Genomic DNA, 72,089 nt, shown 5'->3' with positions numbered 1-72,089 from the left:
ACTTCTGAACAGGGATGCCACATTAATGCCTGGCACTAGCCTGTGGGCGGGGGTGATTTCTGTCCCCTTCTTAGCCAATAAGGAAAGGTGTCCAGGCATAACCCCATCCACATTTGCAGCAGTACCTTTGTGTCATGCTTCAGACAATTCCACAGGGCCCCCTCTAACGTAATCCAACACAGGAGAACATTTCTTTCAATGTGCAGAGCTCCTGTGTGACCAGGGAAGTTTTCAATCCCTTTTCTGAAGTCAATCAAAACCAGATCTGGGGCAGAACTTCTGCCACTTGGATTTGTGCCTATCTAACTAGAGGGCCATAGGAGGAAGCAAACACTGATGTTAGCTCCATCTGCCTGTAACAGGGTAGGCCTCTGAAGTTATGTAAGGCCTTGGACAAAGCCCTGATGATCATCCTGCTAGAGGAACAGAACACATCCTCACACCTAAGGCCATTTTCTCAATTCTAGAAGCAAGGTTACACATCATTAGGTAGCCTATTCAGCTTTTTGGTGACAGCTGAAAACTCTTGCAAATGGGCTTCTAGAGGCTTTGGTCAGGATAAAGGTGACTTTCTAAAAGTACCTTTCTAGAATATTTATTAAAAAATCCGACTTTACCAATTAATTCAGCCTGAAATAAATATTTTAGAAATGAGCTTTGTAATTGTTGCCTGAGCAGAGATAGCATTATTAAATGTAATATTGTATCTCAATTCTTTCCTATGAAACAGCTAACCATGCTACAGTGAAAATAGCTTATTGGCCTTGTCACTGTATGGGCATGCCTAAAACTAAACTTTTATGTATTACTTGTAAATACTATGCACTCTGCCTAATGGACATTAAGGCCTACTTAGGGTGGAGTATTTAAATATTTAAAAGGAGGTTTTAGGCCTATCAGAAAGGGTTATTTTGACATGCCGAATTCACAGTTTTAACACTTCACACTCAGGTTACAGTGGTAGGCCTGCAGTCATATTTGCAGTGTCACTGTAGTAGATGGAACAATGGGTGCTCCAGACCACTAGTGACACTTAAATTACAGGCCCTGGGTACACTTTGTGGCAAATACTAGGGACGTACAGGTAAGTTAAAATGCCAATTAGGACTACAACACTTTCAACATGTATTTTAGGGGTCAAAGAACATGCATTGGGGCCTCGTTAGCAGAGTCCAAGTGCATACAGTCATAAAACCAGAGGCATTAGTCAAATAAATGGGGTGATTATGCAAAAAATAAATTCCTACATCGATGCAGTAAAAAGAAAACTTTGACAAGACACCCAACAAGGTGGGCAATTTACTGGTATGGGCTGTCAGACCCACCTCCACAACAATACTGTCCATTGATTACATTTTAGCACTGCACCAGGAGACCTGACCTTTAATCCCATATTTGACAAACCATGCTGGTCATAAATGCTAGGCCCTATTAACAAAGGTAAATTCAGTCATAAACTCATGTGTATGATTTATCTTACTTTACTTACACATACAATGAATTCACAAAGGTAAGCCCATTTGCATGTGCAAAGCTTGGAGCCACAAGTGTGAAGTTCACCATATCAGCAAATCCTACTCAATGTATGGGAAAGTGGCTTTCCAAATTGTGGTTGGCCCTGGAAGTGTGTGAAGTCCTAAAGACATGAGTGCTTGTCTACACTCACAAACTCATCTCCTTCACCTACACTTTTCTATCCAGGAAAATATTTGATTTTTGGTCCATCTAATTCTTTTCTACAGTGAGAAGGGGAATGCATCACCCTCAGTTTTGATGAGAGTCTAAAAGAAAAGGGATTCTTCACAGGTAAAAATATTTTCCCCACTGAGTTAAAATTATTTAAAAAAAGGTGCATTTGTGCAAGGAATCCTATTCCCCTTGTGTGGATTTCTCCACTATTGAGAACTCCGCTATGATGCTGTTGGGAAATGTCACATGGCCCTGGCAGGAATACTCAGGGAAACACTCCCCTGACTTAATTTTCATGTGCATTTCTGGAGTGTTTGTGAATCCCAGACAGTAGAGAATCTACACTCAAATGGAGATGTAAAACTGGGAGTGCAGATGACCTACTCTCTTTATGAATTACCTCCCGGTTATTACTATTAATTAGGAAAGTGTCCCATGTACAGTGGCATTTCGATGGACAGAGCAGATCATTGGCCTCAGTATTGGTACCCTTTTTCCATTCCTAGTTGTGGTCAAGGGGGAAATTTGAAAACTATGAAACTAGAAGACATGGGGACCTACAGACTGTAGTACTCTCAGTGCTTAAGTTGAGCCAGTAGTTGCAGATATAGGCCACTGGACTCGCTTTTGGGTATCGCAACTTGCTTTTCTTTGTCAGACTTTGACTCAGAGGAAGAGAATGAAAAACACATAAGGGGGAAAGAAGGAAGTGAAAGACAGCAAAACCGTGACAAAGTGAGAAAGCAGAATCCTGCAAGAGCGAGATAAAGGGGTAGGAAATGTTTGTTGGTGGGTGAAAGAAGGGGAAAGTGGAATCAAGATTACGCAGATTAGGTATTTGACACTGCGATATTCAAAAGTGCCAGCTGTTGGCTTCTGAACAAAGATTTGGACCCAGGTACTTATTATTTTACAAATTAAGCACTAGGTACTCTGTTATGTACTCATGCATACCTTCGTACATTTTTCCTAAAACATCTAATATGGGAATAAATATTTAATATTTCTGAAATATTCATGTGTAATTAGTGTTAATGGAAAGGACTGTGCCCTCTTCAAACTTTTACTAATAAGGACTACTTCCCATCCTCATAAATGCTTTTGTGAACCTGCGCATGGTTTAAATCCTGACTTCCTCATGTGACCGAATTATGTGATCTTTGGCGATCACGTGTGTCTTAAGAAAACTGTACTAAAGCTCAACACATCTAACTTTAGACCTCCTGGTAAGATAAATTATCATCTTTACTAATTTTCCTGTGTACAAAAAAAGGAAAGTAGGCATTTGTGATGTCAGTAATCTTATTGTAAGGCCAAGAAAAAAACTTGACTAAGGGCCTGATTTAGATATTGGTGGATGGGTTACTTCGTCACAATAGTTACGTATATCCTGTCTGCACTAATCTAAATCCCATTATTTTCTATGGGATTTAGATTTCGGAGGACAGGATATCCTTCACCATTATGACAGAGTAACCCATCCGCCAATATCTAACTCAGGCCCTAAATATTGTGTTTAGGTATTTCATCGATAAGACTCTGTAGTAGACCAGGTGGTCTTCATCTATTAACTATTCGTTTTTTTACATAAAAATATAATTTTCTCCATTGTTTTGAAGTTCTTACATAATGACAAATGAGGAAATGGACACACAGGGAGATTTTCGTTAGCCATTATCCATCAACTTAGTTAAGCATGAAGACTGTTGAAATTGCAGCGCTTAACTGCTTATCCAAGGTCCTAGGGTGGGGGTGCTGACTAATGCGTTCACCCCCCTAGAGGACTAGGGGCTATGTTAAAATCTGTCTTGAAAAACAGCAAACTCTGCCAGAAGGAAAACATTTGATGACCTCTTGATTTTTTATTCCTTATCAAAACTCTCAAGTTTTATAGGGGTTCTAGAGTATCTCCCGCACCCCTAGTTCCAGTGCCATAGCAGAATCCGCAATGATCGTGCCCACGCATTAATGTGGCTGGGGTCTTTAACAGCTGGTCCCTTCTAATTCAACTAGAAAAAGACGAACATTTGGAGTCCCACTCAGGCTGAGAGCACGATACAATATAAGCTTCCCCCAAAGCGGGTTTAACCTGCATAAAATGGGTGGATTTTGCAGGTTAGGAAACAGAATATTTGTCAAATTAGGTATTACTTTACTCATTTAAGCTACACTGTTACTATAAGAAGGTTATCTATAATTAGGAGCTTTTCAAACAAAGATGCCATGTTCAACCATATCTGCTAGACCACTTGTTAGTTAAATAGCCCATCCCTGTGACAAAGTTTCCCAAGCTTTGTATGTTTTTTAGGCCATCATCTCTTGTTTTCATTCCCCTTTCACTTGTCATTTGTCAATGTCTTTGCATTGAGAAAGAAGAAAGAACACTATCATCAATACTAGTTTTTTGGCCTTATTTATATGTCGGAAAGCTCAGTCATGGATCATCTGTACCTCTATTATAACAAATCTAAGTCTAAGTCTATCTACCACATGCCTCTTAAAGCCACTAACAGACAATCCCTCTCCCTTTATCTCACCCTTACAGGCTACTGCTTTCTCCCTTTCCAACAGTCTTTCACTTCCTACTCCTTTCCCCTTTGTGTGTTTTGTCCTTTTTTGCTCGTGGTCAATGTGTCATCAAGAAAAATAAGTGCCAGTTTGCATAAATAAGTGCCGGTGACCCCCACCAGTAACCATCGACTCAAATTCAGCACTGGATTGAGGTAACATGTTATACAATTGCAAATTGGGTTTGCCACCACAGGCTGAATTGGTATTTGTTAAGGCATGTTTAAGGTGTCCCTTCCAAATAAAAATTAAAATTGGCATTAATGTTGGTGACCGAATTCCCATCACAAAACATTCATCTTTTACTCCCATCTACAAAGGAGGCAATAGATACACAGGGAGATTTTGATTAGCCAACATCAAAGGAGGTGGTAAGCTATTCATAAACAGGAAGAGATACCGTCCCCTTTGTGAATGTTGTCAAAAACATTTTTTAACAATAGACCTGAAACTTTTTTTTATTTTAATGCATCCCATTTTTCTTTAAGGAAAACAGTTTGCATTTAAACAAAACAAAAAAATGTGTTATTTAAAAGCAATAGCAGACGTGGAGGTTTGCTGTCCTCAGCACGCCACCATTCCTGTGATGGCTAAAATTCATAGTGGGTCGCAATTGGAGACTTTCCTTATTAACATTTTTGACATAGGTCGAATTGCAATCCTGTAGGAATCAGTCATTTGTGAACCAACCTATTAGTACATCAATAAGTTCGTAAATTACCACACTAGTCGCAAGTTGCAGCCAGTGCTACATACACATTGCCCTTAGTTGTTTTGGGTGGTGGCTCAAGCAATGAATGGAGTTGTACTCACACTAAGCTGTATTTTTCTAGGGCAGTACTAATAAAGTAATTTGCGTGCTGACATACCTATGGGATATATTTTATATTGGACACATTGACAGGCGAGTGAACACATGAGAAGTAACAGCACTAATATTAAGTAGATAGACAAATCCTCAAGGGCTCTTATCCAGGTTGGTAAACTACAGACGCTGCATCTTTGATATTACCTTTAGATTCTAATGACTCTCCTTGGTTTTTAAGCAATCATCTCATCTCTCACAGCCATACTTATGACTCACTGTGGTTTTGTCTAGTCCATCATAAAGCCTTCTCCTGTCTTCCTAAAATCCCACCTCTTGGTGCACATTAAATAGGGCATATTTGTCCTTGCTTAAAAGACATGAAATGTTGCATGCACCCCAAACGCGTTCTATAAAAGATAAACTACAAGAAAGACATACATTGTATAAGCTTGAATACCTCCTAAATTATACATTCTTGAGAAGGTGGACATTATCTAAATGTAATATCATTACTTAAATTACTTACATTATTTTTGCTGTTTCCAAGTCTTTACTCTGCATGTGTGTACATACATCTTAAGACACTCATACCCAAACCACTTTGAGGCCATGTCAGACTTTTTCCTGTAGAGTCAGCCACCTTAGGAGCAGAGCAAGCACTTTTAACATGTAGATCTTCCAGAGCTAGTAGGAGCAGAGTCAGCATAAGATGCTAGCTCCATTCTAAGGTGATGTCTGGCACTAGTGTTTTTTATTTAAGGCCTTCCTTACCCACTCTAGTTCGCACTATTATTGGTGCCCTGTGTGTTTATTGTTTATTTCTCTCCTTGGTGTCCCCACAGGCAAGTTCCTTGTGATGCTGTCCTTTCTTCAGCCACTTTTGGCCTATAGTTACATAACTTCCAGACTTGTAAGGTGAATCCATACACCTCTCAGCAGGTCAGGTTCTGGGGCAGGTTTTGCGCTCTGTCCCAGCACTCATCTCTGCCAGTGCCAGCAAGCTCCCTCCGGCTCCTGTTTTTATACCTTTCCATTACTATACATACAGTTTGTGCTGTAGTATCCTCCCTCTATCTCTTGTCCCTTGGGGCAAATCCAGCATTTATGTACCAGTAGCCATCTAACCATGCTGTGTGGTTGGTTCTCACTCCCCTCCCCTTTCTGCTTTGGGGTAAAGTCCAGTATCTTTAACTGACACCCCGGAGGCTGGTAGGCCCCTGTAGTGGAGTGATGTATATTGGCTTCAAAATTCTTCTGCTACTAAGTACAGGACTTTACAGACTTGTACTAGAATGGGGAGATCCCTATATGTTGTGTCAAGGTGATTAGATTATCTGGAAGCAGTTCTAAATAAACCATTATCAAAAAATCCTGAAAATGAGCACAGCCTTTCAGAATTCCTCATGGTGAGATTGCAAGTTTTCAGCTATGCGTTATTTCTTCAATGAAAAATATCAAACGCCATTTTTTTTATATATATATGTGCAAAATGTTCTCACAGGCAAATGCATAAAGGTGCTGCTTTGAAGAAAGAGTGTTCCTGGGGTCAGTGGCATTCTCTGAAGTATTGGACTACATGAAAGTTAGTTTATGTGATACCACATTATGTTAGGGTGTGAGAAGTATGCTAGAAGTATGGATGGGTTTTATTAGTTTAATCACTGGGCTTAATATTGTGTGAGGTACAACCAATGGAAATCACTGTTTTTAATGTAGTATTTAATGACTTCTTCAGTGCTGTCAAATTTAATATAAATATAAGTTGTCAAGAAGTTAGTGGGCTTGGGACCCATGGAGTAGGCAGCTCCGAAGAAGAGCTCCGGCCCGGGTCCCCTGCCAAATCCTGACACTATTGCCAGCTACCAATGCACCTTTCCCTCTCCCCAGTGACCAGGAGGAGAGGAGCACGAAGAGTGGAGCCAAGAAGGGCGCATACGAGCCCTGGAACCGAGATCGGGCGAGGCGGCTTGACCCAAAGATGATGGGCGCAATGCTTGTAAAGGTGCGCAGGCTGGATGCGGCCTGCCAGGGCCTGCTCGGCGTGACGGGCCCCATCAGAGACGATCGGACCCCGCTGCCAAGGGAACGATCCTGCTGCCGGGCTGCGCGAGGGGTACCGACAGCGCCACCCTCCATGAGCAGCAGTAAGTCGACCTGTGAGAGTCGTGAAGAGTGCGGCGATCAGCCCTCCCCCATCCAACTACCACATAGGGAGCCTGGGTGTGCCTCTGGACTGGCGGGGCCCCTTGGGGACTGCTCTCCATGATCTGTCAGAAAAGAGGAGCATATAAAGAGCAGGGATGAAGGGAGACCAGACATACCGGAGAACCCCGAGCTGAGGTGGAGGAACGGCAGAGCTTGAGCGTCGCCGTAGTGTGCCCGCGCTGGGCAGACACCTGCCCCGGATCACGTGAACTGCTTGGGGCCTGCTAGAATGGGGAAAATCAACAAAAATAAAGATATGCACAGTGATCCCGGAACACAGCGGGATGGTCTCCCCCCCATCCGGGTCGAGACAGTCAACAGCTGCGGGTGGCCTGATGGGAGGCCTTTCATTGGGGGGACATCATGCTGGCTATCAAGTCCTCCAGGGAAAACCTGGAGTCCAAAATCGACACGCTAGCGGTGGACCTTGGACTGCTGAGAGAGGACCAACACCGACTGGCAGAGCGGGTAAAGACAGCCGAAAGAACTGTGGAGGAGCTTTGGCCTGAGCTGGTGGCGACTGGGGATCGTGTAACAGCCCTTGAGAAGCAGGTCAGGACCCTCCTGGTCTGCGCCGAGGACGCCGAGAACAGATCGCGGAGGAAGAACATTCGGGTAGTTGGCCTGCCCGAAAAAAGTTAGGCAAGAAAGCTTACCTGATTATCTGGAGTGATGGATAACTGAGGTGGTGGCGCCGGCGGTCCTGTCGCGTTTCTTTGCCTTTGAGAGGGCACCCAGGGTGCCGGCGAGGGCTCCCCCTCTGGGGGCCCGCTGAGACCGGTAGTGGCTTGTCTACTGCACTTTAAAGACTGTGATCATATACTTGTGCAGGCTAGGAAAGCGGGGGAACTAAGAGTAGAGAACAATATTGTGAGAATTTACCTGACTTCTCCCGCGAAGTGCAGTGACAAAGAGCGACTTATCTGGAAGTCAAGAGGCACCTACGAACATTAAACATCAAGTATGATATGCTCTTCCCCTCTACGCTGAGAATATCGGACGGCAGAGAGGCAAGATTTTTTCACACACCCCAAGAGGCAAGAGCCTTGCTGGATGAACGAGAGGGCCCTACGGAAGCGGGAGAGCACCGGGCGCCCAGATCCAGGGGTGGTCGACCCCGAACAGGAGGATCGACGCGGCAGAGCGGGCCCACCTCAGAGGAGAGCCGAGAGGAACCACAGCGAGTCACGGTGGCAGTGGCACCGCTGAACGGGGGGGGGTATCAGCCCGAGTTCGGTGATGACAAAGAAAGGAGCCTGAGGGTCAGGCTCTGACGCCGAATCTGAAAGCTCGGTGGCCACTAGTGTGGAGCTGCCAGTGGTGACACCGAGAGCTGCTGAGGATATCATATGACATGGTGCCCGGGAACCATGCATTTATTGTGAAGCTCTGGAATGGCGACGCTTCCAAACATTGACATAGCACAGGGTAGCACGGCCTTCAGAATCACAGCAGGGGCTGCCTTGGTGCTGGCTGCTCCGCCTGCCGGGAATACCCATTACACCCACCCAATAAACATTGACTTTGGTTCGTAAAGGTTTGGATGGGGGACTGTTCTTACACCTGTCCTGGGGAAGGGGAGTTAGTAAAGTTTTTGTTAGATTTTGGGACGCCTACCGAATGCCACTCCCACGAGGAAGAAATGGCCCTGACTGCTGCTACCCTGATGTGGCTGCCCATGTCCAAGGCGAGCAAAGACATAAAAGGACTGACCATTTCCTATGGGTAGCCTACGCAAATACAAAGTGATCTCTTGGAATATACGGGGCATGCATAATATGGCTAAGCGATACAAAGTATACTCCTACCTACATAGGAGGGGAGCATACATAGCAATGTTACAGGAGACTCACCTGACTGCAACAGAGGGCATGGCGCTGCAGAGGAGATGGAGGGGCCAAGTTTTTTATACAACCTACTCAGCATATGCAAGGGGCACCCTGATTTGGATAAGACCGGGAGTACAGTTCCAAATGACTAATACACTAACTGATCGGGATAGGTGATATGTGGTGGTCACGGGTCGATTAGGGTGGCGGGACCTCACGTTCATAAACATATATGCACCTATTATGATTCAGAGCACATTTCTCGCTCAGATATCACACACACTAGCTCCTCACTTATTACAGGCAGAGCAGATTGGGAGAGATTTCAACTGTGTGGCCAGACCGGAGCTTGACAGATCTCACCCTCCCTTGCAGGATTCCTCAGTTAACACCCTAGCTAAAAAATTCCTAGAGTAGCAAACTAGGTGGCTGCTAGTAGACTCGTGGAGAATCCTTAATCCCCAGGCCAGGGATTAATGTTACTATTCTGCAGTGCATGATCTGCATGTGAGACTGGACACCTTCCTATCTACACCTGCTGTATACACCCAAATTAGAGATATAGGGGGTCATTTCGACCCTGGCGGACTGCGGTGAAGCGTCTGTAAGACCGCCAACAGGCTGGCGGTCTAAAAAATGAGATTTTGACCTTGGCGGTTACCGCCATGGCCAACCCCCGCTTCACCATTCCGCCCGCCAGGGCGGAGACGACCGCCGGGCTGGAGACCTGGGTCTCCATCCCGGCGGTCGTCACTATACCGCCGGTGGTATCACAACCCGGCTTACCGCCATGGATTTCATGCGGTTTGGGACCGCCATGAAATCCATAGCGGTAAGCTCTATCAGTGCCAGGGAATCCCCTGGCACTGATAGGGGTCACCCCCACCACCCACACCCACCCCGACTCCCTCCCCTATCCCTCCCCTCCACCCCTGCCACCCCCCAAAGGTGGCAGGACCCCCCTCCCCACCTCGATCCTCAACATTTCTACACACATACACACATACACGCACGCAGGCATACACGCTCTCATTCACATACACACAACACCCCTGCATTCATGCACGCACTCACACGCCCCCTCAACATACACACACGCATACCCCCATGCATGCACACAACACACAACACCTCCCAACCCCCCTTCCCTAACGGACGATCACCTTACCTGTTCCGGTGATCCTCCGGGAGGGAACGGGACCCATGGGGGCAGCTCCGCCAACACCGCCACGCCAACAGAACACCGCCACAGCGAATCACAGGACGTGATTCGCAGGGCGGTGTTCTGTTGGCGTGGCGGTGGAGGTGGAGCTACCTCCACTTCCCCGCCTGCCGCCACTATGGCTGTTGGCGGCTCTCCATCCGTAAAAGGACGGAGCGCTGCCAACGGTCATAATGGCCCGTGCGGAAGACCGCCAGCACTGGCGGTCTTCCGTACGTCGGTCCCTCGGCGGTCTTCGGAAAAGACCGCCGAGGTCGTAATGACCACCATAGAGTATTTGGGAAGAACTCCCTCTGATCACAATCCTGTACTTTTGCATTTGTCATGGACACGGGCTACCCCCTGTATACCCCCCTGGTGCCTTAAACCCAATTCCCTTGAAGACCCAGCATACCGAGACCAAATAAGGGAATGCAGTACGCAGTACTTCGAGGACAATGCAGCTACGGCCCCTTCTCCTCAAACATCATGGGAAGCGTTCAAGGTGGTGATACGGGGACGCTGTATCGCTGCATCATGGGGGTTAGGAGAACCTTACTACGAGAGATCGATTTAGCTGAGACAGAGCTCCGATCTGTGGAGAAGATGAGGCCGGAGTGCCCTGAGCTGCAGGGGAAGCTCCAGAGGGCCAGAAAGAGGGTCGCTGAGCACACAAAAAGGCTCCGCTGCTTTGACCACAGACAATACATGACAAGGGCACACGCGGAAAGAGATAAAGCAGGAGCGCTATTGGCATGGTTGGCCCCATCACAGAGATTAGCACACCCTCCGGTACTAGGCTCTACAGACAGACTGAAATCAACCATCACTTCCTCGAATATTATACCACCCTTTATACTAGTACACCGCATGGGGAGGGAGAGGATGTACGGGCATTCCTGGATGCACTGCCACAACCACACATTAGCGAAGCAAAGAGGGAAGCACTGGGGGGCGATATTGAGGCATCAGAAATTAATGATGCCATTAAAGGACTGGCCAGGGGGAAAATACCTGGGACAGATGGCCTGCCCATTGATTTCTACGCCACATACGCGCAGGAACTGATCCCTACACTAGCACATCTGTACAATGAGTCACGTGCAATGAAATGTCTCCCACACTCCACAGGTGAAGCCCTGATAATCCCCTTGCTGAAACCAGACAAGCCGCCCGATGACAGCAGATCTTATAGACCCCTCTCCATGCCAAATTCAGATTCCAAGATCCTAAGCCGGATACTGGCAACTAGATTGCTCCCACACATAACCCGACTGGTCCACCCTGATCAGGCGGGCTTTATCCCTACTAGGAACACTGCCCAGAACATATGGCGTGTTATCCATATTGCGGACACCATTGCCCCACTTGTGGGCATGGCGGCAGTATTGACCGTAGACATTGAAAAAGCATTTGACTGCCTAGAATGGGATTATTTATAAGCGGTGCTGGCCCGCATGGGCCTAGGCGAGGGTTTTATCAATTGGATGAAGCTATTATACATGAGTCTCAAAGCAAGAGTTAGAACTGGCACCATCATATCGGAACAGTACCCAGTGGAGAGGTGCACCAGGCAGGGTTGCCCTCTGTCACCATTATTGTTTGCTCTAGCGATAGAGCCGCTGGCTGCCCAAGCCTGAGCAGCCACCTGGTACCAGGGACTACTGCAGAGCGCCCGATGCCACACGATAATGTTTTATGCAAACGACCTGCTCCTGTTCTTACAGATCGCTGGCCTGGAGCTGGAGAGAGCTCAGAACCTGTTGGCGCTGTTTGGCCGACTGACGGGCCTGGGGGTTAGCTGGCAGAAGTCATTCCTGTTCCCCCTGTTGGTGAGCTGTGATCCACCTAGGGAGATGGGGAATGTAAGGTGGGAGCCCTGATGCATGCCCTAAAATCTATCACTCCAGACCCGACCTCCTAGAGGGTAACATAGGGAGCGCCATCAGGATCCTGCAAGCCAATATGAGCTTCTGGGACTCGCTCCCACTCTCACTGGCTGGGCGGATAGCAATCACCAAGATGGTAGCACTGCCAAGGCTATTGTATTATTTCACAACCTTGCACTTTGGATCCCTATGGCGATGTTCAGAGAACTAGATTCCATGCTCATGGCGTTTATCTGGGGTAGTGGGAGACGTAGGGTGGCACTAACCAAATTAAAACGACCTCGGGCAGAGGGGGGGCTGGCGATCCCAGACTTCGAGGCCTACTTCCTGGTGGCCCAGCTGCATTGGTTGACCCGGTTGGTGGTGGAGCGAGGAGCCAGAGAAGGAAACGCGGACATTGTGGACCCCCCCGGATCAGTACGGGCGAGAATGTTCTACGGCAGAAGGCCCGTTGGCCCCGAGCTTGGGCCTGAGGCTGGCATCCTCTGTCGGTGCTGGAGACACTGTCTCCGAAGAGTGGGCTTGACCGCGCCATATGCACCCGAGATCCCAATGGCTTGGCTTCGATGGCTGCCCCGGGCTGGAGATTGGAGGGGTCTATTATCCTGGGAGGAGGCAGGAGCCTTGCAGATGGGGGATTTATACTGGGGGTGTAATCTCCTGCCTTTCGAGGACTTCCGACAGGACCATGACCTCCCACGGGGTCATTCCCTGATGCATCGGGCAGTCACGTGTGTCATTCGGGAGCAGTGGAGGGCGGGCGGCGAGGAACCTGTGCCTCATCGTCTCAGTTCCTATCTATTAATGTCTGACGGGCTGCGGAAAGGTGTTACAGGCTTATACAGAGTGATCTGTCCAGGAGAACAGAGGCCTCTCGAGGACCTGTGATATACATGGGAGGCGGACTTGGGGACCCCAATACCCAAAGGTGATTGGGCCCAAATACTGGAAAGGGTACCGAGAATATCCAGAAATGCTAGGTTTCAACTCATACAATTCTATGTCTTACACAGAGCCTATCTTACCCCGCTGAGACTGCGAGATCATCCCCGGGTACTAGAAAAGAAATGCCCTCGTTGCGGGACTGAGGCGGCAGACTTCATGCATATGAAATGGTCCTGCCCCCAAGTGCGGAACTACTGGAACACAGTGGTGAGGGACGTCGCTGACATCATAGAGCGCGATATAGCATGTACTCCTGCCCATTGCTTGCTGCATTGGTTTCCTCATACCATACATGTTTGGATAGGATAAGGTTGCATATTGGTAGGTTGAGAAGGGTTTAGTTGGATAAGATTAAGTAGGATTTGGTAAAATAGAATAGGCTAAGTGGAGTAGGGTAGGGTTTGCAAGGAATGGTAGGATTCTATATGTAGGGTGGAATTGGGAATGGTAGTTTATGTAAAGTAAGGTATGTTTGGGTAGGGTAAAGTAGTGTTTGTAGGATCGGGCAGAGCACTGCATGTATGGTATGAATGTTGAGTAGCGTATGTAAAGCTGAGTAGGATGTATTATGTGTTGGGTATGTAGAGTAGGCTAGAGATTGTATGGTAGGGTAGTGTGTGAGGGATGATCCAAAGCCTCTTTCTGAATATTATTTGTTGCATGGTGTTATAGTATTTTGTTGTGTGCAGTAGAGACATGAGGTCCTTCTAGAGAGCCTAAGTTGCTTATAGCCAGGCTGTCCCCTTAAAAAAAATGATTATTAAAATGAGTCAGAAGTTTAAGTTTACTTATGTTTGTGTGATGGTGAAGTTAAAAGGCATGAAGAGCAGCATGTTGCATAGGGGATACTTTTGACAATGGGACAGTAATTTGATTGCATGGTTCAACATATTCATGCATTTGCTTTGTGAACTCAAGAGCTGTAAGTCAAACCTCCATAAAAATTCACAAATCAGCAATAAGCAAAGTAAATCCATCAACAATCAAGCAGTGTGTTTGAATTACAGGCTACAGGTTAAGTTGTGTTGATAGTCTGAAAAAGGTAGGTCAAAAAAACACTAAAATAAACAAAAGATGGGCAATTTAGCCATCAATCGGGCATGGAAGTCCATCCAAGCAATCACATACTATGGAAAACACATGAAAGGCACTCGCTGAAGGAGATTGACCCAAATCTCACCCTCTCTCTGGACACCTTCTTTTACGTTTTTTGAACATCTAGTGACATTAGATTTTTCAGGCAAATAAAGTGGTCTGTAGCCAGTTCTCAAAATGCACATTATGCTAGGAAAACTGCCTACTACCTACATTATATTGTGATTAGGCAGTAAATACATTTTCAGATGAACAAATGACAAGCCTCATAAGCTCTTGTTAAATCCAAGCCCACCAAGTAAGGGCATTTTGAGGTTTCTGGGGTATTATCGATGCTGCATACCAACGTTCTCTCATAAAGCTGTGACCATAGCATATCTATTAAAAAAACTGAAAAGCACCCATTGAAGCACCTGGGTTCTGGTGCCAGAACATACCTTCCAAGACCTGAAAGGCTTCTAGAGGTATGTTAAATTGAATTGTGTTGGAAATGACCAACATTTACATGTTTTTCCCCGGATTTTTTACTTTTTTGTTTTTGCTGAACCTGTTTTGTTGGCCATAGGACTCTGCACACTTTACTCCTACTAAACAGTGCTAAAGTGCTTCTGCTCCCATTTTTAGAGCTGGTAAAATTGGTAAACACCTAGTTGGCACATTTACTTTACTTATATCCTCCTAGTATAAGAAACTAACAGTACTTATTGTGCCACACGCTGAAGTAGCGCTGTAAAACATTTCTTCCCTGCAGCCTTAGTAGGTAGCTTTAAAACCTTTTGCCAGGTCCAAACCTTCCTTTTCATACTTGTAACTCACCACTCACAAGTCACCCCTAATGTTGGCCCTAAATGCCCATGGGGCATAGTGCATGGTATTTAAAACTTAAGGCATGCATGCTTAATGTTTTACATTCCCAGAGAGTGAAAAACCTTCAAAGTCATTTTTCACTGTTGCAAGGCTAGCTCTCTCACAGTATAACACTGGGTTACATTGTAACAATGCATAGTGGTTAGTTTCAGTGTGGAAGCAGTCAGATAAATGGTTCAAAGACTCATTCTAACAGTAATTGAAAATCCACCTTCATGGTCATGGTCAACTCACATTTTATATTACTATTTTGAAAATTACATTTTTATAAATGTGCCATTTTTCTGCCTAAGCCAAAAGGGGCCTTTCTGCCAGTGTCATCTGACTTTCTATGGCTCCCCATGTGGTGAGATATGGATTAAACAGAGTCTCTAGTACTCTGGATCCCAAACTTTTGGCTCCTGAAGACCCTCACTGAATCACTACTGGAAGCCAGGGATCCAAAGCAATTTAGTGTAGGGTATTTTAAATTTCAAACACTAAAACAGTAATTCACAAAAAATTCACAAACAAACACACAGCAAAAAAATACTCGAATTACTAACATTTTTTAAAATTTTCTATTGAAAAAATATGCATGCAAAAATCTGAAATTTTAATGGGAAGGTTGGTGCTGCATCTTGGCGACCAACTTCTCAATGTTCGGTTTTATTTAAGAAAGTTGAATCCTCAGGTCTTATTCTACATTTTTTCTTCTTTATTAGGTACAGAAGATCTGGGAACGCTTTTTCACATAAAAATGCTTGATATATATTGAAAGGAAGTAAACCTTTAAGTGTCTCTCATTTTTCCATGGCCCCTCTGTCACATGTATTTCATTTGTTATAGCACCTCTCATACTATTGTATGGTGTTGAAGCACTTTACTTTGCACACATACAGAGACAATGAATCATATGTGTGTAATCAGTGTATAGAAAATCTTTTATAAGGCAGACTACAAGGTGTAGGATTCACATGTCATCCATACTGGTAGGCATTTGCTAAGAGTGCTTGGTTTGCAGAAGCACAGATTCGGGATTCAGAACATAACACAGTAAAAAGCATTAACTTTGTTGATAAAAACATTATTTCTACACAAACACACATTTTTTAGCAGCATCAGGACAATGAAAGGCTGGGGAAAAAGATAACTTTCTATCTTGCACCGTGCAGTTTACATGCAGCTCTTTGATGGCAGTTCATAGCTCTCTGTGCTAGATTATGATTGTAATTTATGAACAGCAAAGTAACAAAATGATCTCTGTGGCAAAAGCAGCATCCCATTCTGTTATGTACATAAAATACTGTTCTTTGATATGCATGATACACATTCGTTGCAGCAGGCATATTAACCATCTGCAATACTGTAGGAATGTGCCCCTTTTTGACATGGTCACCCCCACTTTTTGCCTGGTACATGATGCAATTTTAACTAGAGGTGCACTGGGTTCCGGCTAAACCGGTCTCCATTGCAAGACCTCTTTCCCTAAAACTGTGCAATTATTCCCCAATTGACAATGCTTTTGCCCCCGTAAGTGTCTACTAAATAGTACCCCTGGTATCTAGAGTACAGGTGCTAAAGAGGGTCCCCAAGGGCTACAGCATGTATTGTGCCACCTTCAGGGACCCCTCATCTAAGACATGCAAACTGCCATTGCAGGCTGCATGTCTTGGTGCAACTAAAAGGGAAAACACAGCACGGCACACAGCCTGTGTGCCCTGTCCTGAAATACCGCATGCAATATATGTAAGTCACCCATACAGCAGGCCTTACAGCCCTAAGGCAAGGTGCATTATATTGCATTTGAGGGAATATTTGCAGGAGTAGATATGCCCTTGTTATATCTTTGTTGATTCTTAGACACAGAGAGTGAACAGAACAGGAAGCCAATTTAAGTATATGTGCTGGACACTGGTCACTATGAAATTCCCAGCTACATGATGGCTTCTCTAAAAATAGGGATGTTTGGTATCAAACATCTCATATTAATAAACCCTCACTAATGTCAGTGACGGATTTATTAATACACGCACCCTGAGGACACCTTAGAGGGGCCCCCTGAAAACCTACCAACTAACAGTGTGCAGACTGACTAGTTTTAGCCATCCTGCCACCACCAGACATGATTCTGACCCCCAAGTGAGAACATTGCTCTCGGGCAGCCAGAAGCACAGCCTGCTCTAGGGGAGGTGTTTACAACCCCCTCCCAACAGGATGACCTGTCAATCTGCATTCCAAGGCAGGGGGCTTCACAGAAGCCCACCTCACTTGGTATGCAGATCTGGCTTCACTCATAGGAGAGATGCCAACTCCCCCTGCCCAGGGCAGATTTGGCACCTGGACAAGTGGGAAATTTAGCATTCAGAGAGGTGTGTCAACTACTCAGGTCAGTCCCACCCCTAAGGTGAGCTGCCTGACGTGGACACCATGTTTAGAAATCTAAAATCTTAGTGTTGGCAGAAGTAGGAATGCTGGGACAGAGCTATCCCACTTTCCACAGGGAGTGGTCATATAGTGGGCGTAATTACCCCAGGGGTGAGTAGCTCATTGGCTACTACCCTTCACTCTTCTAAACACACCTAAATGCAGTATTTAGAGGAGCCCCTGGCACCAGGAAATCAGAATCCTGCTGGCCTATGAAGAGGGACATCCAAGAGCCATGAAAGCAAAGGAAGAAGCACCTGAGCTGGACCCAGCCTTGCCGGCCAGTCTGCTGCTCTTGCCAAAGTCATCTTGTCCTGCAGCTGTTGTGCCTCCAAAACCTGGGAGGACTGGCTGCCATCAACTAAAACCCCGTAAATCCCATGGAACATCTGAGCTGCTTCCCTGCATCTTGCAGGCACCCCAAGACAAACTACGATTGCTCCAGACCATGAAAAAGCCAATACCTGAAAGCACCACTGCGTCCATGCCACACTCCCCTATTTGAGGTGGAACAATGGTGCCAGCATGGTGCCAGCATGTATGGAGAAAACCTGATGCCTCAGAACACCTCTGCACCCATTGCCCCTGGCCCATGATTAAGAGGACCTGAGGTGTCCTCACATTCCTGGACATCCCAAGATTGGAACCCACTGGTTGGTTCCTCCCAATTATATCCCCAGTCCTCAACTGCAGCGTCTTTTCGACCGGACCAATCTCCATTGAGTAACACTGATGCCATACTACACCTCTGCAACCAGCCGCCCCAGTGCCTCCTGGCACACTGGGTGTGTCCTGTTGGTGTGATCCTGACCCTTGCCCAGTACTTACCTTAAGTTCATGAGATTGGCCTCGTACGTCACTGTACTTTACCTGAATGCAGTACTTTTTTTTTTTTCCATAGGATAACATTGTCACTTCTGAAAATTTCATTGTGTCAACTTTTAAAATCTACAAATGCATTTTTTACAAAAAGCACTTACCTCATCGTATTGATTCTGATGCCTAAACATATATAAAGATATTTGTTATTTTTGAAAATTGGTGTGGATCTCTTTTTTGAGTCATGTGTCTCATTTATTGACTATGCATGTATTTGTAGATGTCTGACACTCCTCCGACAACACTAAGGCTGCTCGGCCACACTATCCCCTAAAAGAAGACCTTGGGATTGCTGGAGTAATCCCCTGTCCACTAGTAACGGAACCCCTGGACTCTGCACAATATATCTCATTTTTAAATATCATATAAAGAGTCAGCTTCTACCAGCTACCTTATATGAGTCAAAACTGCCACTAGACAAAACTCCCATCTCTCTCCAGCAGCTACAGTAATCACCAGAGTTATCTTTAAACTTTTATTTGTTTTTTAAAAACTGCTGGGTATACAACTAACTTTGCAGTGCGTTTAAAATTGCTGCACCAATGAAGTAACAAATATAAAAAAAAAACTCACATGTTTCTGTTGAAAGGCCCTGGCTGGAGAATGACCTTCCTGCCTTGAGATGCCTGTGGACCCCCTCAGAATGTGTCACATACACCTGGCCCACAGATTGGGAACCGCTGCTCTAGTAAATAGTTGGGTATGTGTGGCTTCAGCCATGTATGGTGATGTGGCTGTTGGATTTCACTTAGGATTTTTGCATGCACACACAGGCAAAAACACACACACACACTCTCTCCTGTTTATTTTGGAGTTCTTAGAACTGTTGATTATTTTACGACATATTGGCCCTCATTACAACCCTGACAGTCGGTGTTAAAGCCGCGGTAATACCGCCAACAGGCCAGCAGAAAGAAATCAGATTACCACCATGGCAGAAACCGCCAACACAGACAGCCACTTTAACACTCCGACCGCCTCGGCGTACAAACAAACAGCGCGGCGGTAACCGTCAACAGACAGGCGGAAGACAATGTACCGCCCACCCTATCACAAGATGCCAATCCGCCACCTTTTCCGGGGCGGAACCAACGCGATCAAAATCACTGCGGAAACAGTAGACAGAAGGGGAAATCACTCACCTCTCTACATCCCCACGAGGAACCAGGACGCCATGGAGCCAGAACTTCACATCCTGCCAGCGATCGTATTCCTGCTCCTCTATCAGGAGCTCCAGAGATGGCGGCGATGACCACAGTGACTACTGCACCTACAACACAGGGGGGGAGGGAAAAGAGAGTGACACACACTCGGAACACCCAACACCCCCACCCTCACCCACAACACTATACACACAAATACATGCTGCAACATTACATATACACCCCCTCCCCCTTCAATAATGCAAGGACAAACGGAATTGATTTGAACGATTGTAATCAATAACAATCCAGTATTCAAAACTCTAAATACAGTATATACAATTATGTACACCAACTACACAAGTCTGTATAGTGCCCCAATCATTGTCCGTGGACCACTGGGCCAAAAATGCATGGGCGAGGCCCACACTCGATACCTGACTCCAAACGGAGAGAACACTGGAAGGGCATCAGATGGAAAATAAACAGGCACCTCAGCCTGATGAACGCACTTTGCCACTGCTCCACGAGTGGGCTCCATGCCCATTGATCTATCCTGGGGAGTGCAAAGCCACAGTCTCTCAAGTCTTTCCAGTGGGTGGTTTGCCCACTGCTTTATCCTGGGGAGTGCAAAGCCACAGTCTCTCAAGTCTTTCCAGTGGGTCGTTTGCCCACTGCTGTATCCTGGGGATTGCCAAGCCACAGTCTCTCAAATCTTTCCAGTGGGTGGTTTGCCCACTGATTTATCCTAGGGAGTGCAAAGCCACAGTCTCTCAATTCCTTCCAGTGGGTGTTTTGCCCACTGCTTTATCCTGTAAAGTGCAAAGCCACAGTCTCTCAAGTCTTTCCAGTGGGTGGTTTGCCCACTGCTTTATCCTGGGGAGTGCCAAGCCACAGTCTCTCAAGTCTTTCCAGTGGGTGGTTTGCCCACTGCTGTATCCTGGGGAGTGCCAAGCCACAGTATCTCAAGTCTTTCCAGTGGGTGGTTTGCCCACTGCTTTATCCTGGGGAGTGCCAAGCCACAGTCTCTCAAGTCTTTCCAGTGGGTGGTTTGCCCACTGCTTTATCCCGGGGAGTGGAAAGCCACAGTCTCTCAAGTGGATGTGAATCTCCAATGGTTCTGAAGGGGGCTTGGTGCTCAGAGTGCTTCATCCTGCCAAGGACAGAGGTAGTGGATGTATCTCTCCACTGGTTCTGGAAGGAGCTTGGTGCCCAGAGTGCTTCATCCTGCCACGGACAGAGGTAATGGATGTATCTCTCCACTGAAAGTGATGCATCATTGAAGCTGCCCAGGCTCCTGGAACTCACCACCCGCCTCAGACGACTCACCACTGGGAATGGCAGCCATGTCTGCGGTGGTGCCACTGGCTCAGGATGTCGCGGGGCCGCTGCGGTGCTTGCGGCGGTGTCAGTCGCGGCAGTGCTTGCGGCGGGCTCTGTGGCAGCAGTGCTGGCGGCGGGCTCTGTGGCAGTGGTGCTTGGGGTGGGCTCTGTGGCAGCGGTGCTTGTGGCGGGCTCTGTTGCGGTGGTGCTGGCGGTGGGCTCTGTGGCGGCAGTGCTGGCAGCGGGGTTTGTGGCAGCGATGCTGGTGGCGGGCTCAGTGACTGCAGTGCTGGTGGCGGGCTCAGTGACTGCGGTGCTGGTGGTGGGCTCAGTGACTGCGGTGCTGGTGGCGGGCTCAATGACAGCGATGCTGGTGGCGGGCTCTGTGGAGGTGCAGATGGCGGTGCAGGTGGCGGTCTTCTCCGCCGTACAGGTTGGCGTCGACATGGACAGAAGGTGTGACACTGGTCCCTCAGTCGGTGCCACCATGCCCTCTCCTCACCTGCCCTTCAGTTTCTGGCCCTTCCCCACCTTGGATGGTGGCGCTGCTGTCTTGCACTATCCCCTTTCGGTTTCCCTGAGCCCTTGGTGGCAGGTGTTTTCTGCTTCTCCCTCTGGGATGTGGGCAACTTTTTAAGTTTTGCAGGTGGGGGTATGTCCTTGCCCTCGCTCCGAGGCACACTGGCAGCCCTGATGGTTGGTGCACTCCAATAGCCCGCAGTTGCTGGCACCACTGTGCCTGGTGATGTGGTGGCTGAGGTGCAGGGTTGGGAACTGGAAAGCCTGGCCCTAGGGGACGGGCGAGGGGGGAGGTGTAGGGAAGAGGTCAATATTAGCCTGGAAAAGTTTTTTAGACACACTGGGACGGGTAGATGGAGGGGGTTTGGGAGTGGAGGAAGAGGTAGTGGTTGTAGGAGGTGTACGTCTGCTGAATTTGGGTGAAGGTGCATGGGCTGGAGGCTGTTGTGAGGTTGATGGCTGTTGGGTGGGTGTGTGCCTGCATTTGTGTACTTTGGGAGGAGGGCTCACAGACACACTGGGAGAGGACTCAGGGGATGTGTCAATGGTAGTGGGGGTGGTGAGTGCACGCAAGCGGTGTGTGGTGATGGGCGTGCTGGTGTTGGAGGTAGTGGCTGAAGATGTAGTGCATGTAGGTGTGAGTGGAGACAAGACTGGGAGGGAGGAGGGAGACGTGGAGGACGGGGACACAGTGGAGGCAGTGGATGTTGGTATGTCTGCATGGGTATGATGCGTGTGTGAGTGCCTGTGGGATGTGTGGTGTTTATGTTTGCCTGAGCCACTTTTTGTGTGTTGAGGTGAGTGCATGCTGGTCTGATGGTGTGCTTGGGATAGGCAGAGGTACAGGGGATTGGGTCTGGGGGGAGGAAGTTGGAGGGGAAGGCTGGACACAGGGACAATGGCTGCCATCATTGCTGAGGCCAGAGCCTGAAATGTTCTCTGTTGGGCTGCCTGGCCAGAATGAATGCCCTCCAGGTATGAATTTGTTTATTGCAAATGCCTCTCAACACCCTGGATGGCATTCAGAATGGTAGACTGCCCAACAGTGAGGGAACTCAGGAGGTCAATAGCCTCCTCAGTGAGGGCAGCAGGGCTGACTGGGGCAGGGCCTGAGGTGCCTGGGGTGAAGGAGATGCCCATCCTCCTGGGTGAGCGGGCACAGGACACACGCTGAGGGGCTTCTGGGAGGGCGGTGCTGGTAGGGGGTTGGCGGCTGTACCTGTGCATGCAGGGGGCACAGAGGGGCCCGCCACCGCAAGGGAGCTCCCACCAGAGGAGGAGTCACTGTCGCTGCTGTCACCTCCTGTCCCCGCCGTGGAGCTCCCCTCGCCCTTCGTCCCACTGGTGGCTTCAGACTCCGTTGTTTCACCCTCCAGGGCCAAGTGGGATGCAGCTCCCTCCTGCTCCGGTGCCACTGCTCCTCCGCCAGATGATGCTATTGCACACAAGAACAGGGAGACCACAAAAAGTGGGGGGGAAAGACAGACGAAAGACATGTTCAGTGCATGTAATACCACTTCCGTTGGCGGACACTACAGACACAGCAGACCTCTGCACTACGCCATGCACTAACAGTTCCTAGATTATTCACAAGGCCATGGGGTACAAGGCCTATGCCCGATAGCTGCACACATGGAAGTAACAGGAGCCTGACTAGGTGTAGATGGCTCTTACCACTGGTGGGGTTGGGGTGCCACATAGCCTGCCTCACAAGGGACCTTGCCTAGCAACTTCGCCCTGGGCTAGGGGAACCCACTGCACACCTCCCCCACCCAGACACCTCATAATGCACGCAGAGTCAGATGAATATGTCTGTACTCACCCCCTTGTGGCTGCTGTGATGCCCTCAAGCAACCATCCAACTCTGGATACGCCACCGCCAGGATCCAGAACATCAGGGGGGTCATGGTGCGATGGGCACCCCTCCCACGTTGGGAGGCCATCCCCAGCTGGGCCTCTGCCATCTTCTTGCTCCAGCAGCGAATGTCCTCCCATCTTTTCCCGCAGTGGGTGCTCTGTCTGTGGTGGACCCCCAGGGTCTGGACTTCCTTGGCGATGGCACGCCAAATATCCTTCTTCTGGTGGGCATTGACCTAGAGGAATAGTACAGGAGAAAAGGTAAATCTTTCACCGTCCAGACCGGCATAGTCATTGGCCCACGTTCCCACCCTTGCCCTGAAGCACAGACACTCACTGTCCGCTCATGCAGGGCTCATTCCCCCCCATGTATCTTCCATCCACACCACTCCAAACAGCCATTGCCCATGCAGCATGCTCACAGTGTACTCACCTGTTTGTCTTGAGGAACGTAGAGTAGTGTGTACTGGGGGAGGACCCCATCCACTAACTTCTCCAACTCCTCCGAAGTGAAGGCAGGGGTCCTTTCCCCAGACACATGAGCCATCGTTGCTTCCAGACTGAGGTCACAGCAGCAATTGTAGTGTAGGTCCTCTCCTATTGAAGGTCAGGTATCAAGTGAGTGAACAGAGAGAAAATGGCAGTCACGTCTGCGGCGGTGCGTACCGTCACAGCCGGTGGTCATCGTCATTGGCTCCTCGGACCCATAGGGTCCAATGTTAACCAATGCAGGATTGCACCTCGGTCTTCGATCGCCTACCGCGATGGTGTGGAACCCCAGCGCAGTTACCTCATATCCCCTTGTGCCACCTTACAGGTCAGGCAGCCGCAATTTCAGGGGGCCACATGGCAATAATATTAACTGTGTCACACCTATGTAGGCCTTCCATACACACAGTATCAGGCACATTGTGGAATAGTAAATGTGTGCTAATGACAATTTGTGATACCTCAGTGTTGGCTGACTTTCTGCTCTCTGTTCTCGTCCATAGGGCATGTCTGCTGGGGAAGGTGATGAGATGGCGGCATCCTCCAGTGTACAGACCGCTGGTGGACCTGTCGACAATGGAAGAGAGACACGTAATAGTCGCCTACAGAGTTGATCATGCAACAATCCATGAACTGTGTTGTGCCCAGTTGGAGCCAGACCTGATGTCAGCCATCCCACAGGGATCCCCCCTCTAGTGCAGGTCCTGTCAGTACTCCATTTCCTGGCAAGTGGGTCTTTTCAAACAACAGTGGCCATTGCATCAGGGATGTCCCAGCCAATGTTCTCTAACATGTTGTCCAGAGTGTTGTCTGCCCTGCTGAAACACATGCACAGCTACATCGTTTTCCCTCAGGTGGAGAATTTGCCTGCAGTGAAAGGGGACTTCTATGCCCTGGGACATATCCCCAACATCATAGGTGCCATTGATGGGACACATGTGGCCTTGGTACCCCCCCGCAGGAGTGAACAGGTGTAGAGAAACAGGAAGAGCTACCATTCAATGAATGTGAAGATGGTGTGTTTGGCAGACCAGTACATCTCCCATGAGAATGCCAAGTTTCCTGGCTCAGTGCATGACGCTTACATTCTAAGGAATAGCAGTATCCCTTATGTGATGGGGCAACTCCAAAGGCACTGTGTGTAGCTATTCGGTGAGGACAAGGACCCTATACCCTGTGAATAGTTGTCTGGGTCTGGGGTTGTCCCTACGGGTTAGTGTGTGTCTAACAGTTGCCCCTCAACATTTGACCTGTCATGGCTACTGACCCCAGTGAGAAATCCCAGGACAAGGGTAGAGGAATGCTACAATGAGGCACATGGGTGAACTAGGAGGATTATAGAAAGAACCTTCGGCCTCCTGAAGGCCATGTTCCGGTGCCTCCATATGACAGGTGGTTCTCTCTACTACTCACCAAAGAAGGTGTGCCAGATCATCGTGGCCTGCTGTATGCTGCACAACTTGGCTTTGCAACAACAGGTGCCTTTTCTGCAGGAGGATGGTCCAGCTGGAGGACTTGTGGCAGCTGTGGAGCCTTTGGACAGTGAAGAAGAGGAGGCAGAAGAAGAGGATATCGACAACAGAAACAACGTTATCCAGCAATACACATCCACAGTGAAACACAGGTAAGAAGATATCACTGCCTCACACATCTCATACTATTGTTTGAACTATCATTAGTCTGTCACTTTCACCCAGTGTATGGACCCTGACTTGTCACTTTGGCTTTCCATTTCACATATGTGGGTCTCACTGTGTGACCTCTTCTACATTTCCTCAAGGACTAGAGCTGTGCTACATCAGTAAGTTGATAATAAACTTACATTGCTATATTCCATAGTTATTGTAAATACACATTTGTGAAAGCACAGACTGACTTCAGATTGTTTTGTGATTGATGTGTGTTTATTTTTGTGCAAATAAGTGGAGGGGGCTGTAGAATGGTCAGGGGTGATGGTGGAGGAATGTCCATGGCAGAGTCCAGTCTATTTGTTTCACAGGTGCATTGTCCAAAGGGGAATAGGAAGTGGAGCTAGGGCAGTTTAAGGATGGACATGGTGACACAGTGGGACAGAAGGGTGATATTCAAGGGGGTCTCATTTCCTGGGGGGGGGGGGTCTTGGCAATGTTCTCTGTCTTGTTCCTGGATCTCAGGGACCGTTTTTGGGGTGGCTCTCCATCTGCAGGGGGTGAGGGGCTGGTGTCGTGGTCCTGTGGCAGTGCCTCCTGTCCACTAGCGCCGATGGAGGTGGAGGGCTGTTCATCATTCAGGCTTGTGTCATGGGACCCTTGTTGTGCCACAGTGTCCCTCCTGGTGTTGACAAGGTCCTGCAGCACCCCTACAATGGTGACCAGGGTGGTGTTGATGGACTTGAGTTTCTCCCTGATCCCCAGATAGTGTTCCTCCTGCAGCCGCTGGGTCTCCTGAAAGTTAGCCAGTACCGTTGCCATCGTCTTCTGGGAACGATGGTACGCTCCCATGGTGTTTGAGAGGGCCTCGTGGAGAGTGGGTTCCCTGGGCCTGTCCTCCCCGGTCGCACAGTAGTCCTCCCAGTTCCCCTGTTTTCCTGTGCCTCTGTCCCCTGAACCGTGTGCCCACTGCCACTGCCCCAGGGTCCCTGATTTTCTTGGGGTGGTGGGTTTGCCTGGGTTCCCTGTAGTGGTGGACACACTGCTGCTTGACGTGTCCTGGGGACAGAGGGATGGGCATGCTGGGTGGGTGCTGTGGTGGTGTTTCCTGAGGGGGAGGCTCTGTGGTGGCTTGTGCCAGTGTCAGGGGAACCGACTGTCCCGAGGTCCCAGATGGGCGGGGCTGGTCATCTTGATCCAGTTGTACAGAGCTGCTGTCATCACTGTGGGCCTCTTCTGTGGGGGGGAGTGGACATGTCTGGAACCTCCTGTCCGGTGATGTTGGGTAGGGGTCCTGCAGGGGTGTAAAGGCATGATTATTGCATCTGTGTGTGCCATTGTGTGCAATGGGTGAGTGACTCTGTACTCCAGTGCTTGCATTCTTGTCTAGGTCCTTGTGTGATATTTGGTTTGGGGTCTGTGTGGGTATCTGTAGTAGACATGCTTTGGTGATGGGTGTCCATTCTTTGGTGTTGCATGCAGGGCTTGGTGTTGGCATGGGTGGTTTGTGATAGTGGGACATATGTGAGGTGTTGGAGTGATGGGGTGAGGGTGAGGATGGGGGTATGTGATGGCATGCAGGTAGGGTGGGGGATGTAATAGTTAAGAGTTGACTTACCAGAGTCCATTCCTCCTGCTACTCCTGCGAGGCCCTGAGGATGCAGTATTGCCAAGACTTGCTCCTCCCATGTTGTTAGTTGTCGGGGAGTAGGTGGGGGTCCACCGCCAGTCCTCTGTACTGCAATCTGGTGTCTTGAGACCTTCCCCCGTAGGTCGTTCCACCTCTTCCTGATGTCATCCTGTGTTTTTGGATGCATTCCCACTGTGTTGACCCTGTCGACAATTGTGCGCCATAGCTGCATCTTCCTAGCAATGGAGTTGTGCTGCACCTGTAATCCGAATAGCTGTGGCTCTACCCAGACGATTTCCTCCACCATGACCCTGAGCTCCTCCTCATTGAACCTGGGGTATCGTTGAGGTGCCATGATGTGGTGTGGGTGATGTGTGGGGTGGTGTGTGTTGTGATGTGTGAGGGGATGTGTTTGTGTGTGTTGTCTGAGGTGCGTGGATGTTGTATGAGTGATGATGTTGTGTGTCTGTGGATGCTGGTGTTGTTTCTGGTGGTGTCTCTCTCTTGCCTTCTTTCGCAATTTTGGTAGTAAGGGTCTGTGGGTGATGTGGGTGTGTGTTTTATTTTGGATTGGGTGTGTGGGAGTGGTGTGTGTATGTGTATCAGGTGTGTGTATTTCGATTTGTCCAATGTGGTTGTGTTTTGTAAATGTGTATTTTGAACGTGGCGGTGTGTACCACCAATGGAATACTGTGGTTGAAAGACCGCCACGTGGATTCGTGGGTTGTGATAGTGTGGGCGTATTCCTGTTGGCGTGACGGTGTCGGTATTGTTTTCGCCAGTTTATCACTGACCTTTGGTGTGGTGGACTTGTGTTGGTGTCTGGATTTTGGCAGATTCCGAGCTGTGGGTCGTAATAGCTGTAGTGGAATTCCGCCAATGCAGCAGTGTGTTGGCGGTCTTCTGCACGGCGATAAGCGGGATTTACCGCAAACGTTTTAATGAGGGCCATTGTCTTTTAAGTAACAGTAATCTGCACTGCTCTCCTTTTTCACAGCCCCTTAAACCCCCTCATGCCCTACTTCTCATTTAATGTGTTTTACTATGATATGGCAGCATGATTGCTGGGAAAATTGAAGCTCCTCCCCACAATCTTACTGACCAAGCAACGCCCCTGAGGATAGGTTAGGAGTACACATTTCTACTGATGAGAACTGCACTATCTGCAAAGTAAAAACCTGGGACAACTCAGCCTGTTATTCATTCCAAGGGAATACGCTTGTAATTTTAGATTATTAATTGCCTCAAGTTAATTCACTTTAAATGTACTAAAAGGCTGCTTATTTTATTGACATAACAGTTAATCCCACATCTCTCTGCATCGTTTAAAAATAGCTTGAGTACCGCTGGCAATGTATCGGTGATTTGAGCAGATGATATGGAGACTGTGTAAATTGTACATTACATGCTCCATTCCCTATGCATTAGTTCAGGAGGTTCGTGCTACAATGATATTTGTGTGAAAGCTCCTAATCAAAGATTGAATGGCAGTAGGACATGTGTTCACGTGGTCTGGCAAGGCGTCAGGACTGCACCACCTCTGGAAATGTGCTTTCCTGGGGCCTTGTGCCTGCTGGGGACTGACAGCTTGGTTACACTCACTGGTTATGGTCAATGCTGCCTTGCCTCGCTGGGAGGTGTGGCAAGTACAGCAGCTGCAGACAGAAAGAGAGTCATGCTCCATGACTCTCTCCCATACTGAAGTGATGTTTCACAAAGGGTGTTCACTTGGAAAAGGGACAATACTGCTGGTTGGAAAGACTACATGTATTGTTTGCCCTGTGTCTCCTGCGCATATGCAACCCTGTGTGGCTTAAGATGTGCTTGAAGGAAATGTCAGGTGCCCATTAAATGTATTTAATGAGGATACATTGTTTCCAAATTTAACAGTTTCTCGCTTGGCCTGTGTTCTTTTACCTGTGGTAGGCTCTTCGGTTTGAAGATTCCTTAATTTGTCGAGATTTTTATTGCTACTTTTATTGTTTTTCCAAGCAGTTTTAAATTATCTAGAGTGTTCTTTGTCCATTTTAAAACTGCACCTCCAGAATCATGCTTATGCTTGAAGCAGACTTTTCACTTGTCTGAATTCAGTATTTCTGTCAAATTTTGCCTTTTTTTTATTTCATTAATCTGGATTACCTTTGTCGCCAGGATGGAGGTTTAGATATGTGGAGTGTTTATCAATGAACTGTCAATAATCACTACCTTCTTGTCCTATTTTCACTTTGGCAACATCCTCATTCCATTGAGGTTACCTCAACATACCCCTATCCAGTTGAGTGAAAACCCCACCCTATCCAGTTGAGTGAAAACCCCATTTCTTTCTCAGTGGGTACTGATGAGTCCCAGATGCCCATGGTCCTACCTTCTGTTCCTGGCAATCATTTTTTTGGCATAATCACTGTTCCCAGAGTCCCCACCATTACTCAGCTGAATCATCATCGGTTGACATCATACGTGTGTATAAGCAGCGGAGATCCTACATGAGAACCTTTTTCAGCAGACACATCTAAGGATTGAAGTGCTGTCTTTAGAATTGTATTGTGTTTGGCGACACTGTTTTAACCAAATTAAGTAAACAGCCACACGGAAGTGGATGATAGCAAGATATTAAAGTGTATTTCATCAAACTGTACTGTTAACTTTCTCATTACACATTTTTCTCATTACACATACTTACAGTTTGGGGCATACAGTGATACAGCCATTTGCCTAAAACCACTTGATTTTTATGGAAAAGCTGGGTAGCTAGGAATTTAAACTAGGTATATGAATGGTTGTAAGCACATTCTTTAATACCTTCTAGAAACCATAAACATAAAAAGGTGGGTGTTGTGTACTTTTGCTCTACTCCTGCTCCACCTCTCTTTTTGCCAAAAACTGAAGATTTTCTGAATAGAAAAATATTAGTATTAACTTTTTCTCTTTTGCTGGACTGCACCCGCTAGTACATGGGTATCGCTTGTAAGACTCTGTTGTGTACAGTAAAGAACTTGAAGCCTGCCTGCCATTCATCATTTGCTGGTTTGCGTGGCACTCTTCTTTACAGCCTCACAATCCGTCAAGGCATGCCTGGCATCATTTCCATTCCTTTGTGTGGAGCAGGGACCAAGCACTGATTGATTCAACTTAATTAGTGCTCGCCCGCTGCTCCCAACGTGATTGTGGTACTATTTTGCACTTTTTAACTTCTAGTGCCCTGCAAACAGAAGGCTTGTGACTGGCAAAAATGTGTCTAGCAGGACAAACAAAATTTCAGTTTTATTTCTTAAAGCTAACTTTCTTTTATTTTCCCTTACTTTCCACTCAGATTTTCTTTTGTTTTCGCTTGTGGGCGCTCTTCTCAAAAGACGACAATTAACTTGTTCGAAATATTGCAAAACAACTTTGTTTCTTAATTATGTGTAATCTCTGAAATTATCCTTTAACACATAATCGTGCAGTACACCCCAATCCATCCTACTCCAATCTGCCCCATTACAAACCACCCCAATCCACTCTAATTTACCCCACACCAATCCACCCCACCGCAATCCAACCCACCCCATTCTAATCCTCGCAACCCGCCCCAATCTAATCTGCCCCACTCCAATTCACCCCTCCAATCAAAAACAACCTGCACCACTCCAAAACAATCTGCCCAACTCCAGTCCAAAGCAATCTGCTCCACTCCAATCGGCCCCACTCTAATTCAAAACAATATACCCCAATCTGCCCCACTACAATCCAAAGCAATTTGCCCCACTACAATCCAAAACAATCCGCACCACTTTAATCTGCACCACTCTAATCCAAACAACATACCCCACCCCAATCCAAAACCATCTGCCCCACTACAATCCAGAACAAGCTGCCCCACTCCAATTTGCCCCACTCCAATACAAAACATCTAGCCCACTCCAATCTGCCCACTCCAACACAAAACACTCTTCCACACTCCAATTAGTCCCATTCCAGTCCAATCCAAAACAATCTACCCCACTCCAATCTGCTCCAATGCAATTCAAAACAATCTGTCCCACTCAAATCCAAAACAATCTGCCCCACTACAGGCCACCTCACTCCAATCTGCCTCACTGTAATCATCCAAAACAATCTGCCCCACTTGAATCCGCCTCACTCCAATCTGCCCCACTCTAATCCTAAACAATCTGCTCCACTCTAATCTGCCACACACCAATCTGCCCCACACAAATCCAAAACAATATACCCCTCTCCAATCCAATCCACCTCACTCCATTCCAATCCACCCCACTCCATTCCAATTCACCCCCTCCAATACTCCCCACTCCCATCCAGTCCATCCCACACAACCAAATCCACCTCACTCCAATCCACCCTAATACAATCTTCCCCACTCCAATCCAAAACAATCTGCCCCACTCCAGTCTGCCTCACTCCAATCCAAAAGCATCTGTCCCACTCCAATCTGCCCTACTGCATTCTGCCCCATTCTAATCGAAACAACTCTGCCTAATTCCAACTTGCCCCACTCCAATCCAAAACAATCTGCCCCACTCCAATCTGCGCCACTCCATTCCAAAAGAATCTGACTCACTCCAATCTTCTCCACTCCAATCCAAAACAACCTGCTGAACTTCAATCCAAACAACCTACCACACTCCAATCCATTTCGTCTGCCCAACTTTAACCTGCCACACTTTAATCCAAAACAATCTGCCCCTCCAATCCAATCCACCTCACCCCAATCCAACCCAATCCCTCCCAATTCACACCACTCTAATCCACCACAATCCAGTCCACCACATACCAATTCAACCGACCCCAGACCACTCTAAACCACCCTACCCCACCCCAATCCACTGAAGTCCAGTCCACCCTACTCCAGTCCAATCCACCCCACTCCAGTACAAACCACCCCACTCCAATCCAACTCACCATACTCCAGACCAACACACCAAACTCCAATCATCCCACCCCACTCAAATCAAGTTCACAGCTACCCAAATCACCTCCCTGCAATCCAATCAAACCTACTCCAATACAAACCAATTTAGTGCACCCAATTCCAGTCCGATCCAGTCCACATTAATCCACCCTATTCCAGTCCAATCCACCCCACTCCAAACCACCTTTATCTCCTCAACTTCAATCGAGTACACCCCTCTCCAATCAATCCACCCCACACCAATCCAATCCATCCCACTCCTATCCAATCCACATTACTGCAACCCAGTCCTCTCCACCCATTCCAATCCAATTCACCTCACTCTAATCCATCACAATCCACTTCAATTCACCCCACTCCACAACAATACACTCCACTCCAATCCACCCCACCCACTCCAATCCACACCAACCCAATCCATTACACCCCGTGTCCAATCCACCCAAACCCAATACGCCACACTGAATCCAATCCACTCCACCACACCCTAGTCCACCCAGCCCAATCAACCCCACTCAAGCCAATACACCTAACTCCAATTCACTCCACCTCAATCCAATACACCCCAATTTGATCCACCCCAGTTTACCCCACTGCAGTCCATAACACCCCATGCCAATCCAATCCACCTCACCCCAATGCAATTGATGCCAGTCCAATCCATCCCAGTCTAATTCACCCCAACCCACCCAACCCAATCCACCCAATCAAATACACCCCCTCCAGCCCATCCCACCTCAGTCCACCTCACCGCATTTCAATCCACTCCACCCAACTCCAATCCACCCCACTTCACCCTATCCATCTCACTCTTCCCCAGTCCACCCCAACCCATCCCAGTTAAGTACAATGCACTCCAATTCAATCCACCCAGCTTACCCCGCTCCATTCCACCCCACTTAATCCAATCCACTCCTCTCCACCCCACTACAACCCAGCCAGTCCAATCTTATCCACCCCACCCATCACAGTTTAGTCCACCCCAACCCACTTCAATCAATCCAATCCAGCTACCCCACCACACTCTAATCCACCCCACCTCCATACAATCCACCACACTTCAATCCACCCCAATCCAATTTAGCCCTTTCCAATCCAACACATCTACCTCAATCCAATCCACCCCACCCCACTCCACTCCAATCATCCCACTGCAGCCCATCACACTCCAATCCAATCCACCCCACCTCCTTTCAATCCACCCCATTCCATTCCAATCCAATCCACCCCACACATTCCAATCCACCTTTATCACCCTGTCTACAATCCAGTACACCCCTCTCCAATCAATCCACCCCACACCAATCCAATCCAATCCATCCCACTCCAATCCACCTCACTTCAGTCCAATCCCCTCCACCCCACTCCAATCCAATTCACATCACTCTAATCCATCACAGTCCTCTCCAATCCACCCCACTCCACAACAGTACATTCCACTCCAATCCACCCCACCCACTCCAATCCACTCCAACCCAATTCATTACACCCCATTCCTATCCAATTCATCTAAACCTAATGCGCCACACTGAATCCAATCCACTCCACCACACCCTAATCCACCCTATTCAGTCCAATCAACCCCACTCAATCCAATCCACCTATCTCAATCCAATACACCCCAATCCGATCCACCCCACTCTACTCCATTGCAGTCCACAGCACCCCATGCCAATCCAATCCACCTCACCCCAATGCAATCCACCCCAGTCCAATTCATCTCAGTCTAATTCGTCCCAACCCACCCCAACCCAATCCACCCAATCCCAAAAAAATACCCTGCCTCCAGCCCATCCCACCTCATTCCACCCCACCACATTTCAATCCACTCTACCCAATTCCAAACCACCCTACTTCACTCCTATCCATCCCACTCTACCCTAGTCCACCCGAACCCATGCCAGTTCAGTCCACTGCACTCCAAATCAATCCACCCAGCCTACCCCACACCAATCCACCCCACTCAATCCAATCCACTCCACCCCACTACAACCCAGCCAGCCTAATCCGATCCATCCCACCCCATCCCAGTTTAGTCCACCCCACCCCACTCCAATGAAATCCAGCTACCCCACCCCACTTTTTTATCCACCATGCCTCCATGCAACCCACCTCATTCCAATCCACCCAATCCCAATCAATCCACCACTATCCAATCCAACACATCTCCTCCAATCAATCCACCCCATCCCACTGCAGCCCACCACACACCAATCCAATCCACCCCACCTAATTTCAGTCCACCCCACTCCAATCCAATCCACCCCACTCCAATCAGCCCTACTCATTCCAATCTACCACACTCAACTCCAGTCCACCCACTCTTTCCCAGCCTAACCCACCCCAACCCATTCCAGTTCAGTCCGCTGCATTCCAATCTATCCAGCCCACCCCAATTCAGTCCAATCTAATTCACCCCAGTCCAATCTAATCCATCCCACCCACTCCAATCCAATATACCCATCCGAGTCCAATCCATCCCACCCCTATCAATCCAATACAAACCACCCACCCCAATCCAATCTAATTCATACCACTCAAATCTACCTCAATCCTATCCACCTCACCCCATTTCAATCCACCCCACCCCAGTCCAATCCACCCCACACCAATCTACTCCATACCAATTCACTCCACTCAATCCACCCCATTCTACCCCAATCCAACCAAGCCCATTCTACCCCCATCCACTCACCCCACTACTTATTCTACTCCAACTTACTCCACCCTATCCCACCCCACTCCACGACACTCTCTGCCACTTAACCACTGAACTCTACCCCCTCTACTCAGCTTCACTCCAGTACTCCTACTCCACAACATTCAAACAAATGCACTCTACAACACTCTACTCCTCTATTCCACTCTTCCACTCCACGCCACTAATGTTTGGCCATGCCGAACAGGAGCCACACTGGAAAGACACACTGCCAAAGCCAACAGCTCTTGTATGTGTGAGACCTACTGGCTTTGCCAATGCTTGTATCTGATTGTCAACCTTCAAGCAATTGAAGAACCAATTACGTGAAATGTCCTCTTCTCGGTTAAAAAAAAGATCAGGAAACTAGATGTGAAAGAATGGAAAGTTGCTGTGCCACAGCTTCTTCCAGCCGTTATCAGTGTGTTTATTTATGTGTGCCAGTTACTCCCTCGGTTTTCTCCTGCCTCGCCATGTTGTGAGTGTAAGGGAGGAAACCGAGGGCTTAGACAAAATATACAAGTCAGCGCTACAGAGAGGTAGGCGTCTGTGCCTCAAGAGCATCTCAATCTCGGGGAAACGTGAAACACACACGCCCACGCCTTATTCCAGGCGCCTGGTACGGACTTTCTATTCGAGAATGCATTTATATGAGGCACGTGACACCAAACATATGCAAGGTCCGCAAAGATACAGATTAGTGTGTACATTAAAACCCTACTGAAACAGCACTTGACTGATTACTCATTGATATAGTTGCCTAAGCACCTTTTATTTAGAGCTGGCCAGTAATGGGAACCTTGCCAATAATTACAGCGATTCCTGACCATTTCCTCTCGGTCCTGGGCATAAAAAAATGTCCCTAATATGCGAGGGAAAACGTACAGCATGTCGGGAATATTACTTTATTGTTTTTGCTGGTGGCGATGTTTCTATAAAATACAAAGAATACTGCCGAGCTCAACATGCCTCCGTAACATGGCTTGCAAACAGGCATTGTACACTTTCTTCAAAAATTCCATACAAGTTAACAGGAATCTCTATTTTGTTCTGTAGAGATGCTGTGGGGGTGGTGTAGATGAAGCCTCCACTACCCTAGGTGCTAAGAGCTCCCTTCCTAAAGTCTAAGCTGTAAATAAGACCCTAAGCCTTGTGTGTGTAGGGCAGCGCGAGAAGGCTGATGCAGAATAACATGTAACATTGTGTAGCGAAGCCACAAGTAGGCCGTCCACATTGGTCCTAAGTACTGCCTTTGGTCTCATGTACAGCATTTCTTATCAATATGCTTTGCCCGCCAATATAAATACAACAAATGACTACATCATCAGGACGAACAAAACTGCGTGTTATATACCAACCTCCATTTCATTTACTACTTTGATTTCAAATTGTGTTGTTCTCCAAAAGTGTGCACTACGGAGTGAAGAGAGAGAAAGAAAGAGGGGGAGATGGGGAGAGAGAGAGTCTGCTCCCTACACTTGTGGTCATTGATTCCATTGTGCCCCGACAGGGACATCCAAAGACTCTTACACCATCCTAAATAAGGAGGCATAATCATGACTGTGAGCCTTGTAGCCATGGTCGGGGAGGTGGGAATTCTGCCAAACTCCATTCAATGTAAAACATCTTTAATACTTTTAACTCTACAATGTTTATTGTTTCAAGCCCTTTCTTGTAAAAAGCATACCTGTGGATGACAGACGAGTGGAGGACGATTTACAAACTCTAAACTCCTGTATCCTATTACTTCCCAAATTAGTGCTGTGTTTTTTCTGGACCAGGGAATCTTGTGGTTTTGCTGTCCTTTCTGTAACGGCACTGAGTCAGTGGAGCTTTCACTACTTTGTATAGGTTAGTGTTGTACCTGTTCTCTTCCAGTGAAGCTTGCACTGCTTCTAACAATATTTAATTTCTTAACGAAGTACACGTGGGACATAGAGACTAGCATTGCTGTGCACATGCTCTTTGTTAGGAAACCTTGGGTGGTCTGCCCTTATGCCTGCTCAGTATCAGACAACCTGGAGTGCCACTGTCCATGATGTACCTGTTTGTGTCAGGGAATCTTCCACTTCTGCTGCCTGTGCCAGATATGCTCTGTATTACTAATCAGGTCTGCATTTGTGGGAGGGGGAGGATGAATTTAGAAATAACTCCTGGGCGGGAAAGTAGCTACTGCAGAGTTTCTTGTGCCTCCATCAGTTTTAAGGCAGCAATAAAAATGTCAAGATAACTCTGGTGATTAATGTTCCTGTTGGAGAGAGAGTCAGTGTTGTTTAGTGGTAGTTCGACTCATTAAGTAGCACATAGAGTTAATATGCCTGCTGCAAAGAACTTGTATCAGGAAGCTCACAGAATTGTATTTGATGTAGCTAGCTAAGTGGTTTACTGATGTTGTCTGAGACATCTTTTTGTTTCTTGTAGTTCATACATTACACTCGTAGTATAGCACAGTGAACTGTCATCAGGGTGATTCATACAAACTACATTGTAAAGTTTAGAACGTTGCGGAGCAGATGTTCCAAATGGTTTTACCCATTCTGTGCCTATGGGAAAATGTGTTTGCACATATGGCCCTATGTTGTTTCCTCAGTGTTTCATTATCTGTTCCTAATGCTGCTAAAAAGGGTTTGTTTTAGAAATACATTCTTATTAGTAAAGCCAACCCCAACTAGTGCTTTAAAATATACAGTGGTGAATCCTCTGTTTTGGCGGAGAAGCAGCTGCAAAAACATTTAAAGAAAACAATAATAAACTATGTTTATTATCATTTTCTTTGAAAGGGGCGGGGCCACGGGGTGACGTGCACTAAGGGAGAATGCTCAGCACTCCCCCTTCACAGTTCATGTGTAATTGGCCGGCCGTTTCTAGCCGGCCAAACGCACAAGCGCTGTAGGCTCTCTCCAGTCCATACAACACAGTTGGGAGCCTGTGCCTGCACCGAGGAGCGTCGAGGGACGGAGGAGCTTCGGAGAAGATAAGTGATTTAAAAAAAATTAAATAAAATGTTTATTCCCTGCCCCGCCCCCCCCCTTCTGTGGCCTGCGACCCGCTACTGAAAACAAATAAAATGCATGTGAGAGATGGGTTATAAAGAGATAACGCACACTGTTTGGAAGGTGTTAGTGAGGGAATCCATGGAGGAGGATTTCATGGAAAGCGGAGCACCAAAGAAGATTGTCACACCAGAAGCCACCAGTGCTAAAGCCAATCCTGTTACTAAAACTTAACTGTCTGCCTCCTTGATGTACTATGTGTGAATGAAGCATGCACTGCAATTGGCTAAACTTGCTGCACCTGTTCTTTGCAGCTGAAAATCTCACTCTAATCCTTGTTTGTAAAATTAGGCTTGTTCTAGATTGCTGCAAAGTGAAAACTGGCATCTTGGTAGCATCAGTAACATACTAGTAAGTAGCAATAGTAACATACTAGTAAGCCCTGGCCTATCTGAGCAGCATCTGAAATATTTACTCAGTTCTCGATTCCTACATGATGAGGAAAAGCTTGAAATTGTACCTAATAACATATATATCATCATCAACAACAAGCTTTAGTCGGTCAACATAACCATCAAAGCATTATAATACAATTTGAGTTCAGAATTTAAAACATATACAAAAATAAAAGAGACATGAAACTAATAAAATACAGCCTTGGACTTCAAAGCTTTAAAATACGTGTGTACCTAATATTAATTGCAAGAGGAGTTATTTAAAAAGCGACTTCATATATACACCAAGTGGCCTTAAGAAACTTGCTAACCGCAAGGATTAAAGAGTTAGACGTATCACTTTTTAAAATCCTTATAGCTGTACAACACTGATTCAAACCCAGGTCTCGACAGATTGTACAAATCCATTTTGACAGTGGAATGGAATTAGCAGGGCTCAAAAACATAAAATGTTCTACGGTTTCTGAGCTACCACAACAGGCTGGGCATAAATCAGAGAGTAGAGTTGGTCCCCAACTTCTTGTTAAGGACAACAACGGTAGACTCCCAAAGCGAAAGCGTGCATACAGGCCCTTCCCCAGTAGATCAGGTATAAGATCTAAATACGGTTCATACTGGGGGTACCGCTTGAAGTCAATAAATAGATTGGTCAACCGACTATATGATTTACAGCAGATGTAATCATTTCTTACATAGGCCCAATAAGCTGTTTTCAAAATGGTTTTAATGCATTTTTCCAGATTTTGTGGGTTCTTCCAGAAGCTTCCCAATCCCAAGATATGGAACCAGTTAGACACATGTCTGACCCATGGGATAGTAATCGCATTCGGTCTCTTTAGTAGGTGAAGAAGAGAATCCCTATATATAACAAGTTCAGGAACAGTCCAAATCCTTATCCAGAAAAGTAAAGGTCTTTGGGCAATCAAGTCAGCTATACGATTAAACCCAAGGTCCAAAAACATTGGGATCAGGGGTGTGCTACGAGGACACGCAGTTAAAGCCCGAGCAAAATTATTTTCATCCACGGATAATCTTTTGCAAGTAGAAAACCCCCACATCTCAGCACCATAAGCGGCTGCTCCCTGCGCCTTTGCCAAATAGATTTTAATAGCTGGGGATACAGCTTTTGATACAGAGCTTTTATAAAAGCGCAGGATTGCTGCCGCTCTGTTCTGAAGGAGCCCCACACTTTTGCTAATCTGGTCCTCCCAGTGTAGATTACTTGATATCCTCACACCCAAGTAGTCTATAGATATAACCTTACTTAAAGAATCCCATCCAAGTTAATACAGTAGTGCATCTCCTACAAGGACCAGGGCTAAACACCATTAACTTAGTTTTGCTAAAGTTCAACTCCAAACCATAATCCATACAAAAAGATTTAAATCTATTGACAAGGATTTGGAGGCCCATAAGGGTCTTGTAAATAAGAAGGGAATCATCAGCAAAAAGTAGGACAGGGATTTACTGCGCATTCAGTGTGGGAGCATCATTTTGACAAGAGGACAGTGTTTGTACCACCTCATTAATAAATAAAGTAAATAAAATAGGGGCCAAATCACAACCCTGATGAACTCCCCTCTGAATGGGAATAATTTCTGTCAACTCTCCTTGGGCGCCCCATCTCACTTGCACGTATGTGATTTCATGCAGCCGCTGTAAGAGGTGGATTATATTAGTTGGGGTGCCCAATCTGTGTAATACTTCCCATAGTTTTTCCCTTGGGACCAGGTCAAAAGCAGATCGAAGGTCCACAAAGACAACATATGGAGATTGCTTGGCAAGGACTACATATTTCCACTGTAAAAGCACCAGCCTGAAAACCGGATCTATCATACTGGTTTTTAGGTGAAAGCCCACCTGTAACGTGGAAAGGACTTGATGATCTTGCACCAAACTTATTAACCTCTCCAAGAGCTGTTTAGCAAAATGTTTCTGTAAATTATCAATAAGGCTAATGGGCCTATAGTTATCTGGGGAACTTGCATTACCCTTTTTATAAATAGGGATTGTTTCAGCTCCTTTCCAGGTACTCAGGATTGCACCACCTGCAGCGATTTTGTTTCAAATCAGATTTATATACCAGGACGAAATAATTGGTTCTGATTTATATAAATCTCCGGTATCTTGTCCGGGTCGGGTGCTTTGCCTGATTTTAAAGAGTTAATTGCAGCTATAGTTTCCTCCAGGGAAAAAAAGATGCAACCCTCGGAGTGTAGATATCCAAACTTAATAAGTCTGGGCAATCGCTCAGACTGGCTAGCAATGGAGGAACTGAATCACAAATTTGGGGATTACAAATTGAAAAACTACAGGGAGTAGCACGAAGTTGGGTGAAATGATCCACCCAGCTCTCAGGTTGTATGTGATTCCTGATGTTGCTCTTGCCCACTCTTTGTCTTTTGGACAGTAGCTCCCAGAACATCATATTGCTATTAGATTTGGTTGCATCAAGAAATTTCTGCCAGATGAAGTCTTCCCATGTCTTTTTTGCTTGTGTTATAGCCTTCTTATATATGCATCTAACTGATTGGATCTCCCCTGGGGAGCCAATCATAATAGCAGTTTTTAGTGCAGACTTAGCCTTTGTGCAGTCCTCATTAAACAATTCATTGTTATTCATATTGGCATCGAAAGGCTTAAAGCAAGCCTTATTTATAGAAGAAACTCTGCAGTTTCCTCAGCATTTCTTCATGGATATTAAGAATGGGAATATTATTAACTTCATGCTCCTCGTAAGCTGCCAACTCATCAACAAACACTTTGTAAATCCCACTTATCAAATAAGGGTTAGATAACACCTTTGGCCAACAAACCTGTGTATGATTGTTATTCAACAGTGGAGTAGGAACCACTGTACGTTGAACGTTCAATGACCTCCTGAATGCATCCCCATGCAAGGTAAGAAGCAAGGGGTTATAGTCACTCTTGCACCGGGGTTCCACCTTCATATCCTTTATTGAAGGCCACAACTTGACGTCCACTAGGAAGTAGTCAATTAAACTAGTGAACATACCTCATTTGAATATAGGCGCTATATTTAAATCAGAAGGCATGCGACCATTACAAGCCCTAAGTCCATACTTTAAACATAAAGAAGCCAGCTGGGAGGCCACACAAGAATGGGTACATTGGCGATAATTCATTAACTGTGGGATTCCCCTGAATTCGTCTTCTTCGTCAGTTAATTCACTATTCGAAATAGAAGGTTCAAAAGTGCAATTCAAATCACCTGCTATTATTAAAATGGTCAAAGGGTGCAAGGTATAAAAAAATTCAGACAATTGGACTAGAGTCTAGGACTCAGATCCCAGAGGGCAGATCGAGCATAAACATGAATTAAAATGATCTTAAAATCCTGATGGAATGTCAGTTGTATTGCCATTAGATCAACTGAATCTATTTTTAATAATAAATAGTCACATTGCAGTTTCTTATTTAAAAGCAGCAATAGACCTCCTTTAGCATGGCCTAGGTCCTTCTCTGGTGGTTGAGCTAGGGTGCTATACAAGAGAAACCCATCTATGTAGATTTGCTCCTCAACCCAAGTCTCCTGAAAGAGACATACATCCTGATTATTGATATAAGTAACCCACTCTGGATCTCCGAACTTCCTATCAAATCCAGCTATCTCAGAGTTGGCTGACTCAACTCCAGGAATAGGGCAAGCAGCCCCCTCCAGATGCATATCCCCATTAGATACCCCAAGGTGCACTGCCTGATCAACATTTAGTCATTCGATAACTGGCAGTGTATAAGGGGTTTTGGGTACTGTATATGGTTTGCGTTCTTGGATGGGAGCTTGCCTTTTAAAGAACGTAGTTGGACAAGTACACAGTGGATTTAATGCAAGGCTAATGCCAACCCCTCTCATGTCCCTAAAATGGCATGTGCATTCTTCAAAGTCCATAAGTTGGTCCACCAATAACTTATCAACAAGACAGACAAAAATAAAGTCAGAATTTGTCCCCAAATGGCTACATCTGCCCACCTTAAGAATATCAGAATGAATGACTGAAAGACAATTGCGTTGGGCACGTAGCCAGTGGATGACTTTGTTAATCAAAGACTCATGGTTCTCAAAGGAGCCAAATGGCAACTTAGGCACATCAACCATATAAATAGTACTATCTTTGCTTCTTAATCCTAAACCCTGGTCGTACTGTGAGGTATCATCGTGAGGGGTTTGGAAAATTTGATGGGGGGATACAGGGGAACTAACCACCCCACCAAGGACTTGCGGGGGGGTGTCCCCCCTGGGCCCAGAATCAAAAGCATCGGGCTGGACATCAATATGATTGTGGGTCCCCAGGGAATTCCTGATATCAGGAGCTCTGTTGAATTTCCGCCTTACACTTACAGGCTCTAACTGGTTGCCCTCTACCAATAAAGGTGGATTTTCTGAGGGGGGTACGCAGCTGTCTCCAAGAGGGGGTATCTGCTTCTAACCCTAATTTAGACATAGCAGGGCTCCCAGCCCCTCTTGCCTCCCCCTTGAGTGGCTGGCATCTACAACCACACTTCTGCATCAATGTCACCTTCATTATTCCCATTAGTGATAGAACTAAAGTCTTAACTTTGTCCACCTTCTGAAGGACAAGGGTCAAATCAATTCCCTTGTCTAGCAATTGCAGACCATCAGAGTCGGAGGGGGAATTAATCGGGATGTTATCATCAGTAGCGACTCCAGGCAAGGAATGTGGGGTGCAAACAGGAAGGCCCCCTTCCTCCGCCAATAGCCCAAACTGATTTGTACACAGGATAATAGGGCCTACCTTAACCACTGGGCTTAGGGGGGGAACCTCAGTGCCCTTGGGAGGGGCGTCCTTCTGACATAACAGAGCACTCAAGGCACTGCAAGATGTTGCAGGTGATGGAAGCAAGGAGTTTTCCCTGGGGGCATGGGATTCTGCATTTGTAGTAGTCTCTACAGGGGGATAAGTTGATAACATATGTAATCCTGTGTGGTTTTCGTAATGCCAGGGCAAATCTGAATGTTTTGTTGGGCTTAGAGGGCTTACCAATGAATGCTTTAGGAGACACCATAACTAACTGGTTCAGCTTTGAGCTAAGATGGTAAGATTTCGAATTTCATGCATCCATACACAGTGGGTCATGTTTGACTCATAATTAGTATGCAGTTGTTCACTTATACTCATCCGTGGCTTCCCTTTCACACACTGAGGATCACAGTGATGATCAGAAGCCAATTGCATTGAAACCTACAGTATCAGAAACCCTTATTGGTAAATCCTGTGAGGTATTTACTTTTTATCACAGCATTCATGTTTACCCTGGCATTACAACACGTTCCATAGGAAGACAGAACCGGGCAAAGATTACTGAAACAATACATTTTTGCAAACTGGAGCTATTGTGGAGTTTGAATGAGTAGGGGTGAAGAATTCCCCAGCCCGGCAATGTCTCTTGACTCCATTATTTTGTCACTTTCTTTATTGAATTACCATAACATGTTCCATTATAAATACTGCACTACACATACCAGAGTGCAAAGGAAAAACAGCACCAAATAATCCACTGGGGGTCAATCTGTTTTTGCATAAATGTGGAGCACTATTTTTTTTTTTTAGACAAATGGCAGAATACATTCTAGGCATTGGCTTATATATCATCCAGCACAACTTTAGTTCTCAACCAATGTAGCAATGTGCACAGCAAGAAGGTTGACACAGGAGCTGTGCCACAGAAAGGAACCAAATGATTGTGCTGGCAGCAGTGGTTGCAGTAGGCAGTGTGTGGTTCTAGCACTTACCTCCCAAGAAAACCTTTGGTCCCTATAATTTACTTGTTTTACAAATCAAGCACTGCCTATTCGGCTCTCTATTTATTCAGTAAATCAGCATGTAGGGACACGTAGATCAGGGCCTGATTATTAGTAATGCAGAGTGAAATTTCAGCCTGTTTTCACTCAATAGGATTACAAATGTTACCCATATGATTTTTCTGCATTTTTGCATGTAAAGGCAGTGGTTGTTGACAATGGTGTCAGCTGATACTGTGGCTATGGTGCACGTGGAAGAAGCAGCAGACACAGGGCCTGAAGCTGGCAGCCTTGTTGTTGTTGTTGTAGTACATCTTAATATGTGGGTTGCGGCAGTGGTGAAGTTTCAGGTTAATGTTTCACAACAGTGGAAGTGCTTTCAGGTTGCAGAGTAGTTGTTACTGTTGCGTCTGTGGATCGTCAGGTAACAATGGTTTGCATGGATAATGTGCCATTTGTTCTTCCAGCAAGTGGTGGTTCACATCTTGTGGTGCGCTCTTCCATTACTCTTTGTGCTGTGTTATCTACAGGTTCAGGAGTTGTGTATGAATTAGTAACGTTTTCTTTTGAATATATGTATGTGTTTCACATAATAATGTATTCAAAGTGTGATGTCTAACCTAAATGGTACCTCTTAACCTATACTTAAAGTGAATTTCCATGATGTGGGCTTATAGCCCATGTTGACTAGCAAACATTATAGTAAAGCAGAGGTTTTTACACATTTGGATTAAGTACCAGTTAAGTTACTAGATAATGCTCTAACATTTGTGTTTGAAATGGGGTCTCTGGCAGTGGTTTACACCCTGTCCAAGTAGGGACCCTCACTCTAATCAGGGTAAGGGAACCACACAGCTAAGATAACCCCTGCTCACCCCCTTGGTAGTCTGGCACAAGCGGTCAGGCTTATCTCAGAGGCAATGTACAAAATATTTGTAACCACACACACACACACAGTAACACAGTGAAAACACTAAAAACAGACACCACACCAGTTTAGAAGATAGCCAATATTTATCTGAGTAAAACAAGACCAAACCAACAAAAATGTAACATACGGAAGCAAAGATAAAAATATTTTAAATATTAAATCTCAGTAAAGTGCTTAGAAACTCAATGGTTCGAACTAGGGCTATCACAACGTCTTGACGGAGTCGCCCCCAACAGTTCAATGCCACTTTTGAGGGTGTGTGGTCCGGTCACAGAAGTGCACAGACCTCAGACACAGTACCTTTGAAAATGATGTGGAAACAAAGACATTGCCCGGAGTCTGGGAGGTGAGGCATCGCTGGAGCCGTTGCGGCATTGGTTCCTTACTGCTACCAGGGAGATGAGGCTTTGGGTCCTTTCTGCGAGGCAGGGAAGTTGAGGCAATGGTTCATTACGGTTGTAGGTGAGGTGATGCGGTTTTGGTGGTGAGGCATTGCTTCCTTACGATCCGGCAGGGGCACCGAATCCAGCAGGTTAAGACATGAGGCATCAACCTTGCTGTGTAGTGATCACACCATGGGGCCACAGGTGCTGCAGCGGAGTCGGTGTCACAGACGTCGGTGATATGGCACTTAGGGCTCATGCTGTGGCGGGACTTCAAAGGCGCTGCAGTGGCATTGGGCCTGTGGCGTCGGTCATGGTCAGTGCACTCAGCGGGGCCCACGCAAACAAAGCCCTCCACAACACCGGACCAGACTACCTCAACCATCGACTCAACCTCCATGTACCCCACAAGACCCTACAATCACCCCAGCTCTCTCTCACAGAAGTACCCCACATCAGGAAGACCAGAACAGGAGGATGTTCCTTTTCCTACCTCACAGCCACAGCCTGGAACACCCTTCCTCTCCAAATCAGTCAAACCACATCCCTCCTCAGCTTCACGAAGGAACTGAAGACATGGCTTTTTTAAGAACCACCGGTGAATGCTACACTTTCCCCCCACTTTACCAGTGCCTTAAGACCCTAACGGGTGAGTAGTCGTGCTTTACAAGCATTGATTGATTGATTGACAGCTCCTGTGCAGGCAGCGATGTAGAGTTGGACTGTGGTGCCGGTTCCAAAGTCACTCTGGAGTCCATGCACTTAGTTTCTTCTTGGTTACAGCAGAACTCACTCACAAAGGCGCAAGAGAGCCCAGGTGTGGCAGATGAAGCCTTTGATGTCCCTGCGACTGCTAATAGGAGGCAAACTCAGTCCCAGCCCTTGGAGAACCTTTGGAAGCAGGATGTAGAAAGCAAAGTCCAATCCTTTCACTCCCAGGACAGAAGCAGCAAGCAGCAGATCAGCACAGCAAAGCAACTGGGAGAGTGACAGTCCCTACTTCAGCACCTAACTCTTCTTCCTAGCAGAATGCCCTCACTTCAGGAGGATTCAAATTTTGTGGTGCTAGAGGTCCAGTACTTATACCCATTTCTCTCTTTGAAGTAGGCAAACTCAAAAGGGAAGACTTTGTAGTGCACAAGACCCTTAATTTCCATGCCGTGGCCCCAGACACACTCCAGGGGGTTATAGACTGCTTTGTGTGATGACGGGCACAGCCCTTTTCAGGTGCAAGTGGCAACTCCTCCACCGCTCCAGCTCAGGAAGACCCATCAAGCTGGTGATGGGCCAGCAAGATATGCAGGGCACACCTCAGCTCCCTTTGTGTGACTGTGTAGAGTGAATACATAAACAGCCCAACTGTCATCCTGACCGAGATGTGTATTCAGCAGACAGACAGAACCATAGAATGGTTAAGCAAGAAAATGCCCACTTTTGGCATTTTCAAACTCACAGTTCAAAAAACAACGTCACCAAAAGATGTATTTTTAAATTGTGGGTTCAGAGAATATCAGAAACACAAAGATTGTGCAGACAGAATAACATGCCAAATATGCTGAGGACCCAAATATCGAGAAAGTAAGTGCAATAAGTAAGTATAGATTTACTATTCCTTACTCCACATCTAGGTAACTTGAACATATATAAAGAATGCTGGGTATAAATAAAGATGGCAGGAAAGAGAGGGAGAGAGCAGACGAAACCACCTGGAAAAAGACATTTTGTCGAAACACGTTGTGGTGTCTGTGAGTGAATAAATAATAGGGATGCAGCCTCTGGAAGTGCAGCGTCTTCTTTGATGGTTTATTGTGAGGTGTTAGACCTGACAGCCTTAGGGTAGTCACCCCTAACTTTTTGCCTGCCTCCCTCCACTTTGTGGGCACTGTTTTTGCTGGTTTTTAGACTCTGCACACTTTACCACTGCTAACCAGTGCTAAAGTGCATATGCTCTCTCCCTTAAAACATGGTAACCTTGAATCATACCTGATTGGACTATTAATTTACTTATAAGTCCCTAGTAAGGTGCACTTTATGTGCATAGGGCTGGTAAATGAAATGCTACTAGTGGGCCAGCAGCACTGGTTGTGCCACCCACTTAAGTAGCCCCTTTTCCTTGTCTCAGGCCTGCCATTGCAAGGCCTGTGTGTGGGCAGTTTCACTGCCACCTCGCCTTGGCATTTAAAAGTACTTGCCAAGCCTAGAACTCCCCTTTTTCTACATATAAGTCACCCTTAATGTGTGCCCTAGGTAACCCCTAGAGCAGGGTGCTGTGTAGGTAAAAGGCAGGACATGTACCTGTGTAGTTATATGTCCTGGTAGTGTAAAACTCCTAAATTCGTTTTTACACTACTGTGAGGCCTGCTCCCTTCATAGGCTAACATTGGGGCTGCCTCATACACTGTTGAAGTGGCAGCTGCTGATCTGAAAGGAGCAGGAAGGTCATATTTAGTATGGCCAGAATGGTAATACAAAATCCTGCTGACTGGTGAAGTCGGATTTAATATTACTATTCTAGAAATGCCACTTTTAGAAAGTGAGCATTTCTTTGCACTTAAATCCTTCTGTGCCTTACAATCCACGTCTGGCTGGGCTTGGTTGACAGCTCCTTGTGCATTCACTCAGACACACCCCAAACACAGGGTACTCAGCCTCACTTGCATACATCTGCATTTTGAATGGGTCTTCCTGGGCTGGGAGGGTGGAGGGCCTGCTCTCACACAAAGGACTGCCACACCCCCTACTGGGACCCTGGCAGACGGGATTGAACTGAAAGGGGACCTGGTGCACTTCTTAGCCACTCTTTGAAGTCTCCCCCACTTCAAAGGCACATTTGGGTATAAAACAGGGCCTCTGCCCTACCTCATTAGACACTTGCTGGAGAAGAAACCTGAACCAGAAACTACATCCTGCCAAGAAGAACTGCCTGGCTGCTCAAAGGACTCACCTGTCTGCTTTCTACAAAGGACTGCTGCCTTGCTGTTGGCCTGCTGCCTTGTTGAACTCTTGTCTGGCTGTGAAAGTGCTCTCCAAGGGCTTGGATAGAGCTTGCCTCCTGTTCCCTGAAGTCTCAGGACCAAAAAGACTTCTCTCTTTCACTTGGACGCTCCGTGCGCCGAAAATTTCGACGCACAGCTTGTTCCGCGGCGAGAAAAACGCCGCACACCAACGCTGATCGACGCGACGCTCTTGGGACGACCGAAAATCCGACGCACGGCTTCGCAAGGATAACGCTGCCCGACCTCTAGAGGAGAAATTGACGCGACGCCTGCCGTGAGATCGTAATTTCGACGCACAGCCCCGCAGAACGACGAGCAGCCGGAAAACAAGCAGCAAAATCCACGCATAGACCCGGGACATCTGGTAATCCCCGTGATCCACGAAAAGAGACTGTCTGCGTGCCGGAAAACGACGCACGACTTCCCCGCGTGGAAAATAACGACGCAAGTCCGTGTGTGCTGGGGAGAAATCGACGCATACACCCTTTTTCCACGCACCTCTTCTTTTGTAGCCCTCTGAGGAGATTTTTCCACTCTAAACCAGGTACTTGTGCTTGAAAGAGACTTTGTTTATATTCTAAAGACTTAAGACACTGTATATCACTTTTCAGTGATATCCCTACAATTTCCCATTGCAAACTTTATTCTTTTTGACCTACAATTATCCAGATAAATATTATATATTTTTCTAAACACTGTGTGGTGTATTTTTGTGGTGCTATATGGTGGTATTGTATGATTTATTGCACAAATACTTTACACATTGCCTTCTAAGTTAAGCCTGACTGCTCGTGCCAAGCTACCAGAGGGTGGGCACAGGATAATCTTGGATTGTGTGTGACTTACCCTGACTAGAGTGAGGGCTTTTGCTTGGACAGAGGGTAACCTGACTGCCAACCAAAAACCCAATTTCTAACATGAGGGTTCTGGTATTGACCCTAACTCTGCACTGGCAGAGAGGCGCGTCGCTGTAAATGACCAAGGACTTGTGTATTTAACTTCTAAATAGCAACAGTGCCCGGCATACAGGACTGGAAATTTGAGGTTAGCAAGGAAATACTGATTTCCTGAGTGTGTACGTACACTGGAGGATAAAGTAATGTCACTGACTTCCAAAGCGCCTAGTGCTATTCCATAAAGGAAGGAACTACTCTGTCAGGATATGGTGAGTGGATGCCTATCAAGGTTCTTATATTGCTGATGCGACCTGTCCTATAGGGTCCGGAGACTGCAGTTATTCTAGTTCAAGTAATTGAAAAAATGTCGAGCAGGAAATGGATTCTTTTTTGATTTTTCGCATGGGAACTAAAAAGATATTTGGAAAGTGGTTTAAAGGCATGATCTGTTATTTACGCAGCAAGTTGCGAAAGGATAATTTTCATCTTAATCCTAAATTGAAAGTGAAAGATGTGCTTAGAAAAACATTCTGTCAAGCGTAAATGGATGGAAAACACCATAATGACATACATGAAAGCACAGATTTTCACAAGGCTAAAAACGAAAATGCACATTACTTCATTATTTGAAATTAAACGTTCATGCTGAAGAAAGGAGAAGTGTTGTAATGTGTACTCACAATCCCAAAATGCTGGGTATATATGTAGATGGCAGGAAAGAGATGGAGAGAGCATATGAAACCACCTGGAAGAAGTCATTTTGTCGAAACGCGTTGTGGTGTCTGTTTGAAAGCCTTTGCCAAGTGAATAAATAATAAGGATACAGCCTCCAGGAGTGCTTCGTCTTCTTTGATGGTTTTTATATAAATATATATAGTCAAGATACATATATGAAAAGTTATATATAGCAAACTTTGCTTACCTATAGAAAGTTACCTTCACAGTATTTTTGTTCTCGATATTCCTAACATGATATTTTGTCCCATTATATTTATGTTTCCGATATTCTGTCTAAACACCTGTAGGAGGCTGGCCTGGCTTGTAGTGGGTACCAAGGGGTACTTACACTCTGTACCAGGTCAATTTATCCCTTATTAGTGTAGAAGAGGTGTTTCTAGCAGCTTAGGCTGATAGAAGGTAGCTATAGCAGAGCAGCTTAGGCTGAACTAGGAGACATGCAAAGCTCCTACTATACCACTGGTGTCACATGCACAATATCATAAGAAAACACAATACACAGTTATACTAAAAATAAAGGTACTTTATTTTTATGACAATATGCCAAAAGTATCTCAGTGAGTACCCTCAGTATGAGGATGCCAAGTATACACATGATATATGTACACAATACCAAAAATATGCAGTAATAGCAAAAGGAAGTAATGCAAGCAGTGTAAAGTTACAATAGATTGCAATAGGAGCACATAGGTATAGGGGCAACACAAGCCATATACTCCAAAAGTGGAATGCGAACCACAAATGGACCTCAAACCTATGTGAGCTTGTAGAGGGTCGCTGGGACTGTAAGAAAACAGTGAGGGTTAGAAAAATAGCCCACCCCAAGACCCTGTAAGGTAGGTGTAAAGTGCACCTACAACCCCCAGAGAATACAGAAGTCGTGATAGGGGGATTCTGCAAGGAAAACCAACACCAGCAAAGCAACAACAGTGGATTTCCGGACCTGAGTACCTGTAAGACAAGGGGACCAAGTCCAAGAGTCACAACAGTGTCGAGAGTGGGCAGATGCCCAGGAAATGCCAGCTGAGGGTGCAAAGGAGCTGCCACCGGATGGAAGAAGCTTAGTGTTCTGCAGGAACGAAGAGGACTAGGAACTTCCCATTTGGAGGATGGATGTACCACATCGTGAAGAAGCTTGCAGAGGTGTTCCCACACAGAAAGACTGCAAACAAGCCTTGCTAGCTGCAAGGGTTGCGGTTAGGGTTTTTGGATGCTGCTGTGGCCCAGGAGGGACCAGAATTTAGCCACTTGGATGAGGAGACAGAGGGGGCACCCAGCAAGTCAGGGAGCCCTCACAGAAGCAGGCAGCACCCGCAGAAGTACCGGAACAGGCACTTGGAAGAGGAGTGAACTGGAGTCCACCCGAAGTCAGAAAAGGGAGTCCCACGATGCCGGAGGACAACTCAGAATGTTGTGCACTGCAGGTTAGAGTATCGGGGACCCAGGCTTGGCTGTGCACGAAGGAAATCCTGGAAGAGTGCACAGGAGCCGGAGCAGCTGCAAATCATGCAGTACCCAGCAATGCAGTCTAGCGTGGGGAGGCAAGGACTTACCTCCACCAAACTTGGACTGAAGAGTCACTGGACTGTGGGAGTCACTTGGACAGAGTTGCTGAGTTCCAGGGACCACGCTCGTCATGCTGAGAGGGAACCCAGAGGACCGGTGATGCAGTCTTTTGTTGCCTGCGGTTGCAGGGGGAAGATTCTGTCGACCCACGGGAGATTTCTTCAGAGCTCCTGGTGCAAGAAGGAGGCAGGCTACCCCCAGAGCATGCACCACCAGGAAACAGGCGAGAAAGCCGACATGATGAAGCAATACAATGTTGCAGTAGACGTCTTTGCTACTTTGTTGCGGTTTTGCAGGCATCCTGAGCAGTCAGCGGTCGATCCTTTGGCAGAAGGTGATGAGGGAGATGCAGATGAACTCTGCTGAGCTCTTGCATTCGGTATCTGAAGAATTCCCCAAAGCCGAGACCCTAAATAGCCAGACAAGGAGGTTTGGCTACCTAGGAAGGAGGATAGGCTAGTAAGAAAGGTAAGAGCCTATCAAAAGGAGTCTCTGACGTCACCTGATGGCACTGGCCACTCAGAGCAGTCCAGTGTGCCAGCAACACCTCTGTTTCCAAGATGGCAGAGGTCTGGGTCACACTGGAGGAGCTCTAGGCACATCCCCTGGGAGGTGAAGGTCAGCGGAGGGGTCACTCCCCTTTCCTTTGTCCAGTTTCACACCAGAGCAGGTCTGGGGGATCCCTAAACCGGTGTAGACTGGCTTATGCAGAGATGGGCAGCATCTGTGCCCATCAAAGTATTTCCAGAGGCTGGGGGAGGCTACTCCTCCCCAGCCTTCACACCTATTTCCAAAGGGAGAGGGTGGCACACCCTCTCACAGAGGAAATTTTTTGTTCTGCCTTCCTGGACCAGGGCTGCCTGGACCCCTGAAGGGCAGAAACCTGTCTGAGGGGTTGGCAGCAGCAGCAGCTGCAGTGGAGACCCCGGAAAGGCAGTTTGGCAGTACCCGGGTTCTGTGCTAGAGACACGGGGGATCATGGAATTGTCTCCCCAATGCCAATGCCAGAATGGCATTGGGGTGACAATTCCATGATCTTAGACATGTTACATGGCCATGTTCGGAGTTACCATTGTGACGCTATACATAGGTAGTGACCTATGTATAGTGCACGCGTGAAATGGTGTCCCCGCACTCGCAAAGTCCGGGGAATTTGCCCTGAACAATGTGGGGGCACCTTGGCTAGTGCCAGGGTGCCCACACACTAAGTAACTTTGCACTCAACCTTCACCTGGTGAAGGTTAGAAATATAGGTGACTTATAAGTTACTTATGTGCAGTGTAAAATGGTTGTGAAATAATGTGGGCATTATTTCACTCAGGCTGCAGTGGCAGGCCTGTGTAAGAATTGTCAGAGCACCCTATGGGTGGCAAAAGAAATGCTGACGCCCATAGGGATCTCCTGGAACCCCAATACCCTGGGTACCTCAGTACCATATACTAGGGAATTATAAGAGTGTTCCAGTATGCCAATGTGAATTTGGTGAAATTGGTCACTAGCCTGTTAGTGACAATTTGGAAAGCAGAGAGAGCATAACCAACGAGGTTCTGGTTAGCAGAGCCTCAGTGAGACAGTTAGGCATCACACAGGGAACACATACATATAGGCCACAAACTTATGAGCACTGGGGTCCTGGCTAGCAGGGTCTCAGTGACACATAACAAACATACTGACAACATAGAGTTTTCACTATGAGCACTGGGCCCTGGCTAGCAGGATCCCAGTGAAAACACCCTGACATATACTCACAAACAGGCCAAAAGTGGGAGTAACAAGGCTAGAAAGAGGCTACTTTCTCACAACACCCACAGCAGGGCCGTCTCTAGGGTGTTGCAACTGGTGCCCCACATCTGGCGCTGACCTTTTGGTGGGGGCGACTGTTGGTAAGTATGTTATGGTTTTAAAAGCGCCTGTTGTGGTACCTTTCCCCCAATAATTAATTTTCAAGCAACAGTAAAAATGTCAAAATAACCCCGGTGATTAATGTTATTCCGGGGGAGATATAGGAGTTTTGTCCAGTCATAACGTAGTGCAGAGGGTTAATATGCCTGCTGTAAAGAATGTGTGCTATGCAGATCACAAAAGCGCATTTAATGTAGAAAGATTGTGCTGCTTTTTTGCTGGTTACTGCTCTTGTCAGAGAGTTTCTTCTGTTACTTGCAGTTTATAAGTTACAATCCTAATATAGAACAGTGAGCTATTAACTGTCATCAATAGCTGCATGCAAAATGCAAAGTACAGATTAGAACATTATGATTTTTCTCCAGTCTTTCATTATCCTAATGTTCCACAAAGGTATAATTTAGGTTGAAAGCAATTCCCTTTATTAAAGAGAACCCCCAGCCAAGCTGTTACATTTGAAGTTCTGAGTTTGTGCCTCTCTAGACCAAGCACTTCTAAACTATACTACCAGTATGGACGACATGTGACTCCAACAATGTGTAGTCCACTGTCCTATGTAACATTTCTTATAAGCTGATTGGCACACACGATTGATTATCTCTGTGTAATGTGTATTATGTAAAGTGCTCTTACTCCTTACAATGGTATGAGTGGTGCCATAAAACGAATTACATGTATCTGGGAGAGGGTGGTTCTGAAGACTTTAGGGGCACTGTTAAAGAGTGGTAGTGAGGTGGTCATTGAGGGGGAGGGGTGCCAACAGACATTGTAGCACAGGGTCTTTTTTCTGTGCGGTAATACCGGTGTTTGATCACAGAAAACCTATGTGTGGAAAACGTGCCTGAGGATTTTCAGACTAGTAAATTCGATCCAAGGGGATCTAGCGCGCGGATTTGCTACTCGGAAACAGTATCTCCGGGTGCAGGTTTATCACATCCGGGTACCACCTTACCCATAATTGTGACCTTAGCTTCGTTCAGCAGGGGCATGATTGTAAAGCCCTCCACCCACCCATAGAAGAGATAAGACTCAGGGCTAGCACTGTCGTGGCAACGAGAATGTGAGTGGAAGGGAAGCAAGGTATTTCTCAATTTGGCCTAATAGATCACCAAGCCCTCTAAGAAAGGATTAAAGAGAGTATTTCAGATTCAGCCCATTCATCCTGTTTTGTTTTCTCTCCTTTGTGATACAAATTGTTATGCTGGAGCAGTCCACCGGTGCTGTGCAGAGCTTCGCATCTCCGGTGAGACTCCTGGGAGCTTAAAAAATACGATGTGATAAATAAATAACTAGAAGAACCATTCTCTAGCGTGATGTGCTACTGCCTTTCCTCTGTAATTCTCTCTTCACTTTCTGCTGCTCTCTTCACTTGTTGTACTTTGTTGCAGAACATTGTGTCACGCAATGTCTATCAAGTGCACTACACTTTTGAAATGAAAGGAGTAATGCATATTGCTAAAGGTACTGTGGTGCTCATGAGCAAGAAGGGGTTGTTTTTCACCGAAATGTATATAGAAGGGAATGTGCATGAAATGGACTGGTTAAAGAACAAATGATAATGATGTAGGCTTCCTGATGACTTAAAGGGGTAATCCGCATTTGGGGATGCTTTTAAAAGCACACTACGTCTTCCCTGGACCCGAAGCATGTCTGTGCTATTCTGTGCCCCGTTCCTTTTCAGGGAATAGTAGGCTTGTGATAAACGTCTCTGTAGGCCACTGCCTCTCGGTCTGGGCTCAGTCACTTCTTTTAACAACAGACGCATGCTGCATATCTAACAGTTGCTATCAAGTTTTCTGTCAGTACTCTGCTCGGGCCTAATGTTTCTTAGTGTTACCCTCACAGTGCTCCGACTTTTGGTTTTCCCACAGTTGTAAGCGCGCATTTCGCTGTCATGACTCACCCGATTTTCACATCTCATTCTCTGTCAAAAGCTCGACGTGGTCACTATACACCACTATTTTCAAACACCATGCATCTCATCTGTGTTTCCCCCAGTCCCCATCCACACAGCCCTACACCCACCCCATTTCACAACACTAATTAAGTTCCCTGCTCCTCACCCTTTTCACTAGGCCTGGGAGTGCTTTCAATGATACCAGAGAAATCAGAGTAACTTTGGTAATTCCATGTTAGTCCTTGATGAGAAATTACCAATCACTGCACAATGGTGCCTGCTTGTGTAATTAAAAGTGTTAAAAATTAGGTCTTCGGATGACAGTCAGGTTTCCCCCTGTTCAATCAAGGACCCTCACTCTAGTCAGGGTAAAAGAGAATCACCCTCAGCTAACCCCTGCTTACCCCTTGGTGGCTTGGCAGAGCAGTGGGCTTAACTTCAGAGTGCTAGGTGTAAAGTATTTGTACCAACACACAGAGTAACTTAATGAAAATACTACAAAATGACACAACACAGGTTTAGAAAAATAGAAAATATTTATCTAAACAAAACAAGACCAAAACGACAAAAATCCACAATACACCTCAAGTTATCACTGAACATGCAAAAAGAGTCTTCATGTAATTTTAAACACACACTAACACTGTTAGCGTGAAAATGTACCTTGGGTTCGTCAAAAATAACCCTGCACGGGCGAGTGTGGGTCAAAAAGGGCTTGGGATGAGTTGATTTCACTCACGAGCGACACTTTGCGTCATTTCTCCTTTCATCGGGTCGGGGCGCGCTGGTTCTTCTCTCCGCAGGAGAGCGATGCATCGATCTGGTCAGCACTCTCAGATCCGGGCAGGCCTTGCGTTGTTTTTACACACCAAGCAGTACGTGCGTCGGAAATCCAGCCACACGATGATTCAAAAACCACGCAGCGTGGGGGTTTCGATCTCCAATTCTGCATCAGCGTGCTTGTCATTTCTCCAGCTCCGTGCATTGATTCTTCGGTTGCATTTCCGGCGAGTGTCGATTTTCAGCCGCAGAGCTGTCGGCGCGTTGTTCCTTCAGCTGCAGAGCAGAGTCGCGTCGACCTTTTTCCCGCACGGTGCTCTGTGCGTGGATCTCTCACTCTTGGGCTGCCAGCTTCTCCTTTCAGGGTCCCAGGCACTGGATGGGCAAAGTAGGAGTCTCTCCAGAGACTCCAGGTGCTGGTAGAGAGGAGTTTTTGCTGTCCCTGAGACTTCACACAACAGGAGGCAAGCTCTAAATCAAGTCCTTGGAGATTTCTTCTCAAGATGGAAGGCACACAAAGTCCAGTCTTTGCCCTCTTACTCTGGCAGAAGCAGTAACTGCAGGATAGCGCCACAAAGCATAGTCACAGACAGGGCAGCTCTTCTTTCTCAGCTCTTCAGCTCTTCTCCAGGCAGAGGTTCCTCTTAGTTTCCAGAAATGTTCTAAAGTCTGTGGTTTTGGGTGCCCTTCTTATACCCAATTTCTCCTTTGAAGTAAGCCTACTTCAAAGTAAAGTCTCTTTTGAGTGTGAATTCCTGCCTTGCCCAGGCCAGGCCCCAGACACTCACCAGGGGGTTGGAGACTGCATTGTGTGAGGGCAGGCACAGCCCTTTCAGGTGTGAGTGACCACTCCTTCCCTCCCTCCTAGCACAGATGGCTCATCAGGATATGCAGGGTACACCCCAGCTCCCTTTGTGTCACTGTCTAGTGTGAGTTGCAACCAGCCCAACTGTCAAACTGACCCAGACAGAGAATCCACAAACAGGCAGAGTCACAGAAATGGTATAAGCAAGAAAATGCTCACTTTCTAAAAGTGGCATTTTCAAACACACAATCTCAAAATCAACTTTACTGAAAGATGTATTTTTAAATTGTGAGCTCAAAGACCCCAAACTTCACATGTCCATCCACTCCCAAAGGGAATCTACACTTTAATCAGATTTAAAGGTAGCCCCCATGTTAACCTATGATAGGGACAGGCCTTGCAACAGCGAAAAACGAATTTAGCAATATTTTACTGTCTAGACATATAGAACATATTACTAAATGTCCTACCTTAACCATACACTGCACCCTGCCCTTGGGGCTACCTGGGGCCTACTTTAGGCGTGTCTGACATGTAAGAGAAGGAAAGGTTTAGGCCTGGCAAGTGGGTACACTTGCCAAGTCAAATTTACAGTTAAAACTGCACACAGACACTGCAGTGGCAGGTCAGAGACATGATTACAGAGCTACTTATGTGGGTGGCACAACCAGTGCTACAGACCCATTAGTAGCATTTGATTTACAGGCCCTGGCACCTCTAGTGCACTTTACTAGGGACTTACTAGTAAATAAAATATGCCAATCATGGATAAACCAATTACATACAGTTTACGCAGAGAATATATGCACTTTAGCACTTGTTAGCAGTGGTAAAGTGCTCAGAGTTCAAAAGCCAACAGCAACAGGTCAGAAAAAATAGGAGGCAGGAGGCAAAAAGATTCAGGATGACACTACATAAACTAAAAAGTCCAACAAAAAGCATTTTGGGGTGGAAATAAGCATAAAAAATGACTTTAGTGAGCATGAGCAGCGGCTCAAGCTGCCGTCTGAGTTGTTTTGTATTTAGCGCTATTTCCTTAGTTCAAAATGCACCCACGCGTGTATTATGGATGCAAGGGTGCTTTTTTAATCTAAGCAAGAAAAGAAGAACTAAATGATGGGATTACTTTAGGAGAAGAATCACCCTGCTATTTTTGTTCAGTTGCATTTTGCACTATTTCCTAGTGCAAAATGCACGGTCTGGCCCATTCTGAATGTGAGGGGGCATTTTTATGTTAAGTAGATATAGCTAAATGTTGAATTACTCTTCTTGCGTAATTATGCAGAATCTCTCATAAATTTAGGGTAATTTTGCTTAATTATGCTACACCAAATTGGAGTTATGCCCACCCCTATATTTCACCCTGTTTTTGTCAACGCCACTCCCAGACAGTGACCTGCTCTGTGTTTAAGTGCCCTGGTCCACTTCTGCTCCTTGTGAGGATATCAATTCAACATGGATCTCCAAAGGGACGTAATTAAAAATGTTGTTTGCCAGTGTCATGTTTCACTACTCTGAGATGATTCCTAAACTGTTGACTGTTCTTATATGAACAGTCCCTCTGTGTATAAGGTATGGGTCCACAATGAGATTATACATGCCACATCTTGAAGCTTTACGGAATAATAGTGCAAAGGCTTAGTGTTAAGTCAATACATGTGCTGTTCATAAAAGAGCATCTTAATGTAGTCTACTTTGGTGTGATCTGCGGCATATAAATCATTAGTCCACCAACACAGCTCAGACTTAGCGATTGGGTAAGATGTAGGGCATGCATGTTCAGCCTTCATGTAGAGCAGACATATCCTCATTCCCTTTCAGGTTCCTATGAACGCCTACAGACAGGCAACAAGTATCCAGGATATGATCGTACATACCCGCCCATGGGTAAGCCCCACCACAAACAGACAAAAGACCCTCTGGGATTTTCCTCCCCCAAAAGGACACTTCCCATGCGGCAGCTGCAGTGTGTGCGCCTTTACCAAAAAGACCCTTACATTTGACTTGGGATTACGAACACCCTGGGAACTTAGACAATTAACAAACTGTAACAGTAAAAATGTGGTGTACATGATCACATGCCCCTGTGACAAAAAGTACATTGGGATGACGACAAGAAGAGTGGGCACACGCATCTGCGAGCATAGGAGCACCATCCGGTGCAAAAGAGATGCCACAAGACTCACAGAGCATTACAGCTCTAACAATCACCATCCCGATCTCATGCAGTGGGTGATACTGGACCAACTGAAACCGACGACAACCAATGCCAAACAGAAACTCCTACTATACGAACAGAGATGGATATGGAGGCTGCGAACGGACACTATAGGATTGAATGATAACATTCAATGGTCAGCCTTAGGTTGACTACCAGATACCAATATGGTCTTCTCTCTATATTGAGAGACCCCGCACAATCCCCCCCTAGCACCCATCCTGCCTCAGTTAACTTCATTGACGATCCCTTTTTCCATGCGTCCTGAAATACACCATGATGGTAATCACGACCTGATATCCTTTCTGTCCTTCTCTCAGTAAAGCATCACTGTCCTCCTGAGAAGTCCCTTCCTCCCCTGATAGTATCACTATTGTTACATTCCCCTTCTTCACACTTTCCTTCTCTCCTTTTTTTTTGTCTTCCCCCCTCCCCCTCTCCTTTCCCCCCCTTCTTGCTCTTTTTCTGTTCTCTTACCGTTTGCACCTACCATTCCAGTCTCCTCTAGTTTTTCTTTCACGCCTCTCCCCGCACCCTTATGGCCTAATGCCCCTTTTTTCTCCCCTCTTTCCTCCCTTTCATGTTTGCCTCTTTCTTGTGTCTCCCTTATTCTTCTCCTCTTTATTCCTTGACTCTCCTTCTCTTACTCTCCCTCCCTCCCTCTTTCTTTCTTTTTCTTTTCCCTTCTTTTCTCTCTTGCTCTGTTTCTTTTGGTCTCTCCGTTCTTCTTTTTGGCTCTCCCCCCTTTTTTTCCTTCTGTCGGCTTTGTTTTCTCCTTCCCACTCTCTCCTGTTTTCCTTCTTTCCCCTTTTCGTTCCCTTCCCTCTCCCCCCTCACTCCCCCCTCCCCACCACCCCTCCGCCCCTTCTTTTTTTCCGCCTTTTTTCCGTCCTTCCCAGTCATCCCCGCCGGATGACCGGGCACCCTCTACGGGACTCCATTTCCCAGAGTCCCTGAGCGTGTGACGACGCGCCGCGCTGTCTGCGCCGCGTCATCACTGGACGCTCCACTACGCGATCCTGCTATCGCATGGAGGAAGCACCTCGCTCCTCCACACCACGTCCGGGCGCGGCCTACCCCGCGGGACTCCATCCCCCAGGGGTTCCGCGGCCGGGCGTGTCACTCCGGGCCCTGGAGGGCCGCCCCCAGTCCCCGACCTGGCACTAACCCTACAGAGGGTACGGCCGGCCTATGGGCGGGCCGGGAAACAAAAGACGAATCAGTATGCCTAGCTTTAACGACGCCAGACACACCTGATCCACCTTGTAATTGGGGTTCGACTCCGCCCCCTGCCTCACATCGATTGGCTATCGGCTACCATAAGTACCAGGCCAGCCATCTAGTCAGTACCAGAGCGGCCTGGCTCCGGCATGTAGGTACCCCCCCATGGTATTCTCTTTGGAGTGGTAAGTTTGGGCCCTCGGGCCCCCTTGATTCTTTATCTTCCTCCCTTCTGCCACCTGCCTCCAGTTTCCCACTTTGATCCCTCCACCCCCTCCTCTCCCCTTTCTCATTGCATATCTTTTTCCTTTCCTTTTACTTCTTTTTTCTCTCTTTTTCTTTTTCCTTCTTTCTGCACTTTTCTCAAACTTGGCTTGTCCTTGCTTTTCTCCTGCCTCCCTCCACCTCCCCTGTTCCCCATATATATAATAATGTTTTTCCCCCGTGAGCTGGTTTATTTTCTTGTTTCCTCTCTCCTACTGGGTTCTACCTCTTTCTGTTGCTTTACTTTCTTGTCCTCTACGTTTAACCCTTAATCTCCTTAGAGTGTGACTACAAGGGAAAACCCCTGCCGGCACTAGCCAGACCAGAGGCAAATCACCCCCAACTACGGGGTAGGTCACGTTTGCATGTGTGTGTGAATTTCCTCCATACACTATCACTTGTGCTGTGTTGTGTGCAGTGGTTTGCCACTTTTTCACTTGTAATAATCTGTGGTTTATTTATCAGCTATTTTAGACCTACCCCACCGTGAACTACCTGTTCAGGTAGGCCATATATATATTTTTTTCACCTGGAGCACCTCACTTATTGCGTGTGCTCCGACGCTGACGAATGCCCCTGACCCACCAGCACTTAGTGAGGGCAGAAACATGTTGGTCATATGTATTCCTTTTTAGACTCTAAGAGACATTATCCTCTAACGAGCCTTCTGTTCCCCCATGTTCTTAACCTTACCAGCATACACCCTCATTAAAACTAGCAGTAGTAATTGGTGACTTGCTTGGTAATTTTATTTTTCACCCCATCTGGATCTCTTTAATTATCCAGTAAGTCTAATTTCAGCACTCCCTCTGGTTCTTTTAACCAAGAGGTTGAGTCCGCCCAAGTAGTATCATCTTACTTGGGTGGGGCTAGGTGGTCAAATGATGAAGCAAGACACTATTATGTGTGTGAGACCACCTAGTCCGTAAGGGAACTCCCCCTTCCACTAGTAGAACTACATAGCACCCCCTTACTTGGACATTTTCCCACCATGACTTCCCCACTTCAGAATCTAAAGCGATCCTACCACGGTGCACTGAGGGAATTGACCCAGACCCACCCTCAGTTCCTACTACCCCACACCTTTAGTGATGATATAATATCCTCATAATGACCAAATTCACCAAACTCACGAAAAGAAAGTTCTTTAGCGTACTGTTTAATTCGGGGAGAGCGTATGAAGGGTGTGAGAGAAGAGTTCTGACTATCTGGTTCACCCTGATTTTTTGCTTTTGGATCACCTGTTTTTTTACCTTTTACTGTGAGGGAGCCTCATACTTTGAGACTCACCCACAGTAAACTCATAATAAAATGGACTGCACCTTTTTACTGCAGGTGCTGCTTTGTTAAGCAAAGGCTTCTGTGATGCAGCAGGGGTAGGAGTCCCAGGGCCGGTTACAAGTGATCATGTGTGCACCTGTGTGAGGGCTGCGTGGGGAGGATTCTTGGTGTGCGCAGCCCAAGAACTGCACTTAGGTAGCCTGGTGCAGAAGGGACTATGCAGAGTGGGTGATGACTGTGAGTAGGCCTTATGAGATGGGTGTACACATGGGAGGGACAGTCAGTGTGCTTATTGTCTTCATTGTAGTGACACTCCAGTATATGCCAATGGGAAAGGCTGCCTGGGGCACAACTCCAGTTCCCTAGGGTCCACAGACTCCAGAGTCACACCAATGTACACTGGAACCCGTATGAAAACAATAGTGCAGTAGGTTACAAAGGCATATCTGTACAGCTTATGGGCAATCTAGGGATGTCATCTTTCTCTGACTCTGAAGGATTTCCCCTTTAAGGCCCAGGATTAGGGCCAATAATTGCTCTGTCCCACTAGAGGAGCAGGGCCTTACATCAATCTGCCAGCTGTCATTCCGTACCAGGAACTGGGCCTGCCTCAGGCTCCTCAACGAGAAGGAGCTCCTTGGAGGAATTGTTGGGAGAAGCCCTGGCAGGAATGTCAGGGAGGTGGGGCTGAGTCTCTCAACGCCCATGTGGCAACTGACTCCTTGATAACCCCATTTTGACTATCCAAGAAGACTGTGCAGAAAGGTTGGGACAGAGGCGGAGAAGTGATGTGGCATGTCAGGATAGGCCAGAGGCGAAGCCCTGTTGGACACCTCTGCCCCCACCTAAGAGGTCTTGCACAGGGGAGGACTCTTTCTCTTGCTTGTGCTTCTCTGCAGAATACTGGGACTGAAGACGGGCGTCATGGACAACTGGAAAGAACAACCCCCTGACTGCCCACTTGGGCAAGGCCTCAGCCCTGAATGACTCCAGACCTAGTGCGGCATACACCAGGACCAGGTAAGCTGATCCTCTCGCACCCCCTGAGGACCAGTTGGGGGAAAGACTGGGCTCCCAGTTGGGGGAAAAAGCACGCTGCCCAGAAGAAAGGTAGGCACCCAGATGGAAGGCTGGTGCAGGGAGGCATTGGGACTGGCTCCCTACTGAGCTGGGAACAGTATATGCTAGGGGACCTAAGAAAAGTGCTCCAGGTGGCAAGGGCTCGCCACCGGAAGCAAATGGAGCCAAAGATTGTCGAGAATTGCCCCCAGGAGCCCAAGGTATCTTCCTCCAAATTTTGGCAACCTTTGACCTCTGTCAGTCGATGAAGTGCATGGGTCTCCGCCGCTGATCTGGATTCCTGCCCTAGGGTGGGCCAGGGCCTTGGGGCTGCCCTCAAAGAATAGTGGAGCCAGAGAGTGCCTTTGCGCATCCCCAGTGAAAATGTAGACATAAATGAGTGCCGTCACACTCCCTAGAAAGTGAGGTGGTGGTGCCCCAGACCCCATCCTAGGGCCCCACAAAGAACCAAAGTTGGGCAATGCCGTCATGAACCCTGCAAAGATGAAGGGAGGGGCCCCAGAACCCATCCCAGTGCCCCACCAAGAACCAAAGTCTGGGGACACTGTTGCCCCTGCGAAGATGAAGAGAGGGGCCCCGTACCCCATCCTGGTGCCCTGCAGTGAAGCAAAGATGGGGGACGCTGTTGCGCCCTCGAGAAGATGAAGAGAGGGGTCCCGACCACATCCCGGACCCCACAGTGAAGCAAAGTTTGGGGCTGTCATTGCACCCCCATGAAGAAGAAAAGAGCGACCTCAGACCCCATACCTGGGCCCGCAGCAAAGCAAAGTCAGGGGACACTGTCCCACCCTCGTGAAGGTGAAGGGGGGCCCAGACCCAATCCTGGAGCCCCTGATGGCCAGAGAAGGAGGGAGTGTAGCCGCACTCCCCCATGCAGCCAGACTGGCCGCAGCACCACACGCGTCTGCCCATGGGAGCGGGCAAACTCCAAGTACAGAGCCGGTTCCCATGGCAGCACATGAAGGTGCTGGCCGGGTGGGAAGCTGCTGAGAGCAGCCGGCGGTTGGCTCCCTGAGCTGTTTTCAGATATGGATAGAGGCCGCAGGGTGTCCGGGTGGGACCAGACACCCCCCAATCCAACCTCAGCACAACGAAGAAACCGGCTGCAGTGGCTTTCCCCAGAGCAGCGGGAGAGATGACCATTGGTTATGCATGCGCCAGAGGGAGCGTCCCATAATGCCCTGCAGGCCCTGGCCCACATCCCTGGGCAAAAACCACTCATTTGGCATGGTGGTGACCCCTAGGAGAGCGGGGTCACCACCAAAATCATCAACCTTGTGAGTGTAGCGGCAGGAGGAGTGCAGCCTCCCCCCAAGAAGTTATCAAATATGCTCACCCTCAGTTTCAGGGGACTTGGAAATGATAATCCCTCAAGGGTTTTAATGTGTTTTCAAGCCAGCCTCAACTGGAACCTTTGTTTCAGGGTGGTTGAACTGTGCCCTCTAGGGTTGAAGATCATGACTGCGGTCCTTGTGGCCTAAATAGTGATAAGAATGGATTTTTACAATGGTGAATTTCCTCTAGGGGTGAAAGGCAGTAATTTCAAGCATTCTTACAAGACTAGAATCCTTTAGGAACTATGGTTAAAATGGTAGTATTTATGCTAAATGTTATTCAAAATGGATGGCTGCAGCATTGTGGAAAATGATAGGACTTGTGTTGGGTGATATGAAAGGCACCCTCTGTGGGTGAAATATGGTATTACATAATGATTATCAACCAAGTGATGTCCTTTAGGGACTGTGTCAACTGTGCATTATTTTTATGTTGAATGTTTCAATGTGGAATATGATGAACCTTGGCCCACACTCTTTAGGGGTGTGGGTAGACTGCGTAGATCATGCAGAGGGTAATACTAACAGCGCAAACCACTCTAACCTGCCTAGACATGTTCCTTGTTGATGCTTATTTGAGTAATGAGACTGACAGCCACAAGTGATCAAAGTAGATGCACTTTATTGCCAGTATTAGTTGCTCTCACTCCAAGTTTCAGTCAAATATTGCATTCGAATGCAAGTGAATGTTCCGTCATGTGGGTTGTTGGTTTATATCTCCCTTTGGGAGAAACAAGTATGATTACACAATGTCATCCAAATGTAGTTCCATCAGCTTGCGTATAATTGTAAATTGTTGCATAGTACTGAGTAATGTGTGTGTAATAAATGTACAATAACTTTTTCAAAAGAAAAATCAGACTGCACAATCATTAACTGAGTGTTATTTTTGTGTGCTTGTGAATGGTGATTATTAGCCCATACCATGGGATGTTTGGTTCCCAGTGGTGGTTGAGTGCGGACCCATTACTTGTGCAGACCACATAACGGATGCCCCATCATCCAACAAAGGGCTCTTGTGAAGTGTACGAGAAGCTTAAAACAAAAGGGTTGGGCGCAAATTCCAGAATTTAAAAGCATCTGCCTGTCTGATACAACAGCACAAGCCTGAAGAAAAGATGATCATCTGATGTTTTTAATATTTATAGGCAGATAGACTGAGGATCCAGATTGGTCTGGTTGAGCAAGACTGTCTTAGTACAAAGCGTTTGTAGCTCCTAGCAAAGTAAGATTTTCATGGGGGGAATTTTGGGTAGATGAGAAAAGTTATTGAAGCTTTGTCTTTATGAAGACTAATTTGTGGAAGAATAGGTTATGCAGTGAGAATTGCTTTTCATCAAGAATCAGGTGAAACTGAGAGTAAGTCAGAGATTAAGCAATGATGATATGAACTGTTCATGCCGCTTGCAAACCCATGTAGGTCTTAAAGTGAAATCACAATATTGACTCAGGATCTGTGAAACAATGCTAGTGGCTACTAGTACACAGGTACCTGGTTCCTGAAGATGGATCACTGCCGGAGGTCCAGAACCATGGACCTAGAACCTCCCCATATTTCCTGCCATCAAAATAAAAAAAAACACATGGGATACTTATGAATCCACACTATTTACAATTATGATATGGACGCACCTGGTATGAGTCTTATTTTATTGATAATAGGTGAAGGAATGGAAGTAGATATATTAGTCTAACTTATGATATAACTTGATTGTTTGATTGCTGGCTTACATTATAACCTGGGTCAAGGGACACCATACTATTGAGCTGTAGCTGAATCCACGAAGTGCCTAAGACCCTGGCTAAGTATCACCTAGGAAACAACACTCCTTCAGAACAAGAAGAGCCTTGTGTTCTATAGAGAGCCAAGCTGAAAAGCACTGCATCATGTTCTTATTTGTAATGACGCTTTTAATTCTTGACACTAGGCTGACCTGAGAACACATCAAGCAACCCGTATAGAAAAAATATTCCATTAGGGTTTCTATGACATTTGTTAAAATAGATATGGTAAAAGCAAGATGAATAGTGGACTTATTTTTGTTTTCCTATAGGAGCGATAGCAATCACCACAGTCAACAAACAGCACATCTTACATTAGTTAAAACAAGGTGTGGAGTATTAGTTGTCAGCCGTGGCCCATCCTTTAGGGCGGAGGGGTCACCCCCCCACCACCACCTTTTGCCCCTCATGAAGAGTGCCTGTCAGGCTGAACAAAGGTAAGCCTGACAGACACTCTTCATGTTCAGCTCAGGCAGCCAGGAGTGAGACATGCGCGATTTGCGCAAACTCCTGGCTACCTGAGCTGAACTTTGCTGGGTTGAAGAGATCACAGCTCCTATGGACGTGACCTCCTCGGCTCAGCAAAGGTGCCTTAAGAACCTCCCCCTCGGTGACGAGGGGAAGTGTCACCGATTGACTTCAACCTGGGCACTTCAGGTTTAAGCTTTGAAGCGCCCAGGGCGAGTGTCAATCAGTGACACCTCGTCACAGAGTGGGGTGGGGTCAGAAGTCTTATTAACCCCATCCCACTCTGAGACGAAGTTGGGACTGCTGCCTTCCTTCATTGGCAGGCAGCAGTTCCAACCCTCCTGGGACCTCCCAGGCTGAAGGAAAATGTTGATGTCTTGTGAATTGATATGCGTGCATGTGTGAATGAATGAGTGTGAGAGTGCTTCCTGCCCGCTCCCCTCCATCCTAAAATTACTGGCCGCCATTGTTAGTTGTTTTCACATCGGACTACAAAACTTAAACCTTTGCATGGAAACTCGACAGACTGAAGTAAAATATGCCAGAAAAAACATGATCTAAAGAATGACAATATTTAAAAGGAACATTAAAACCAGGCTTACTATTTAAATATATTTCATATGTTTTCCCCTCTAAAGTTTTAGCATCATAGACACAATGAATATTCACTTTGTAGGTCTGGCTTTACAACGTGGCTGTCACAATACATAAAGGCCCTCATGATGACATTGCCGGTCAGGTGACCACCACACCAGCGATGGCGGTAGCAAAGTCACCAGGCTGGCGGTAATGACCGCCAAATAATGACCATGGCGGTGATCCCTCCCATATACAGCCAATGTAAACCCCAACTGCCAGTGTGGTACGAACATTGACCACGGCGGTAGCCACCTACAGGCAGGCGGAAGACAAGGATCCGCCCACCATATTATGACATAGCAGACTATCAGGATTGGGGGGTGTTCTTGGTAGGGGAGGCCCTTGGGCTTGAGTTTGGGAGGGGGCAGATCCTTGCCCTTCTGAGTAGGAAGCAGATGAGTGGCCTTGGGGCAGGGGGCCAGAGTGCCACTCCTGTTCCCCTTAGTGGCGGGGGAAATCTTAGGGGGACAAACAGGAGTGGAATGAGAGGTGGAGGGACTGGGCTGGGGTGAAGGGACTTTCCTCTTATGTGCAGGACGGGGGAGTAGGGAAGAGGTCAAGGTGGGAAAGGAAAAGCTTCTTAGGACCAGTGGTGTGGGGTTTGGGAGGAGGAATGGGAGTGAAGGCAGAGGAAGTGGTAATAGGAGGAGGAGGTGTGCCAGACTTGGGTGCTGGTGCATGGACAGTGTGCGTGTGTGAGGTAGATGGCTATTGGGTGTCTGAGTAGGAGCGTTTATGTGTCTTTGGAGGGGGGCAGACAGGGTGGAGGAGGACAAACTGGACATGTGGATGTATGTTGTGGTGGTGTCTGCAAGTGAGATGGATATGTTGCATAAGGTGGTGATGGTGGTGATTGTGCATGTGGTGTGTGGGGTGCATGTCTGCGCGTCTGCTGTTGTAGTGAATGTGGGCAAGGCTGTACAGGTGGTAGGATCTGGGACTGTTGATGCAGTGCATGCAGTTGTGAGTGCTGATGTGACTGTGAGGAAGGAGGAGGGAGACAGTGGAGGCAGTGGCTGTTTTTGAATGTGATTTGTGTGTTGGCTGTGTGTGTGCTTGTGGAGTGAAGTGTGCTGCCTGTGTTTGTCTGTGTGAGTCATGTCTGTTGTTTTGGGTGCAGGCTTGTCAGAATGTGTGCGTGGGATGGGTTGAGGGAGAGGAGACAGGGAAAGGGAAGATGTAGTTGGAGGGGGGACAGAAGTAGCAAGGACACTAGCTGCCATCAGATAGGAGGCCAGAGCATGAAATGATCTCTGTCGGGCAACCAAGCCACTGTGAATGCCCTCCAGGAAGGCATTTAATTGCTGCATCTGGGATGCCAGCCCCTGGATGGCATTCATATATGGTTGACTGCCCTACAGAGATGGATCTCATGAGGTCAATAGCTTCCTCATTGAGCGCAGCTGGGCTGACTGGGAGGGCAGTGCCGGTACGGGGGTGGCGGAAGATCTTGTAGTTGGGGTAGTCCCAGAGGAGCTTCCATCAGAGGAAGAATCTGACTCTGTAGATGTAGCTCAAGTCTCCCCCGTGGTGCTCCTCTCGCCCTCCAGCCCACTGGTCCACTCGGCGTTGGTGAACTCTGCCTCCCGGGTCCTTTGGGCTGCAGCTCCCTCACTCGCTGGTGCCCGTGCTCCTTTGCCAGATGATGCTAATGCACACATGGACAGGATGACAAAAGGAGAGACGGCGGTGCGAAAGAAAGAGAGTACAGGGTCAATCACAGCAACAACAACACAGATGAAATACACATCAGATTCACTCCCTGGGACTTACATTGTGCAGTATGGACCACAGTGACAAACCATTGCCTAGGAACTACAGCAGGAAAGAACCCAAACACTACCATCTGCACACCTACTGGGTCCAACTAAGCCCTGCCTTCCATGGTATGCTAGCAACTACCCTACATAGCTAAGCAGGACCACGTAGGAATGGCTAAACTGGCATATTGGGGTATCCACTGACTAGAACCTTGCACACAAATCCCATGCCAGGCAACAAAGACAAGACACCACACACTCTGTACTCACCCCCTTGTGGGTGCTGTGCTGTCCTCAGGTGCCCATCCAACTCAGGATTGGTCACTACCAGTATGCAGGACAGTAGGGGAGTCAGGGTGTGACAGGCACCCATCCCTCATGGGGAGGCCGTCCCCAGATGGGCCTCTGCGGTCTTCTGGGCCCAGCGTCACAGGTCCTCCCACTGTTTCCTGCAGTGGGTGCTCTGCTGGCTATAGACCCCCAGGGTCCATACATCCTTGGCGATTGCACTTCACAACCCTTCTTCTGATGGGCGCTGACCTGCAGAGGAAACACAGTCAGAAGGACAGCATGAACCAGACAATCCAGCCTGTCACACAAATGGCTTACATACTGCATTTGCCCCTCTTCAAGCACACACAACCCATTCCTTTGCATTCACATTGCCCGCAGCCATATGCCCTCCAAATGCAGCACTGCTAGCACACACAGACATCTACATGCAGCTATGTCTCATGCAATGTACCCATGATGTTCTCACCTGTTGGTCTAGAGGCCCTTTCAACTGCCCATACAGGGGTAGGACCCATCCACAAGCTTTTCCAACTCCTCCGACGTGAAGGCTGGGGCTCTTTCTCCTGTGGCAAGGGGCCATGGCAGGTTCCAGACACAGGTCACAGCAGCACTTGCAATGGAGATGTATCACCGTGGAAAGTCAGGAATCAAGTGAAGTTGTAGAAAGAAAATAGCACCATCACCGCCGGTGTTAATCATCATTGGTTCCTGTACTCCCTAGAGCCCCATGTTAGCCAAGGAGGAATTGCACGGTGGTGCAGACCGTCTACCGCCATGAGGCCGAACGCCGGCAGAATGAGGTCACTTCCACATTTCCCTGCATACAGGAGAGGTGTTGCCATTTCATACTGCTGGTACACACCTAGACAAATCCGATGTCTCCATAGGTCCTGTAGTCACACCCATTTTACTTTTGGTTCACTTAAATACCAACCACTGTGGAGGAATAGAAGGAGGAGGAGGCAAGCACCCGTGTACAGACCCCTTGTGGATCTGGCTGCACTGGAGGACCGGCACATCGTACTCACCTATTGTCTGTAGAGGGCCACAATCTCAGCTGTGCACAATTGGAGCCTGATCTAATACTTGCTATCTGTGGCACAACAGCAATTCACCCTTTTGTGCAGGTACTGTCAATGCTCTATTTCAAGGCAACTGGTTCTTTCCACGTGACTGTGGACTTGGCTGCAGGAATGTCACAGCCAATGTTCTTGAATGTGCTTGGAAGGGTTTTGGCTTCCTTGCTCAAACACATGAGCAGCTACATCGCATTCCCCCCAGGTTGATGATTTGCCCACTGTGAAGGCTGGATTCTATACCATGGGATGCATGCCACATGTGATCGGGCCATTGAGGGTGTCACGTAAGCTCTCATTATTCTAATGAGACTACTGGATCTGAGAGGCAGAATCGCCTGCGTTGTCGGAGACTGAGACTTAACCCACTACAGGTGACGCTTGTCGCCCCAATCTGGGTTTTTTGCTCTGGCTAATTAGCAGTGTCTCATCTCCACCCAAAAGCAGGGATGATTGGGCAGCTGAGCGCATGACACAATTGACTCCTCAGGGAAATCATGGTCACTCAGATCTCATCCGTTTCTCTCAGTTACATTAGTCTGACATATACAAGGACAAGTAGAGACAGTATATGTTTCAATAAGGTTTTAATGCAGCAACTTCATCTTAGACAATAAAGCATGTACTGCAATAACCTTGATGATAAAACTTGACAGAATTAAAATTGTGACAAGGAGAGTAAAGCATAGAAATAACGCTACCATGTTGTGACTGGAGTCAATAGACTTATTCCTACCTAGGCCACATTAGAGCACAGCATGTTAAGCTCTAGTTCTGCCCTTCAGGTTCCCCTGGGAAGACATCATCCCTCATACCTGAGCAAAGGCCTGAAATCTGCATAAGCAGCTGTAGTGAAGCGTTCAGCGATCAGCATACAGTCGTGGTCATCTGGCTGTAATCTCCCTATAAGGTGTATTGGACAGAGAAGTGTTTTTATAATAAAACAATTGATGTTCTGAGAAAATGTCTCTACGTAAGGATGTGTATGCTTCTATGAATACCAGAGTCAAAGCGTTACCACATTTTACTGGCAACCTATCTTACTGCAGCCTTGAGAGAAGCACAGAGTGAAAGAAATGTCTTGTTTAAGAACCCAGTGCTGGCCTAGGCAAAGAATAGCTAGAGAGAGAGAAATAAACAAGACCGTAAATGTGGCTATTGCTAAAATAATAAACAAAGCTGAATAAAATATATCTAGGTTAAAGTGCACAGCGGCAGGCCTAGTGTGCTAAAATAATGTGCATGGAGCTATAACTAAAATGGTGACACAGCACCATTGCCGGTTCAAAGGTGGTTCAAAGCCTTATTATGTATAACAGCTACTAAAATTCAACCTAAAATATACATAAAAAATTTCAATAATGAGAAGTTAAAAGACACTCGAGCATGTACAAAAGAACAATTTGAAATGTTAACTTGTGGTATAAAAAAGGCCAAATTTCAAGAGTCAGAGTAATCTTGGAAGTTGCGAATTGAATCTGGGACAATTGAAGACAGGAAATCTTCCACTTCGGCAGGTGTTAAAGTAGGAAATGCATCGCCAAGAAGGACCAAGGAGCATTTGTGTTCCATAGCCTGAGCTTTAGCCAAGGCAGCAGCATTCCGTGGTGTGCACAATAATGAGTTCAAAGCCACATCGTCCAGGACGGGCAACTCATAAGCAGCTTCCCGTAGCAAACGCACCCTCAACGTGCATGTCTGGTAATGAGCCCTCAGCGAGAATATCAGCAGATTAGCTTCCAATGAAAGAGAGCTAGAAAGACAAACCGTCAGTGCATGTTGGAATGAGCACCAGAGGCACCAAAACACAGGCTGCACACAATGCAAAACCGGTCTGAATGACAGAGACCAGTCACACTCCAATTGCTCCAGGAGTGCTGCTCCAAAGTACTGCATGATTCGTTCACAACACAGCTGCGTTGGTGGGAGAGCTTTCATTTCTCCTTGCTGCGACGGGAAAGCCATTGTGTAG

This window comes from Pleurodeles waltl, chromosome 6 (assembly GCF_031143425.1).
Source record: "Pleurodeles waltl isolate 20211129_DDA chromosome 6, aPleWal1.hap1.20221129, whole genome shotgun sequence".
NCBI lineage: Eukaryota > Metazoa > Chordata > Amphibia > Caudata > Salamandridae > Pleurodeles > Pleurodeles waltl.
The sequence above is the reverse complement of the archived record's forward strand: the minus strand, read 5'-3'. Positions refer to the sequence as shown.